The 68,167-nt window shown below is 52.9% G+C and overlaps 4 protein-coding genes and 1 non-coding gene across 7 annotated transcripts; 3 read left to right on the top strand and 2 right to left on the bottom strand.

Annotated features, from left to right (window-relative positions):
- Positions 1-21,802: 21,802 nt before the first annotated feature.
- Positions 21,803-25,726, top strand: VPS37D (VPS37D subunit of ESCRT-I). Its single transcript, XM_072752881.1, has 4 exons — positions 21,803-22,037; positions 23,369-23,540; positions 24,002-24,084; positions 24,646-25,726. Exons 1-4 carry the CDS (start codon positions 21,900-21,902, stop codon positions 25,006-25,008), a joined length of 756 nt encoding a protein of 251 aa, XP_072608982.1. The 5' UTR covers positions 21,803-21,899; the 3' UTR covers positions 25,009-25,726.
- A 4,942-nt stretch (positions 25,727-30,668) lies between these two features.
- DNAJC30 (DnaJ heat shock protein family (Hsp40) member C30) lies at positions 30,669-33,322 on the bottom strand. The gene has a single exon (XM_026019506.2). It carries the CDS (start codon positions 33,320-33,322, stop codon positions 32,642-32,644), a length of 681 nt encoding a protein of 226 aa, XP_025875291.2. The 3' UTR covers positions 30,669-32,641.
- A 138-nt stretch (positions 33,323-33,460) lies between these two features.
- BUD23 (BUD23 rRNA methyltransferase and ribosome maturation factor) lies at positions 33,461-44,694 on the top strand. The gene is made up of 12 exons (XM_026019505.2): positions 33,461-33,577; positions 33,677-33,714; positions 35,078-35,173; positions 35,265-35,347; positions 35,439-35,535; positions 37,896-37,992; positions 39,044-39,094; positions 39,827-39,912; positions 40,127-40,172; positions 40,335-40,402; positions 44,270-44,359; positions 44,452-44,694. The coding sequence occupies exons 1-12, from the start codon at positions 33,530-33,532 to the stop codon at positions 44,504-44,506; spliced, it is 855 nt and encodes a 284-aa protein (XP_025875290.1). The 5' UTR covers positions 33,461-33,529; the 3' UTR covers positions 44,507-44,694.
- Positions 43,649-43,781, top strand: LOC112935800 (small Cajal body-specific RNA 20). Its single transcript, XR_003238215.1, has one exon.
- A 660-nt stretch (positions 44,695-45,354) lies between the features above and the next one.
- On the bottom strand, positions 45,355-62,243 carry STX1A (syntaxin 1A). 3 transcript variants are annotated; one of them, XR_012000517.1, is made up of 10 exons: positions 62,090-62,243; positions 53,589-53,666; positions 53,330-53,429; positions 50,586-50,660; positions 49,822-49,895; positions 49,601-49,709; positions 49,430-49,503; positions 48,489-48,750; positions 47,021-47,196; positions 45,355-46,735 (listed from the first exon to the last, which is right to left on the bottom strand). XR_012000517.1 is itself a non-coding variant. In XM_072752882.1 (10 exons), exons 1-10 carry the CDS (start codon positions 62,117-62,119, stop codon positions 46,658-46,660), a joined length of 867 nt encoding a protein of 288 aa, XP_072608983.1. In that variant the 5' UTR covers positions 62,120-62,243; the 3' UTR covers positions 45,355-46,657. The 3 variants fall into 3 exon arrangements, 2 of the variants coding, with proteins under 2 accessions (XP_072608983.1, XP_072608984.1); XM_072752882.1 differs by having other exon boundaries at positions 47,021-47,131; positions 48,613-48,750; XM_072752883.1 differs by lacking the exons at positions 53,330-53,429; positions 53,589-53,666; positions 62,090-62,243 and adding an exon at positions 52,114-52,233 and having other exon boundaries at positions 47,021-47,131; positions 48,613-48,750.
- Between the last annotated feature and the right edge of the window lie 5,924 nt (positions 62,244-68,167).

The following is a 68,167-nucleotide window of genomic DNA, read 5'->3' as shown; positions in this document are numbered from 1 at the left end:
AGCTCCAAAACAAGCTGATCTGTGATTTAGGAGTCAAGGTAGTGTTTAGCTTTGAAGTGACAGGAGGGATCAAGAAGAGGCTTCCTGGGGTGCTGCTAACATTTTGTTTCTGTATCTGGGTTCAGGTTACATGGGTACACTGGCTGTGAATATTCATCAAGCTGGATACTTATGATGTATATACTCTTTTTAAAAAAAATTATGGGGATCCCTGGGTGGCGCAGCGGTTTGGCGCCTGCCTTTGGCCCAGGGCGCGATCCTGGGGACCCGGGATCGAGTCCCACGTCGGGCTCCCGGTGCATGGAGCCTGCTTCTCCTTCTGCCTCTCTCTCTCTCTCTGTATGACTATCAAAAATAAAAAATAATTTTAAAAAATTATGTATTTATTTGAGGAAGAGAAGTGAGGGTGAAAGAGAGAGAACACAGCAGGGGGCAGGAGAGAAGGAGAGGAAGAAGCAGACTCCCTACTGAGCAGGGAGCCCAACACAGGGCTAGTTCCCAGGACTGTGAGATTATGACCTGAGCTGAAGACAGACACTTCACCAACTGAGCTGCCCAGGTGCCCCTGTAAATGTATTGTTCATACATTTTTTTGAATTATGAAAATATCAAGTAAAAATAAATCCTATGTCAACAACCCCTGGGCCCATTAAGAAGCACTGATTTTTGTGCTCTGTGAGAGAGGAGGAGGAGATGCAGAGGAGGAGGTACCACAGAGTAGAGATAAAGTGAGCATCAGCTACTTCCACTCGTCTATTCACTGGTGAATCTATCTGTGTACCTAGCCATTTACCTGCCCATCCATCCGTCCATCCATCCACCCATCCTCCAGTAGTCAATCTGCCCACCTATCTGTCCATTCGTCACCTGTATATCCATTCATCATCTGCCAACCCATCCATCTATCTCTTCCATCCTTCCATCCACCTATTTATCCGCTCATCTCGTACCAGTCTTTCCATCTGTCCATCCTTACTTCCATCTACACATCTACCTAACCTTCCATCTCTTCATCTGTTTCCCACCCAAGTACCCCCTGAGCTGCCCATCCACCACACACATTACCTGCCTGCTGGTATCATGCCCTAGGTTAAGCCAGGGATGTTGAAGTAAGGGGATGCTGAGACACTTATCACATGATTCCTGCCCCTAGACAACTCAGCATGGGAGACTGAGGCATGCCCATCAGAGATTCAGAATGGGGGCAGAAATAGTGCCCAGGACTGTGAAAGTTCAGTGGAGGGAGGGCTGACTTGCAGCACATGGGGCAGTGGTCAGAGAAGACTTTCTAGAAGGTATGCTTGAGATGGGCCTTGAAAGACAAAGTGGGGGATCCCTGGGTGGCGCAGCGGTTTGGCGCCTGCCTTTGGCCCAGGGCGCGATCCGGAAGACCCTGGATCGAATCCCACGTCGGGCTCCCGGTGCATGGAGCCTGCTTCTTCCTCTGCCTGTGTCTCTGCCTCTCTCTCTCTCTCTCTGTGACTATCATAAATAAATAAAAAAAAAAAATTAAAAAAAATTAAAAAAAAAAAAAAGAAAGACAAAGTGGGTATCACACATGCAGAGAGGGGAGAAGGTGTTCTAGGAGGGAACAGCAGGGGTAATGGCAGGTCTGTGGAATCACAGAGTGGCAAATCATTCAAGTGGCTGGGGTGAGCGCAGGGTGCTAGCTGCCTACAAAGCTGCTGTGCTCCCCTCCCCTGACCCTATCTCCAAAGCCCAGGTCCAATGGGCACTGAGGCTTCTGCACCAGTGCCACTCAAAGTATGACCCATGGACCACTGCCAGGCCATGGATTCCCTTACCAGTTCATGACAAGATGAATACATAAGTTGAGAGCAAATGTTTAGGAACCATATTAATTTTTTTAAAGATTTATTTATTCATGAGAGACACAGAGAGAGAGGCAGAGACACAGGCAGAGGGAAAAGCAGGCTTCATGCAGGGAGCCCGATGTGGGACTTGATCTTGGGACTTTGGGATCATGCCCTGTGCCAAAGGCAGATGCTGAGCCACCGAGGTGTCCCTAGAACCATATCAATTTAATAGAGCAATCTGATACCTGTTGAATATAATAATAAAACACTAGGCCAAAGATGCCTGGATGGTTCAGTGGTTGAGTGTCTGCCTTCAGCTCAGGGTGTGGTCCTGGACACCTAGGATCAAGTCCCACATTGGCTCCCCTCGGGAGCTTGCCTCTCCCTTTGTCTGTGTCTCTGCCTCTCAGTGTCTGTCATGAATAAATAAATAAAATCTTTAAAAACAAAAAACACTAGGCTTATAGTTTATTTCTTCAGTTGAATTTTTCTTTCCTTTTTTGTTTTTAAAGATTTTATTTATTTGAGAAAGAGAGAGAGCAAGTGCATGAGTACGGAGGAGGGGCAGAGGAAGAGGGAGAGGGAGAAGCAGACTCCCTCTTGAGCAGGGAGCCTAACACTGTGGATCTCAGGTTCCCAGGATCATGACCTGAGCTGTAGGCAGCCGACTGAGCCTCCCAGGTGCCCCTCTTCAACTGAGTTTTTCTAGTAATTCATTTTTTATTGTATTTTGCATACTTACACATCCATGGCAGATTAAAAACAAAAATGAGCCCTTTGCCCATTTCATTTGGGCTGCAGGTAGTTTGAGAAACACTGGTAGACAATACATATTCTTTGCCAAAGTGGCTTCTTGGTCATTATCTCATTTCTCTGAGAGCAGGGCTGGGTGAGAACTTTCATCTCCATTTTACAGCATGACTGGCTGAGGTGCTCACGGATGGCCAGGAGGCAGGGCAGAGATTTGAACCCATGGCTGACATCACGGCAGGCAGCCCCTGGTGAGCTTCTGCCCAAGCTTCTGGCCCAGGGGAAGAAGAGAGAAACAACTGGAGAAAGACCAGCAGACTAGCTGGGAACCTGGATGCAGAGCCTGTCCCAGAGTATCTGTGACTGAAGGAGGACAGGAAGAGGAGGAGATTGGACAGGTCAGTCTGGGCTTCCCCAGACGATTCTAGAAGAACCAGGCCAGGTCTCTGGTATCTGGGGGGAATGTGCAGTGAGGTTAGTTTCAGGCCCAGCCCGCTTCAGTCTCTTCTCTGTCTTCTTCCCTCTTTTCCTTCTGAGACAACCACCACCACCACCACCACCACCCCCACCCCCACAGACCAGTCCTGCATCATGCAGCTTCCCATCCATGTGTGCTTCCACAGCCTGCCCAAAGTTGAGCCAACAAAACCACCAGTCTCTGCCTGGTCCTCGGCAGGAACCACAGCACGTTTATATGCTTCGCTCCTGTTGTCCCTTAAGGAGACTAGATGAACAGGGATTATGATTACTTGGTTTATATGAGGGAACAGGCTGAGAGAAGTTAAGTTATTTGCTTAAGGTTACAGAGCAAGTAATTTAAGGCTCTAATTCCTGACCCTGTAGCTTTTTTTAAAAGATTTTATTTATTTATTTATTTATTTATTTATTTATTTATTTATGTATTTATTTATTTATTTATTTGAGAGAGAGAGAGAGAGAGAGAGAGCATGAGCAGGGTAAGGGGCAGAGGAAGAAGCAGATTCCCTGCTAAGTGGGGAATCTGATATGGGGCTCGATCCAAGGACTCAGGGATTGTGACTTGAGCCAAAGGCAGAAGCTTAACCCACTGAGCCACTTTGACCCTGTACTTTTTGACTAGTTGACTAGTGGAGAGGAAAGGGGAACCATTTCCAGAGTACAGCCCATGGTGGGGGTGGGGGGCTAATGTGCAGGGATAGCTGGGAAGGAAGAAATCAGTGGTGTGACCAGAGAGGTTATCTGTCTGGAAACTTCACCTTCTCCAACACTTTGGCTGCCTCCAGGCAGCCTTAAAACCCCATCCCAGGCTAGAAAAAGGCAGAAATGATGTGAGTGGGGCAACATGTCTTTACCCTAGTCTGTTGGTGAACAAGTAACATGCAAATTTTATTTTTGGATGAGTATTTGGCAAAATCTGTTATACCAAAAAACATCTCTACTCCTTGACTCCTTAGGTTCAATTGCAGGAATCTATCCTATAAAATGTTTCTTTTTCTTTTTAAAAAATATTTTATGTATTTATTCATGAGAAACACACAGAGAAAGAGGCAGAGACATAGGCAAAGGGAGAAGCAGGCTCCATGCAGGGAGCCCAATGTGGGACCCCAGGGATCACGCCCTGAGCCAAAGGCAGATGCTCAACCACTGAGCTACCCAGGCGTCCTCTATAAAATGTTTCTAATCTGTAAAAATATTTCCTGGAGCACCTGCCTGGCTAAGTCGGTACAGCGTGTGACTTTTGACCTTGGGGTTGTGAATTTGGGACCCACATTGGGGATAGAAATTACTTAAAAGTAAAATCTTTAGGGGGCTCCCACGTGGCACAGTTGGTTGGGTGTCCAATCTTGGTTTTGGCTCCAGGCATGATCTCAGTTTCATGAGATGGAGCCCCCACATCAGGCTCCACACTCACTGCAGAGAGCTGTGAGTCTCTCTCTCCCTCTCCTCCTGCTCCTCCTGCTCGTGCTCTCTCTTTCTCTAAGATAAGCAAATCTTTAAAAAAATAAAATAAATAAAATATTTTAAAATAAAAATGTTTCCCTAATGTGCAAAGATATATGAGGATGTTCCTTACAGCATTGTTTATAATTCTAAGGAACAGGAAAATGGTTGAATAAATTTTGCAAATCCCTATGGCAGAAAACTAGGTAGCTGTTAGCAACCTTGTCTGTAAAATGGGGATGAAAAAGTATCTTCCTCTCACAATTTTTATGAGGATTAAGTGAATCAATACCTCTAAAGTTCTCAGATGGTAAATGCTAGCTATCATCATTATCATGAAAGTGTAGAAATAGTAAAAGATAGATAAAAAGCAATGCTGACTTAAGAAGGAAGTTACAAAATAATGTGTGAAGTGTGATCTCATTTGAGTAGAAACTAATAATAGTGAACATTCACATATGGAAAGAGAAGGAAAGTCTGGACATATAGGCACCAAACTGTGACACTGGTGGTCTTTATGGGAGGTGGGAAACAGACATTCGCTTGTAAATTTCCATTAATGTCGAAGTTGTATAAGACTGTGCATGACTTTTGAAACAAGAAAAAGAAAATTCTCCAAGAAAGTAAAGAAGAGGAGTGAGCATAGTAGATGATGGCATGGGAACCCCTTCCTTTCTTCTTGAGGACCCAAAAGTCCATAGATCAAAGCTGTCCAAACAAAGGAAAAAGGGTCCCTGATAGGCTAACCAGACATGGGGGAAAGGGAAGGGGAAGGTGCAGCCTCCTGCCCCAGCTCCTCTTGAATACTATTTCTCAATCTAGGGAGCCCAAGGACGCCATGGGGGACATTTTCTCTTTAGGGCACAAGGCTCAGGAGACTGGCTTATCAGGTCTCTATGGGTCATCTCAGGCAAACCATTCACCCTCTCTGGGCTTCACCTGCCCTCCCTGTAACACGGGCAGAAGCAGACTAACCTCTAGGTATGTTGTGAACAGCCAGGGAGGAGAACGTGGTAACTGAGCAGTGCAGAATGGGGGGCAGCTAGGAGATGAGTTTTTGCCAAGAAGAACCATCATGCCAAGAGTCTGTCAGTCTACAAAAATGTCACTGGCCACCATTTACCAACGGACAATTTTTACTCCCGAAACTTCTGACACCAAATGTCTTTGCCAACATCACTTTTCTCCGACACAGGCTGAGTGCCCTATGATTTAGTTACATTCTGACACTATCTACTAGGAGTTAGTATCCAGTCCTACAAGGTAAAGGCTCAGTCCCACAAGTCTGTCTCAATTGCACACACCAACCCAAGTCTGGGTTATCACTTGTATCACAGACCACTATAAATCAGGCGATCCCAGCACCCCTCCTTTACCCCTCCTTTAGGCACTCCAGTTTGCTGGAAAGGCTCACAGAACTCAAGAAGACACTTTGCTTGCATTTACCATTTCATCATAAAGGATACAACCCAGGAAAGCCAAATGGAAGAGAGGCACAAGGCAAGGTATGAAAGGTGGGGGAATGCATGGGGCATCCGTGCCCCCTCCAGGTATACTACCCTCCCAGCACCTCGATGTGTTCACCAATCCAGAGCTGTCCGGACTCCTTCATTTAGGAGTTTTTAAGGAGGTTTTCATTAGGTAGGCATAATTAAGTCACTGGTTATTGGTGATTAAACTCAATCTCCAGCCCCACTCTCCTCCAGAGAGATGGAGGGTGGGGCTGAAAGTTCCAACCTTCTAAATCCACCTTCATCTCCTTGGTGACTAACTTCCACCCGGAAACTATGAGGGGCCGCCAGCCACCAGTCATCTTAGCCCGCAAAGAACATTCATGGCTCTGGAGTGCCCAAGGGCTTTCAGAGCTGGGTGCCAGAAACTAAAGCAAGGACCAAACAGATACTGCTCAGGACTCACATCTGCTACTTGGAAATTTGGCAGGTCAGGATGGGATAAGCAGTGGGAGGCAGCAAGGGCAATAGGCTCATGTTACTCCAAGGGACTCAGTTTGGAGCCGCAGCTTGCATCGGGCCACCTGATGTGTCACACTGGTGACCAAGCCAGGTCTCCTGCCTCCCAGCTCTGGCTCCTCCACGCTGCACTATTGGAGTCTCACAAGAGACATCCAGAAGTAGAACAGGTACCACTGTGTTAGTCTACCCATTCTATAGGTGACAAAATAGACGGCCAGAAAGCAGGTGTGCCTTGCAGTACAACCATACTTCTTCATACCTGGATGGTATTTCTGGCCACCTCAATATGCCAGGGTGGGTCTGTGCCTGGTTGTTCAGAGTCAGTCCTGGGAGAATAGAATGGGGAGTGCCTTGAAGGGTGTGGACCCCCTTGGTCCTCCCTAGATCTCTGCCTGCTTGGGGAGCATCTGGGTCAGATGACACCCCTGCCATCCGGGGCTCCCTGGCACCCAGGCATGGGGACAGGGTGGGGACTCTGGTGCTCAAAAATGTTCCTGCGTGTGACCTTGGGTTCCTCTCAGCATGACTCCCGTACAAGGAAGGAACAGTATCATGGATTTTGAGCACTGGTTTCTCACCTTTAAAATGAGTGTGGGGATATGATGTTAAATTTACAGGCTCATTGGCAGAATCAAATGAAATGTGTGAGAGCCAGTGGTACGCACCTGAGTGTGGATTTCCTTTCTCCTTCCCTCCTTCTTCTGCCACCTCTTCCTTCCTAGCCAACATGTCTGAGTACAGGGTCAGAGAAAGAACCAGGTGCTGTGGCACAGACAGTGTGGGGACCACCTCCACAGTAGACTGGGGGATGGAGAAAAGCTTCTCAAACCAGCTGAGGGTGGTACAGTCAGCTCTGCCCTGCCCTGGATCCCCTGGCCTCCCCATGCTAAGTACCATGACAGTCACCCCAGCCCCATCAGGGCTTCAGGTCCCTGAAAGGACACAGAAAGGGGGCCCAAGGAGATATCTTTCTCATCTGAAGTCACATGGCTGAGGGGGCTGTGTGGCACAAAAGCTGGTATGACTCCTAGCATTAGGGAGGCCTAGAGATTCTGGACAGGACCTAGCTGACCCACACGCATGTTGGCCAGCTGGCCCCATATCTCAGGACCAGTCAGAGGGATGTGTCACCTCTGTATCTATCAGTGCCAGGCCCTGCCCTGTTGGGGGCTCCCTATACAAGGTCAGTTTAGCCTACCTCAAAGAGGAAAGGCAAATGTGGGTGGCCTTGCTCTGAAGCTCTGACGGGGAGGTGGATGCAAGGGGAGGTGGGGGCAGGCCATGTGGACATCCGTGAGCATCCATGAGTACACCCCCTCTTGTGTGCTGCTCCCTGGACGCAGAGCACATGCTTGCCCACACCTGCTGCCCACAGTCCTGGTAAGCACACTCAGCCCCAAGTGACGGATGAGCAGACTGAGGCCCAGGAGGCAACAGGGGGACGAGTCTGAGGCAGCAGTGGGAGCAGAAATCGGACCTTTGGAGTCAGGGTGCCTTGTTTTGAATTCCAGCCCTGTCATTTCCAGGCTGTGTGGCCTCAAGTCAATGCCTTGACTTCTCTGGGTCTCCATTTCCTCATCTATTAAATGGAGACAATATCCTTTCTCTCTCAGGTTATCAGGAAGAAGGAAACAGCGGCAGAAAATCCCTACACAGTGTCTGGCACACAGACACTAAAATTTAGTATGTATTTAAATTTTAGTCCCTCCTTCCCCCACCAGCCTACCTGGGGCCTGAGGGAGCCTCTCCTTCCTGCCTCCCCTGCCTCACATCTGAGCCCAAACCCGTTTGTTCATCAGCACTGACCAAGGAATGAGAATTGGGCTGATGAGGGCCTCTCCCAGCCCAGAAGCCTGCCTGTGCCCCCCACAGAGCCAGCAGTAGGGGCATGGCTTCAGAGGGGAGGGGTCCAGGTAGGGCTTCTGCCCAAAGGGAAGAAGCGAGCTTTGGGGCAGGTGTGGCCAGTGGGAGCCTCAAAAGCACGGAGGCTCCCACTCCCATTCCACTCAGCGGTTTGTCAAAACTCACTATGCCCTCCACCTCGGTTTGCAAGTGTCACCTCCACCAGTGCCACACACACACACAGGCCAGAGGACTTCATTTACAGCATTCCTACACACCAGGTGGGTCCCTGACCCTGGCGCCCCTCACCTAGGCCCAGGTTGAGTCTTGATCCCAGCCTGAGCCCTGTACGTGATTGCACAATCCTGTTTTGGGGTAGATCATGTCCTTAGTGGGGATTGGTGTTGCGCCAGAAGCGTCCCCCCCTCTCAAAAGAGGTTGCCACAATACAGAGCTCCTCAGTGGGAAGCTCCTCCAGGATCTGCCCCTGTCCTGAGGCTGAGGAGCTGAGCCTCCCTGGGGTGAGCATGAGCCTACTGCTCAGGTTCCTAAGGCCTAAGATCCCCAGGTCCCAGTTCTCCTTCCTCTGGGCCTGGGGGTCTGGGCAGGGGATGGGCAGGCCAGATGCAGAGAACCAGAGACACACCTGGACAAGATGGAGACCTGGGCCAGATCCCCAGCCCCACCCAAAACCGGATTCAGCTGACCCTGGGATACCATACCCTTTACGACAAAGGACCATGGGGACCTTACTTGGAGTGGGCTGCCCTGTCCTCCAGAGCATCCTGGTGTCCCATTTTATCCTGTTCCTATCATCACTGCAAGTGGCCCAGGAACAAGACTCCTGTTGTCACAGAGGGAGAGCCAGGCCCAGAGAAAGGAAGTAATTTGCCCAAGGTCACACAGCGAGACGCAGACAAGAACTCAAAGCTCCTTAACCCAGTCCAGGCTAGACCACAGCTTCTTTGCCCACCGGGGTGACATCAGGAGGCACCGAGGTGGGGGCAGGGTGGCTGGGAGGCAGAGGGAGCCCTGGGCTTCCTGGGCCAGATCAGCAGGAGTACCCTTTGCCACTTCTGTAGCCCCTACCTGTTGGCTAGAAGTCTGGTGGCCATGAATCCACATGGCTTCCCTGCCGATGGTATCTGGCTTCTTCCTGCTCAGCCAGGGGGAGCTCTGAGTCCTTGCTCCTGATCCTAGGGCCCACCTGCAGCCAGTTTCTCTGCTGGCACTCACACCTGTCCAGGGCAGAGAGTGCAGCCGGGAGGAAGGCCCTCCCTCCTGCCTCCCTCAGCCCACTCTCAGCTCTCTGGAGAGTTGAGATCATTCAACCCTTGCCCAGTGCATGCGACCCCAGGAAGTAGTAGGAACCTGTGCACACCTCACTCTGCTCCTGGAGGAGTGGGCAGGATGAACTCTTAGATTCTTAATTCGGAGCTCTCTCTGAGGTATGAGCTAGCCTTCTTCTCCTGGCAGCAGAGCCAGGACAGGTACCCAAGAGTATTAACCCCCTCTGGACAAATAGAGCCGCAGAAGTGTCCCTCCCCATTTGACAAGTACAGAGACAGAGGCCCAGTCTTGGGGAGGATCAGCTCCTCCTGGCCTAGGCACCTGCACCCACCTGATGCCCTCCACGCCCCTCACCTGGATTCCGCACTATCTGCGGGTGTAGCAGGTCCCAGGCAGTGCCCCAGGGTCCCCTCCGGCAGTGTCTGGGGCCCGGGCCACGGGGCACACGCAGGATGCTCCCGGGCCGAGGCCGACAGCAGCCGCGTCTTCTCTGCGCTGTCGGCAGAGGGCTCTATGCACTGCACCCTGGGCCCGGCTTTTAGTGGCGGGTGTGGACCGGGCACTGCCCGGCCCCCGCCTGCTCCAGATGTCCTTTGCCCCTTGATCCGGTGCCTCCTTCTCTCCTTAGCACGTGGGTGGCAGCCGCTCACCCGTCTGGCGGCCTGTGGGACAGCCATGGCCCGGGCCACGGGCCCAGGCGTCTGCCAATCCCTGTCTGGGACCTGCTCGTGCCCCGCTCACCTTTAACCCCCCTCTCCCTGGGGGCTTGGTGCCCGGCTCCCAAACTTCTTCGGGCTGGGTTTGAGAAGGGAGGAGCCACAGGTATGGGGCCATGGCCCAGGTAGGCAGAGCAGAGGCTGAGCTGCTGCAGTCAGCTCCCTGAGCCCCAGCCCCTCTGGGAACCTCATCCTGGTTCCCGAGTTCCCTCTCTCCATTGAGCTCCCATCCAACTCACCCAACCCCATTCATTCCCACCCCCCACCCCCCCACCCCCGCGCCAGCTCCATCCCTGAGCCCTCTCCCTCTCCTGGATTTTGCAAGGCCCTCACCAAGCACCCTCTCCCTTCCCTGGGCTCTTATCCCCTCCCTGAGCAGCAGCCGGCCACTTTCTCAAGCACACACCCTCCTCCACCTTTGCTGAGCCCTCCCGCTCCAAGACCCTCTGCCCTTCCAGAGTTGCCATTCCCTCCTGACCTCCTTTCTCTCCTAAGTCTCCTCCTGGTGCCTGTTTCGTCAATAATAAGATGGAAAGCAGGGTGGAGGGGATGGCGGTGGTCTTGCACCTTCACCTCAAAGAAAGGCAGAAGAAATAAATTTCTCCAAGGAATCCAATCTGGGAAGGCTTCCTGGAGGAGGAAGATGTTCATGGTTCCTTTGATGCTAACAAAGAAAGGAGATGACTCTGATGGCTTCTGGTGAATAGCTCCCCTCCCTTAATGGAAGCTGGGGAGGCATGGGTGTCTCTTCAATTAAGAAATCTCCTGAAGATCAACAGAACGTATCTCCCCCTTCACATGAAGATTCTCTAGAGCGAGGGCAGGGTCTCATTTCAACTCAATAAATCATTACCACTTCTAGCTAATGTTTGCCAAGTATTGACTACTTGCCAGGGTCCTGCCTACACCTCTTAAGCCCTTTATGTGGGCTAATTCATTGAATCCCATCAGTGACCAGAGGGGGTGCTGGGTATTTTATCCCCATTTTACAGATGAGGAACCGGAGGCATGGGGAGGTTCATACAGGTGGTAGATGGCAGAGCTGGAGTTTGAGAGCAGGTGTCCCGGCTCTGCACCTGCTGTATGATAGACCCTTTGCTGGGAGCTAGGGACTGGAAAGATGACATTAATGCTGTTCCTGTTCTCGGGGGAACTTTAGTTTAACAGGAGGGGGAATGGATGAGTCTTTAATGACTCCGGTATAGGTCAGGTTGGCCTCAGGGCTGTGACAAGGAGTGCTGGGAAGGAAGGACGGATCCTGCCTTTGGAGGAGGAGGTATACGCTAGGCTCAGAAGGATAGGTCAGTTCATCAATAGCTTTGGGACAAGGCATTGCGAGGAAGGGTATTTGAGGTGGAGGGACATCTTGGGGAACACTCAGATGTCTGGCTTGACTGGGAAAGAGTCTCTGGGTCGAGTATGAGAAAGAGGGAGAGAATCATGGAGAAGCACAGATGTCCGACAAAGAAATGAAGACCACCTGAGGGCAGCCCAGGCAGTTCAGTAGTTTAGCACTACCTTCAGCCTGGGAGTGATCCTGGAGTCCCGGGATCAAATCCCACGTTGGGCTCCCTGCATGGAGCCTGCAGAATTTCACGAAGAAGGTTTGGGGGTAGATGGAAGATTCAGGGCTGAGAAAGTCTTTCCTGGATTGAGCCTAACTGCCTGGTAGGATACTGACCCCTCCAACCCAAATAAGGGGGTACCCTAGAGACTGACTTGCACAGTTGGAGATACTCCAGGGGGTGGTGACCAGCAGGCTGTGGTCTTCTGGATGGCAGGTAATGTCCTTGCCTCCCAGGATGAGGCCGATGGGGAGCCTCACTCTTCAGCTTGCTTGCTGGCTCCTGGTGCCTCACACCATGCAAGTGGGAACACCATCATAATGCTAGAGAGTGTCCCTCTCAGCAGAAAGACAAGATGGTTGAAGTCAAAGCCTTCACTTTCAAAACACCTACAAATCATGTACTAGGGGTACCTGGGTGACTCAGTAGTTGAGCGTCTGTCTTTGGCTCAGGTGGTGATCCCGGGGTCCTGGGATCAAGTACAACATTGGGCTCCCCACAGGGAGCCTTTTTCTCTCTCTGCCTATGTCTCTACTTCTCTCTCTTTGTGTGTCTCACATGAATAAATAAATAAAATCTTAAAAAAAAAAACAGAAACAAAAACAAATTATGTATTGTTTAGATGTGCATGTGTCCAAACTAAAAGTATCCTTTTTGCCAAAACAAAGGAACCACACACTTGTTAGAATGACTAAAATGAAAAAGACTGACCATATAAAGCATTGGTAAGGATGTGGAGTGACTGGAACTCATATCCTCCTGGCAGGTGGGGTGGGGGTGTTAAAATAGTTTGGAAAACAGGAATTTTCTTAAAATGTTAAACACCTGCCATCTGGCCCCATCATTTCACTCCTGGGTGTTTGGCCAAGAAAAATAAGGGAATATATCCATACACAGACTTGTACACAAATGTTCACAAAGTCTTACTTGTAAAAGGCTTAAACTGGAAACAACCCAAATGTCCATCAACAGAAAAATGGATAAACAAATTGTGGTACATCCACACAGTGAAACAGCAAACTGCAATAAAAAGAAACAAACTGTAAGTGCAACAGAATGGATGAATATCAAAATAATTAGTATGAGTGAAAGAAGCCACACAAAAAATAGTATGTACACTGTATGATTCCATTTCTATGAAATTCTGGAAAATACAGTCTAATCTGTTGTGTCAGAGAGTATATCAGGGATTATCTGGGTTTGGGGCTGAGGGGTGGGGAGAGGTTGGAGGGAGAAGTCACAAAAGAGGGGACACCTGGGTGGCTCAGAGGTTGAGCGTCTACCTTCATCTCAGGGCATGATCCCGGGGTACTGGGATTGAGTCCCACATCAGACTCCCCACAGGGAGCCTGCTTCTCCCTCTGCCTGTGTCTCTGCCTCTCTCTCTGTGTGTCTCTCATGAATAAATAAATAAAATCTTTTTAAAAAGCCTGGACCTCAGGGACCCAGAAATAGACTAACCCTAAATCTTCAGACACACACACACACACACACACTCATATGAGTCCTGCTTTTATTTGATTTATTTGTGGATTTATTAATGTATAATAAGTACCAGTGAATCTATAACCCAACCCCAGAACTAGGATCTCACCAATATTTTATATCTGGGTGCTCCTACCCTACCTGACCACACCCAAAGAAATCTCACTCCGGAATTTGGGATTTCTCACTTCCTTACTTTAAAAAAAAATTTTTTTTTTTATTGAGGTGTAACGTCTGTACAATAAGCTGCACATATTTTTTTTTTTATTTATTTATTACAGTCACACACAGAGAGAGAAAGAAGCAGAGACACAGGCAGAGGGAGAAGCAGGCTCCATGCACCGGGAGCCCGATGTGGGATTCGATCCCAGGTCTTCAGGATCACGCCCTGGGCCAAAGACAGGCTCCAAACCGCTGCGCCACCCAGGGATCCCCAAGCTGCACATATTTAAAGTGTACAATTTGGGGGCATCTGGGTGACACAGTCAAGCATCTGACTCTTGTTTTTTTGGTTTTTTTTTTTAAAGATTTTATTTATTCATGAGAGACAGAGAGAAAGGCAGACACACAGGCAGAGGGAGAAGCAGGCCCCATGCAGGGAGCCCAACACAGGACTCAATCCCGGGACTCCAGGATCACACCCCAGGGCGAAGGCAGGTGCTAAACCGCTGAACCACCCAGAGACTCCCTGATTCTTGGTTTTGGCTCAGATTATGATCTCAGGTTCATGAGATTGAGCCCTGTGAACACAGGCTCCATGCTAGGGGAGAGACTGTTTAGGATTCTCTCTCCCTTTCCTTCTCCCTCTGCCCCTCCCAGTCACGTTCTCTCTCTCAAATAAATAAACTTTAAAAAAAAATTATGAAGTGTACAATTTGATGAGTTTGTGTTTGTGAAACCATCATCAGAATCAATGAAACATATCCAACACCCCCAAAAGTTCATTTATGCTCTTTTGTGATTTCTTTTTTTTTAAGACTTTATTTATTTATTCATGAGAGACACCTAGGTGTCCCTGAGGTCCATATTTTAAAAGTGGGATGTTTGTGTGTGCAGGACAACTGGATATCCACATACAAAAAGCACAGAGTTGGATCCCTACCTCACATCATATACAAAAATTAACTCAAAATGGATCATTACCTAAATAGAAGGTCTAAAATTGTAAAACTCTTAGAAGAAAACATAAGGGTAAATCTTCATGGGGTGCCTGGTGGCTCAGTTGGTTAAGCATCTGCCTTCTGCTCAGGTCAAGATCTCAGGGTCCTGGGATCACAACTTACTTCCAGCTTCCTGCTCAGTAGAGAGTTTGCTTCTCCCTCTGCCCCCCGCCCCCCTGCTCAGGCTCTCTCTCTCTTTCTCTCTCTCAAATAAATAACATCTTTAAAAAAAAAAAAAGAAGGGTAGATGCCTGGGTTAAGCATCTGTCTTCAGCTTTGGTCATGATATTTGGGTCCTGGGATCGAGCCTCATGTTGGGCTCCATACCCTGTGGGGAGTCTGCTTCTCTCTGCCCTCCTGCACCTCTCCTTCTGTCCCTCTCCCCGCTCATGCTCTCTCTCTCTCTCAAATAATAAACAAAATCTTTTAAAAATTTTAAAAGGGAAGCCTGGGTGGCTCAGCGGTTTAGCGCCGCCTTCAGCCCAGGGCGTGATCCTGGCCTGGGATCGAGTCCCATGTTGGGCTCCCTGCATGGAGCCATGATCTTAAAATAGGAAATTTTTTTAAAAATATGATGCCAAAACACAGACAACAAAGGAAAAAATAGATACACTGGATGTCATCAAAATAAAAACTTTTGTGCTTCAAAGGACACTGTCGAAAGTGTGAAAAGACAACCTACAGATATACAAACTATATATCTGATAAAAGACTAGTTTCCAGAATATGTAAAAAACTCTTGCAATTCAACAGTAAAAAGCCAAATACCCAATTACAAAATGAGCAAAGGGAAAAAAAATGAGCAAAGGGTTTGAATAGACCCCCAAAAAAGATATAAAAATGACCAATAGCAGGGTGACTGGCTGGCTTAGTCAGTGGAATGTGTGACTGTTGATCTTGGGGTTGTATGTTTGACCCCCATGACAGGTGTAGAGATTACTTAAATAAATAAATAAGTAAGCTTTTAAAAAATGACCAATAGTACCTGAAAAGATGTTCAACATCCTTAGTTGTCAGAGAAATGCAAATCAAAATCATGGATCCCACTTCACATCCCCTAGACAATACAGCGTTGGCAAAGAAATTGGAACCCTCATCCATTGCTGGTGCAAGGGTAGGATGGCACAGCTGCTTTGGAAAAACAGTCTGGCCTTTCCTCAGAAGTTATCATATATCTAATCATCGGGATATAACCAAGAGAAAAAATACATGTCACATAAAAATTTGTGCATGAATGTTTATAGCAACATTATTCATAATGGCCAAAAGGTGAAAACAGCTCCAAAGTTCATCAGTGATGAACAGATAGGGGCCTTAGGTGGCTCAGTGGTTGAGTGTTGGCCTTTCGCTCAGGTCATGATCCTGGAGTCCTGGGGTCGAGTCCCACATCAGACTCCCCATGGGGAGCCTGCTTCTCCCTCTGCCTATGTCTCTGCCTCTCTCTCTCTGTGTCTCATGAGTAAATAAATAAAATATTTTTAAAAAATGATGAGCAGATAAATTGTGGTATACACATACAAGGGAATATTTTTCAACCTTAAGGAGGATGAAAATCCTGTCACATGCTACAACATGGATGAATCTCAAATATGTTACACCCAGTGAAATAGACTAATCACACACACACAAAAGAAATAAACTAGTCACAAAAGGTCAAATACTGTATGATTCCACTTATATGAGGTCCCCAGAGCAGATTCATGGAGACGGAGAACAGAATGGTGGGTATTAGGGGCTGGGATGAGAGGGAAATGGGGAGTTGGTATTTAATGGACAGTTTCAGTTTGGGAAAAGCAACAAGTTCTGGGAAGGGATGGTTGTGATGGTCGCTGAGCAATGTGAATATGCTTAGGGTCACAAGATGTACACTTAAAAATGATTAAAATGATAAATGTTATGCTATGTATATTTTACCACAAAAAAATCAGTACTCATATAGTAATAAATGCTACAGTGTAAATGTATCTTGGAAACATTATGTTAAAAGAAAGAAGCCGGGGCACCTGGGTGGCTCATTTGGTTGAGTGCCCGACTCTTGATTTCTGCTCCAGAGGTGATCTTGGTGTCCCAATCTCAGGGTCGTGATTGAGCTCGGTGTCAGGCCCCGTGCTTGGGGCAGTGACTGCCTGTCCCTTTCTCTCTGCTCCTCCCCGTGCTCTCTCTCTAAAGTATATTTTAAAAATCTTAAAAAAACCCCAAACCTTCTTATTAAAAAAGGAAAGAAAGAAAGCAAGAAGCGAGCCACAAAACACCACATCTTATAGGATTCTGTTAGTATGAAATGTCCAGAGTTGACTAATCTATAGGAGTAGATTAGTGGTTGCCTAGAGCTGGGGCTGGTGGTGAGTGCAGGATTGGCACAGGAATAGGGAGTGACTGCTAATGGGTAGAGTTTCTTTCTGGGGTGATTGGAATTTTCTACAATTGTGCTGATGTACCCTAAACCACTGAATTGTACAATTTAAATTGTTAAATTGTATGGCATGTGAATTATATCTCAATAGAGCTAGGGGTTTTTTGTTTGTCTTTTTAAAAATTTATTTATTCACGAGAGACACAGAGAGAGAGGCAGAGACACAGGCAGGGGAAGAAGCAGGCTCCCTGCAGGGAGCCCGATGTGGAACTTGATCCCAATCCCCGGACCCTAGTTCATGCCCTGAGCCGAAGGCAGACACTTAACTGGCAAGCCACCAGGTGCCCCATGTTTGTTTACTTTTTAAAAGAGGGCAGCAATTGGGCTTTTGGAGAATAATGAATTTAAAAACTGAATCAGGGAGTGGGACCATGAAGATGAAGGGTCCCCTTTGTATGGTCAGCCCCTGGAAGTCCCTAACAGAGAGTTGGTACTCCAAAAATTAAAACCAAGGGAGCAGGGGCACCTGGGTGGCTCAGCGGTTGGGCGTCTGCCTTTGGCTCAGGTGGTGATCCTGGGATCCATGTTGAGCTCCCTGCATGGAGCCTGCTTCTCCCTCTGCCTGTGTCTCTGCCTCTCTTTCTCTCTCTCTCTCTCTCTCTGTGTCTCTCACTAATAAATAAATAAAAACTTAAAAAAAAAAAAAAAAACAAGTGGCAGAGTTCAGAAAGGGATCCAGGGTATCTGGCTCAAAGTCCAAAAGTGACCCTAAAAATTATTAACTTTATATGAAAGGTTTTGGATTTACTAAAATTATAAAAAAAAAATACCGTGCATACTGTGTATCCCCACAAGCTTCCCCCCCCCAAGCTTAAATCGGACTATTTGTCAATGCCATTGAACATCCCTTGGTCTCCTCCCCGATTCCATCCTCCTTCTGCCAGATAACCATGCTCTTGAATTTGGTGTTTCTCTTTCCCACACTTTTACTTTGTACATATCTCCAAGCAATAGAAAAGTATAGTTTTGCATGTTTCTAAACTTTGTATAAAGAACATTACACAGGGGCACCTGGTGGCTCAGCAGTTGAGCATCTTCCTTCAGCTCAGGGTGAACATTCCCGTTCTTGTCTCCTGGTCCAAGACACCAAAAATTCCTTTGTATTAGCTTCCTATGGCTGCTATGACAAATTACCAAATTTGTGTCTTAAAAGCACACAAATGTGGTATCTTACAGGTCTGGACATCTGAAATTCAAAATGGGTTTTTCACTGGGCTGAAGTGAAGGTGTCAGCAGGATCACGCTCCCTTCAGAGTCTTTTGTTTTGTTTTTTTTTTTTAATTTTTATTTATTTATGATAGTCACAGAGAGAGAGAGAGAGGCAGAGACATAGGCAGAGGGAGAAGCAGGCTCCATGCACCGGGAGCCTGATGTGGGATTCGATCCCGGGTCTCCAGGATCGCGCCCTGGGCCAAAGGCAGGCGCCAAACCGCTGCGCCACCCAGGGATCCCACGCTCCCTTCAGAGTCTTGAGGGGAGGATGCATTTCCTTTCCTTTTCTGGCTTCTAGAGGCTACCTTCATTCTCCATCTTGAGGCTTCTTCCTTCATCTTCAAAACCAGCAACTGTGTCTTCAAATTTCCCTCTGACTTCGGCCCTCTGCTTCCACTGCCACATCTCTTCTGATTCTGACCCTCTGCCTCCCTTTTATAAGGACCTTTGTGATTATATTGGCCCACCTGGATGATCCAGGACAATCCCCCCACCCCCAATCTCAAGAGCCTTAATTTAATCAGTCTGCAAAGTCTCATTTGCCCTTGTAAGGTAACATATATTCAGTTTTCCAGGGTTTAGGCTGTGGACAGAGGGGACAAGCTGGGTGGTGTGATATGAGGGTCTTTGAATTGCGAGCGTGTCAGACTGCTCTCTGGAGCGAAAAATTGATCATCTCTCCATCCCGCAGGGTGTAAGTGTTCCCACTGCTTCCCGTCCTCACCAATACTTGATGTTATCTAACTTTTTAAAATTTCACCAACCTGACGGCTATGAAATGTCTGGGGTTTGATCACAGTGCAGTCAAGAAAGAGATGGTGGTCAATGATGAGGAATATGAAAAAGAATAGCCCTGGCAGTAGGAAAGTGGCCAATGACCTTGGCTTTGAGCAGTGCCCTCAAAGTGGTGAGAGGGGAGTGAAATAAGACTGAGTCAAGGAACAGGGAGGGTGAGGAAATGGGCACAGGGACTGCAGGGTACAGGGATGTCTTGATCTGCTTGGGCTGCTGAAATGAAATACACAGACCAAGCGGCTTCAACAAGAGATGTTTACTTCTTACAATTCTGGGGGCTGGGGAGTCCAATATCAAAGTACCAGCAAGTGGGGCTTCTCTTGAGAGCCCCCTTCCTGGCTTGCAGATAGGTACCTTCTCATTGTGTCCTCACATGATGGAGAAAGAACTCCAGTGTCTCCTCTCCTTCTTATAAGGACACTAATCCCACCATGGGGCCCCAATCTCATGACTTCATCTAAACCCAGTCACCTCCCAAAAGCCCACCTCCAAATACCATCACACTGGGGATTTGGGTTTTGACATATGAATTTGGCAGGGGGCGGGGGACACAAGTATTCAGTCCATCACACATTACTTCAAAATATTAGGGGGGGGGGGTTGGTAAAAGGAAGGTGTTAGTCTAATGGCAGAGATTAAAGGTGAAAGAACCAGAGAAAGGAAGAGAGACATAACTACTATATTGGGTCAAGGCATCTGGGGGGAGGCAGGTAAAGGTGAATAGCAAAGGTACCTGGGTTGGTTTTGGAATGAGGGGAGCTGCTCTTCCTGGACTCAGGGGAGAAATTTAAATCTTGGAAGGGAGCCAGGGCAGATGCAGAAAAAAACCAAAGAGGCAAGGCAGAAAGTTGGCAGAAGTTTCTCCATGTGATGGGCAACAGAGTTATCTCCTGAGAGGGGCAGGAGTGGGTGTGAGGGTCTGAGGAGTATGGGGAAAGTTTATGGGATGCATTACTGAGGAGCATTCAACAGGTTATCCACTGAACAACAGGGGACTGGCAGGAGAGAGGGGAGGAGCTGAGGCAGGTGTCTCCCATCCGATCTGATCTTACTAGCGCCTCCCAGAGTGAAGAAGTCCTGAAGCCCAGGGTAGGAAGGGGCCAAAGGAGGGCCAGGCAGGGGGAGTGTCTAGGAGAACCCTGGAAGCTTAGTGGAATGGTGAGGACTGAGGAGTCCGAGCAGAATCCGGGAGATCATAGCCAGGAAATTGGGAAGTGCAGAGGTGCAGGACCAGGGTGGAGGGACAGAAGAGAGGAACACACAACCCAGAAGGAGCCCACAAGAGAGGGGCACACAACCCAGCCAGAGGAGGTAGAGAGGGCTTCCTGGAGGTGGTGGTGTTCCAGCTGAATCTTGAAGGGGAAAACCAAATTTCAGTTATAAAAATGTGGAGGGAAAATTGTCATAGTCTGTCAACAAGCGTGTCCTGCCTGAATCCATCAGTTTTGTCTCTCCTTCTCTGATATCTCTACCATGTCCAGTGTGCTCTGGATGGATTGGGAAAGTCCTTGGCTTATGAACTTCTCTTTAGGTTCATTATTTTTCCCTTCAGCTTCAGAACTCCTGTTCATCCCTCAAAACCCAGCTCAAATATCACCTCTTGTGGTGTCTCCCCCCAACTCCACCCCCATCCTCTGAGGTTTTCTGATTGTCCTGATCCCACCTCTGTGCTTTCTTAGTGCAGTGAGTTGGAAGAAGCTCACTCACTGCTGCTTTAGACAAATTGACTTAATCTCTGAGTGTCTGTTTCCTGACAATGGCACTGGCCAAGCCTATTCTTTCTTTCTTTCTTTCTTTCTTTCTTTCTTTCTTTCTTTCTTTCTTTCTTTCTTTCTTTCTTTCTTTCTTTCTTCCTAGAGTTTATTTTTTATTTATTCATGAGACACACACAGAGAGAGAGAGAGAGAGAGAGAGAGAGGCAGAGGGAGAAGCAGGCTCCATGCAGGGAGCCCAACGTGGGACTTGATCCCGGATCTCCAGGATTATGCCCTGGGCGGAAGGCAGGCGTTAAGCCGCTGAGCCACCCAGGAGTCCCTGCCAAGCCTATTCTTGAAGATAAGGTACAGGACATCCTCTGGCATCCCATGGGAATCACAAAGGAAGACATTATGGCGTGACACCTGCCATTCTGTCTTGTACTAAAGGAAGCTGAGAACATGACTTTGCTTTAATCTATAAGCTCTCTGAGGGCAGAGACCATGCCCTCACCGAGCCTAGCCCAGTGCCAGGCACAGAGAGGAACTACGTGCTCCGTGCACGCTGCACAGGCAGCAAGAATCGAGACTATCATGTACCTGTAATGTGACTTTGGGGAGATGACATCATCTATGTGCATCTGTTCCCTCATCTCCAATATAACAATCACATTAGGTATTCACTTGCTCCAGGTGAGCCACTCAGCATCCACGAGCTCGAATCCTCACGGTATGTTATTGCCCCATTTTACAGAAGAGAACACTGAGTCTCGGGGAGGTAAAGGACTTGTCCGAGTTAGCAACAGGGCAGAAGCTCCTGGCGCCCAGCCAAACCCGGGAAATTGTTGTGCGAATCCAAGAGAGGAATGTGAAATAGCGCTGCAAACTGTAGACGCCTGGGGTGGGAGCGAGCGCGCCCGGGGTGGGAGTGGGGGGGCGTGGTGAATGACGGCGGGAGCAGGGGTGCGGAGAGAGAGAGACGGCCTCTAGGCACCCGCCCGGTGCCGGGAGCTCTGGGGTGCCAGAGGCGCGGCTCTGCGGGTGCGCCCGGGGTGCGGCCCGCCCCCTCCCGCCTCCTCCCGCCCCACCCCCACCCCCAGCGACGCGGCCCCTTTAAGGGCGGGCGGGGCGCCCTCTGGCGGCAGAGCGCGGCGCGCGGCCGGAGCCAGAGCCGGATCCCGGAGCCGGAGCGGAGCGGAGCGGAGCCGGGGCGGAGCGGGCCGAGCGGGCCGAGCCAGCAGCCGAGCTGGGGGCGCGGGCGGGCGGCATGTACCGGGCCCGGGCGGCGCGGGCGGGGCCGGAGCCCGGCAGCCCGGGGCGCTTTGGGATCCTCAGCACCGGGCAGCTCCGGGACCTGCTTCAGGATGAGCCCAAGCTGGACCGGATCGTGCGGCTCAGCAGGAAGGTAGCGCGGGGGGCGCGGGCGGGGGGCGCGGGGGACGGGCCGCGGCCTGCCGGACCTGCCGACCGGCCGGAGGGCCGCGCGGGCCGGGCCGTGGGGCCGCGGGAACCTGGCACGTCCGAGTGGGCCCCGCGGAGACGCCCCCGGGGGAGGGGGCGCCCGGAGTCGACCTGGGGCGGGTGGGGCGCGGGAGACCCAGGGAGGCGCCCGTGCACCCCCGGGATGGCCGCGAGGCGTGTCCTCCAGCGGATGCTCCGGGGAGGTGTGTTCCGGGGACAGGGGTTGGCTGTGTTGTGGGGGGCCCTGCCTCGCACAACCACGTTCTGTAGGGCCAGAAAGGGGAGGCGCCTTCCACTGGGGAGAATTAGGGGCCTGGGTGACACCTGGGGGTACCTCTGGGGGGGCGTCTGCATTCTAGGGGTGCCAGAGGGGGCTTTGTGGCTTCCGCTGGGGAGGGGTGCTGGAAGCTGAGGCGTGTATTCCATAGGCCACCATAAGAGAAAGTTGTATATTTCACAGGAGATAGGCCCGGGCTGCCTGTCTGTGGGGGGCAGAAAGGGAAAGTGTTTGTGGGAGGGAGGCGGACAGGAGGGGCATGTGCATCCTATAGGGGACAGATGGAGGGTAGTGTGTTCTCTAGGGGCAGGGAGGGGGGCTTGGCCTCCGACAGACAGAAGGAAGAAGCATTCTCCAGAGCCAGGAGAGAAAGGGGGTCTGCTTTTTGCAAGAGAAGGAAAAGGTGGGAGCAGGTGCTGGGGATCAAGGGGAAGGGGGTGTGTATTCTCCCAGGTGTGGGGATTCCAGTGGACAGCAGGAGGAAGGGTGAGGAGAGAGGGTGGCTTGAGGGGGGTGCTGTGCGAGGACAGGGGGAAGACATCACTCTGAGGAGTAAGAGCAGGGGGGAGTGTTTTTGCCACAAACACCTGAGGAGGAAGCAGACAAAGGCCTGGAACGGGAGGAAGCTGCCCATGCATGGAAAATGGGACAGAGGAGGGCGGGGGACTCCTGAGGGACCTGAGCAGACATATTAATTGAAAAATTAAAAATTAACTAACATTTGTGGAGGCTGTCATCATTTTCCTCACTTGGTCTCACAACTACCCCACAAGGTGGATGTTTTTAGCTCACTTTGTAGAAGAGGAAACTGAGGCCCAGAGGGGGAGCTCGAGGCAGAGCCCTATCCAGGACTCTTGCGGTCCCTCCACCTGATAGCCCTCCGACTGACGGAAGGCAGGGCTGCTTGCACGCGGCCCGGGGGCCGCGATGCCCAGGTGGCGGTAGGTGAACAGAGGCAGATCCCCTGAGCGGCCCTCTCGGCTCTTCTGTGTTGGCAGTTCCAGGGCCTGCAGCTGGAGCGCGAGGCATGCCTGGCCTCCAACTACGCCCTAGCCAAGGAGAACCTGGCACTGCGGCCCCGCCTGGAGATGGGCCGGGCCGCCCTGGCCATCAAATACCAGGAGCTTCGAGAGGTGGCCGAGAGCTGTGCGGACAAGCTGCAGCGACTGGGTGAGGGATGTCCCTGTGGTGGGTGCAGCAAGCCCTGGGGAAGTGCTAGGCTCTGCCACCAGGACTTGGGCAGACCTCTTCCCTGGGCAAGTCTTAGGGGTGCTACTCCTAGGAAACAGAGTTGGGGAAGTGAGCAGTTGATGAGTAGAACTGGGTTGGAAAGGCCAGAAGGGAGCCCTGAGTAAGGGAAAAAAAGTGGCCTGGGGGACTCCAGGGGGCAAAGCCCCTGCTTCCTCTTTTGGGCTACAATGGGGGCAGAACCCCAGGGCGGAGGCGGGGGCGCGGTTCACAAACTGATCCCATGGGCAGTGTGCAGATGAGGACCCTGAGGCTCCAGAGAGGCAGAGAGCCACACACAGGGTGGGTGAGAGTCAGGATGGGCCCTGGGGCTCTGGCCTGTCAGTCCTGGGTGAAGGGCCCTAAGGCAGGAGGTATTTACTCTGTCCCTCTGTGGCCTTCAGAGGAGAGCATGCATCGCTGGAGTCCCCACTGCGCACTGGGCTGGCTGCAGGCTGAGCTGGAAGAGGCTGAGCAGGAGGCTGAGGTGAGAGGAGGGGTGGCGGGGCTTGGGGACAGCAAGGAGGGAGACCCAACCTACTGTCATCGTTATTGTTGCCCCCCCCTTCATTCTTACACTGTGGGGTTGAGAGCTCCTCCTCCAGGAAGCTCACCCTGAGTGCCTGGCCCCTGTAGAGCCTGCTGTGCTGCTGTCGAGCTGTCCTCATTGGGCCACAAGGCTCATTGTCCCCACCCGTGAGTGTCTCCGCATAAGACAGTGTGGACTGGGTCAGCAGAGGAGCCGGGACTAACTTCTCAGTGCTGGGTTGGGAGCACAGTGCTGAGTCCAAGGAGGTAGGGGAGTTGGGGCTTTGATGAGAGACACCTAATTTTACTCCAAGCGTGTCCCCATCTCTGATTCTGCCTCATCTTCCACCCAGCAGAGGATGTGTGTCCACGGTCACTTGGCAAGTCCCAGGAGGGCCCAGGCTAGAACCCCGGGGGTCCCATCCCCCAGCTATGGGGGGTCGTCCCTGGAAGACAGTCGGGCAGGGGGAGAGGTCCCCGGTGGGGCTCTTCTCCAACTGTCTCTGCCCTCCCCTCCCAGGAGCAGATGGAGCAGCTGTTGCTGGGTGAGCAGAGCCTGGAGGCCTTCCTGCCTGCCTTCCAGCGCGGCCGCGCCCTGGCCCACCTGAGGCGGACCCAGGCGGAGAAGCTGCAGGAGCTGCTGAGGCGCCGGGAGCGGTCTGCCCAGCCGGCTCCCCCTGCTGCTGCAGACCCCCCCAAACCCTTCCCCGCTGCAGCTGTCCTGCCCACAGGGGCCTCCCGGGGGCCGCCAGCAGTGCCACGGAGCCTGCCTCCCTTGGACTCCCGCCCAATGCCCCCTCTGAAGGGCTCTCCCGGGTGCCCCCTTGGCCCTGCCCCTCTGCTGAGCCCTCGGCCCTCGCAACCAGAGCCCCCCCACCGGTAGGACCCAGGGTATGGCCCCCCAGTGGGGGGCCCAGACAAACTTGATCTGTGGCTCCTCCTCCTCCCCCCTGCTGCCTGGGTAGGGGGAGGGGCAGGCCCCTCCCCCTGGCCTCAGGCAGGCCCTGGCCCTGGAGGCTGAGCTGGGGAGGAGGGTCACCTGGAAGATGCCCAGAGAGAGGGCCGGAGGTGGGGTGGGCAGGGTGCCTCTGGCGCTGAGGAAGCTCTGCCTTTTTTTTTTTTCCTCCCCGGCTGGGGCCTCCCAGGTAACAGGCCAGCCCCAGTGAAAGAACTTTCCTCCTGGGGCCTGGGAAGGTGCCTGCTTCCCCCAGGGGGCCTGACACACCCTACCACTCCACTGGGCTAGCACAATGCCAAGGCTGACAGGAGCGCTTTCCATCACGTCCTGCTCCTACCTTTCCCCAGTTCTGGGGCCCACCGCCTATGAGCCAGGTGGTCAGGCCCAGCTGCGGGGCCAGGGACATCATGGTCCTGGGGCTACTCTGTGCCCCACTCATGCTCCGGACCCTGGGGCAAGGTAGGCCAGGGGCTCCTGACCTGCACAGATGAGAGTGGGGCATCCCCAGGAAAGACCATTCTGTATTTTTCTGTCCCCGTCTCCTTAGAATGGAACCTTTTTGAGGGCAGGTCCTTGTCTTTGTATGTTCTGTCCCCAGCCCCACCTCCCAGGGGCCGTCAATAAATGTGATGATGAGGATGACGATGCTGCCCGACTTGTCTCTGCTCCTTCAACCAGCCACTCTACTGTTGCAGCCTCCACACTTGAGCTCCTGCACTTCCTCCTCTTGAGATGCCCTCCCTTCCTCTCTGCCCAGCCAATGCCTGGCTGTCCTTCAGGTCTGGCACTGCTGCTGCCTCTTCCATGAAGCCTTCTCTGATTACCAACTCCGTGGGAATCTTTCCTACTCTTAACTTCCCAGCACTTGTGGCCAGAAGCATACTCTGCTCCACCACTGTTCTCCAACTGCCCATCTGTATGCACCTTCTCTTTCTGGGTTGCCTGTAAGCCCAATTGGGATGGTACTTGCTCCTGCTCTAGCCTGCCAAATGACCACTCCACTGAGGGCTGGAGGGGCTTCTATGAGGCTGAAGGTTGTTTTCAGCTAGGGTGAATACTAGGTAGCCACCTTAGCTGATGAGGCTGGGACAAGAAGTGGGGAGAGCAGGAACAGGCCCTGGATCAGCTTAGGTCAAGTCTAATGAGATGGAGCTTGGTAGGGAAGCACGGATAGTCCTACAAACAGAAGGGGGGGCGGAGTGCTGTAGAAGCTAATGCGATCTTGGTCCATGTTAATAGAGACAGAACCATCCAGAAAGAGGATAGTATTGGCTTGGCTCTACTTTTCACTGAAATTTTACACTGTAAGAGGAACCCTCCCCAAACCACCACCTTTGGTCTCTTTAGCATGTCCCTAATGTGCACGGTGGAAAAGGAGTTTGGGACTAAATCCCACAATGAATAATTGGGGGATCTGTCTGAGATCCGTGTGATGGTTGGCCTCCAAACCCACAAGGGCTAGAAATGTAGAGTCAGAGGTCAGAGTCAAGACCAAAGGGTGAAAACCATAGGAAGGATGGGGTCTGTCCACAAAGATGTATAAGCAGTGCCTGAGTGACTGCTTGATGGCAGCTGTAGAGATTGAAGCAATGCTTGGAGGGACTGGTCCATTTGAGCTTTCCAGAGCCCTCTCAAGTCCAGACAGTCAGATGTACCCCTGCTAGGGATGCAATCAGAGCATGCACGGATAGTGCCCACCTGAGCAGCTCTACCCCACTCTGGTTCTCCTACTGTCCTCACTGCTAGCACTTGAGCTGCTGGAGGTTGAGGGACACCAGAACCACAGGGTACTTGCCTGAGATGAGAGAAGACTGAACAGCTTTGTTAGCTCTCCCACATTCTCAGCACAGATGAGGGCAGGTTGGGCCCCTCTTGTCCTGGCTTTCCACTCCCAGTCCCTGCTTCCAGGGTTGTGGTGTATAACCAAAAGGAGAAAAAGTTCAGATTGGGGGCGTCTAAACCTTCCTCCATCATTGTGAATTGGGGAGCAGCCTCTGGAAGGGAGAGGCTAATGTCCACAGCCTAGTAGTTGAGCCTCCCCTCTCCAGGGCAGGTAAGAAGAAAAAGGAATGACCCCAAGGGAGGGACTAGGAAGGGGAAAAAACTGTTTCCAAGGGAACCAGATGATATCCTTCAGAAGGTCTTACACACCACTCACCCTCCTCAAATAGCTGAAACTGTTTTAGAAAGGGTAAGGAACAAGGCCCTGTAGTATTCAGCTCCAGCATAAAAAAGACTTGAGGTAGGTGGGTACAGATACTGACAGAGTGGAGTGGGCTGTTCTGGGCTATGGGAAAGTTGTTGAGTTGGATGGTTAATAAACTTCATTAACCCGCATGGTTTAAGGTACATGGAATGTTCTGGAAGGTTCCAGACAGTCTGGGCTCTCTCTGGCGCCTAACAAATTCTGGAACTTTCTGTTTCCAGGTTGCAGGACCCCAGGAAACATCCCTGGCTGCAATGCTCTCAGAGAACAAACTTGTATATCCAGGAGCCCCTGAGAAAGGTCCCACCTATTACCAACCACCAGTGTTTTTACAAACCCAAACCAAAAAGTTGTCCAAATAACAAAACTTCTAACCCTTTTTGATAAAAATAAGGAGTTCCTGCCCTTCAAGAAAGTTTGTTATGTCCACATCTTGTTCAGGAATCACTAGCTTGAGTGTTTTCCTAAGTTTCCCCCCTTGTTTCTCAAATATAAAACATAATTTGTGGGGGTGGGGGCAGCAATCAAGACTTACTGAACCAAGCAAGCCTGAACCAGAGCGGGCTCAAATCTTTACCAGTGAATTGTGGTGTGGTCACTGCAAAGCCAGGGCTAACAACTTACCCCTGACCTCATCTCCAAGGTTAGAATCAAACGGTTTGAGATCAAGTTAGAGTAGGTGTTGGTTTCTCCCAATTTATACAACGATTTTACACAAAAGAATTGATGCAGGAATTGATGGTGTAGGAACTGATGTTACTATATGTACCAAAGGACTTCTGGCTTTGTCCAGGACCTTGCCATTGCTGTAGACTTCTCAAAAGATCTTTCTTGTCCCACAATGAAATAAGGTTTACACTCTCCTTCCCTGGTTAAAAGCGCGAGCTCTCATAACATGATGTAGCCTAGAGGATCTGCAAACTCAAATGTCTGCAGGGGCTAGGAAGGTCACAGACATGCAAAGCAGTCCGTTTCTACAAATAAATATTTCCTTTCTTATTTTTTTTTTTTTTTGAAAATGCATAGTCCCTTTTTTTCTGTTCTTGATAGACACAGGGCATAGAGAGAGATTTCTCTATTATGAGAAAAATGGCCAACTGTGTAGACCACTTCCCCTCTGTTGGTGGGAGCATGGTAAACTAGGAGCCATGTCCTCTTTAAAAGGCAGATGTTAACAGCTTCTCCCAGGTGGTAGTACGAGTGTGTGAGTGAATGCACTGGCATGTTTTCTCATTTTTTGAGAGAAGTCAGAAATCTAGACTTTTATACAGTCTCCCAAATTTTGAAAGTTGGCTGAAGTTTTTGAAGACACTGTGCCAGCCATGGCCAAACACTGTGTGCAGGTTGGCTGTGTGGCCCCTGGGACCATGAATCTCAGCCCATTCTTGGTCCTCCTGAAACAGGTCTTCTCTTGTCCACTCCCAGAACTGAGAGTGTGAATGCTGAAGGGGCAAAAGCAGGATGGGAGGGCGCGCGCACCTCAAGTCTAGTTAGAGGACTCCAGGTTCAGACAACTTTAAAAGATAATGGTGAGGGGATGCCTGGGTGGCTCAGCAGTTGAGCCTCTGCCTTTAACTCAGGGCAGGTCCTGGAAGTCTGGAATTGAGTCCTGCATCGGGCTCCCTGCAAGGAGCCTGCTTCTCCCTCTGCCTCTGCCTCTGTCTCCCTGTCGCTCATGAAAAAAATAAACAAACGCTTAAAAAAAAAAAAAAAAAAAAAGAGAGAGAGATAGTGGTGAGATTGAGAGTGATGCTATGATCTCATAGCAAACTGTAAAGAGGACCTCTCTGCACCTGCTTCTTAGGGATGATGGCACTGGGTGTTCTCAGTATATGCAAGGTCCCCTGAGGACGAGACTCAGGTCTCAGTCATCCTCACAAAGTAACTGCTCTGCCCAAACTGGGCCTAAGAACCAAAGTACTGTCGGTAGGCAAGGCAGGCCTTCTCCTATGATCCTGATCATAGGCAGGTGGCAGTGTGTGCCCTTGTCACAAGACTGAGGAATTGAGAGGAGGCAAAGACCAGGATAGAGCCCATTCTAGTGCACTATTCAAATTCAAGGCAGTGGATTGAAGAACCACCACCACTTATTAGCTGTCCTGTCTCTCAGCCTCTCTTCCTGGGATCTGGTGACCTTCCAGGAAGGCCTAAGATATACTACCCCCACCCTCCTGCCATTTCCCCAAAAGGAAGTGTGGTGGTCACTCACTTGGGCTCCATCCTTGTGCCTCAGCTTGTGACCATAAAGAATATACATATATATAAGGGACCCTAAGGAATACATGTATGTGTATGTTATAAATTATACACACACGCACACACACACACACACTCATATGTAGTGCCCAAATAGATGGACAACTCATTAGTCTAAGGTATGCTATTCTTTTTTTTTTTCTTAAGGATTTTATTTATTCATGAGAGAGAGAGAGAGACAGGCAGAGGGAGAAGCAGGCTCCATGCAGGGAGCCCAATATGGGACTCAATCCCAAGTCTCCAGGATCAGGCCCTGGGCTGAAGGCTGTGCTAAACTGAGACCGGGCTGAGCCACCTGGGCTGCCCAAAGGTAGGCTATTCTTAACTGATCTTGGCTCATGCTAGGATCATTAAGGAAGGTAAGGTGCACTGACTGAATAAAATGCCAGAACCTTAGAAGGGAAGCACGAAATCCTACTCAGTGCTGAGATCTGTAAAGGATCATTTCACCCAGGAATAAACAAAGGGCAACAAAGGGCAAAGTTGGCTTAGGAGGAATAAAGTCCTGATCAAGTCCAAAGACAGTGTATCACAATTGCCTATACAAGCACACATCTGACTGCTGTCTTATTGTCCATCTCTCCCCATTAGGACTTGTGTGTGCTGCTCACTCAGCCTCATACTGTACTTGCAACCCCATTCTCACAACACAGCCCAAGGCAGGCTGGTTTGCTCTTATCCTTCTTGGTCTGAGGTCCAACTTTCAAGGAAGTTTTGGTTTAGTCTGTGATCAAAAGGAGAAAAAGGACTAAAGTTGAACATGTCTGAGCCTTCCTCCACTATCAGGAATTGGGCAGCAGCCCTTAGAAGTCAGGGGATAATGTCTATGGCCTGGCTCAGCCTCTCCTTCCCAGGGCAGGTGAGAAACAGAGAGGAACAACCTAAGGCAATCTTGGGGGGTGGGGGATAGTTGGGAAGGGAGAATACCATGGGAACCAGTTTAGGGGTCCTTCAACATCTCCCCTTCCAAAAAGAGCCCAGGTTCTGTTTCAAGGAGAGTAGTGAGTGGGAACTGAAGAGTTCAGCTCTGGACTGAAAAACAAACAAACAAACAAAAAACCTGAGGCAGGCAGGATGGCACCATAAGAACAGCTTGGTTCTAGGCCTAAGAAGAGGCTTACAATTGGATGATTAATAAACTTTATTGACTACCCAGATTAAAGTAGCATGGAATGTTCCAGAAGCTTCGCAGAGTCTTCCCACTCCCACAACCTTCTGGAACTTTCTCTCTACCTCTATGTTCTGGGGCCCCAGGGAATGTTTTTGCTTTTGATATTCACTGCAAAAAAACAAACTTGAGGCAGCTATATCAAGGAGCCCATGAGAATACCACTATTATATACCAATAGTGCTTTTACAACCAAACCCCGCTAAGAACCCCAATCGTTTTTGATAGAAATTCTCATAGAATCCTGCCCCAAGGACACTGCGTTGTGCCCAGCTGCTTGGTTGAGATTCACGTTTCTGTACCTTTTACTGGGCTGAACACTTCCTGTTGTTTGTATTTCAAAAAGAACTTGTTTTCCAAATATGAAACATAGTAACATTAAATGTTCTTTTTAAAAGTACATATGCCCCTCCCCCCAAGTCAAGGCTAGCTGAGCCACCAAGTCCGAATCCAAAGTGGGCTCAAATCTTTACCACTGAATTGTATGGTCACTGAAAGTACTAAGAGTTTGCCCCGGACCTACTAGGCTAGAATCAAATCGTTTCCAAGACACGAGGCTGAACTAGCTGTGGCCTTATTCTAATTACAAGGATTTCACAAGAGCAGGAATTCTTATTAATATACCAAAGCACCTCTGGTTTTGTTTAGAACCTACACTTCTGTCCTCACTCGTGGAGGACAGAACCTCTTGCAAAGGTTTTCCTATTTGTACAGCTTTACACTTAGCCGCAGGGCATAAATGCCTGAGCAGCTAAATCTCACAGCCAACACATACACCATGTGCAAGGACACAGAGTGGAGAGCCTGACTACTACTGCTCCAGCCAAGTGACCACCAACTGCTTGACTTAGAAACAGAGAGAGAAAAAAGCTTCAGCCAGTGCTCTGAATAAAGAACCGTTTCCAGCACATTCCTCCAGTCCCTTAGAAGTACCATTTACTCCAAACTCAAGCAGCCAGGTTTCGAGGACTTGCCATGTGGGGCTAAACAAAAGGACAGGCCACATTCCCAGTTTGTTGACCTCAAACTCCCAGTTTTTGGCTGCTTCTGGGAGGGGATGGGATGCACAGTTAGTGATGGGGCTGGCTAGCAGAGCAGTGATTAGGAGACAGGCCTACTGCCTCAAAGATAGACCTGCTTTACTAACATCATGTTTTAATCACTGAGCCCATTAGAATTATGGATAATAAAGTGTGACAGACCTCAAGGGAGCAAATGATTTGTTCCTTTGCTGCCATGCCCACAGTAGTTTCTCTGAGATCATGCATTAGATAAGTACAAGCACAGGAACAAGCCTCTTCCTTACGTGGGGTGACCTTGCTTTCCCACTCCCACATGCCACCAGCAGAAGGGGGAGTGGGGTCTGGGGCTGATCACACCAGAATGGCCAGGTTTCCAAAGATCATATTCTTACCCTACACCAGGTCTCACCTGTGGCTGGGGAACTCACAGAAAGACAAGGTTCGTACAACCTCAGAATTTTTCTTTTGGCAGCCAACAATTGGTCACATTGCACGGTTCAAGGTTACACAGGAGCCCCACGGTACAAACGTGGGGCGGGAGCAGACCATTCTTGCTCACAGCTTTACAATAGAGCGAGAGCAAGTGTTCCAGAAGTTGACAACTTCAGGAAGGCAACCTCTGGAAGCAGGCACCCAAGGGACTCCAGAAAACCCTTCACTCTCGGGATTTCGGGACTCTTCTTCTTGGGGCCTGTTTCTCTGCCACTGAAACGCCTTCTTTTCCGGGCCGTAGGGGAGGGACGTGCAGGTGGATGGCTAAGCCGGGCGGGCGGGGACGAGAAAGGAAGAGCAGTTCCTTCGGACCCCAACAGAGGTAGACTATGGAAGGCAAGGGGTTCAAGAAGACAGGAAAGGCCATTTTCTTGGGGCCAGCTGGGGGCTGCTCCCCTTTCCTCCCATCTCTGACTAGAAACGAAAGCCCAGGATGATGAAGGCCGTGAGGAGAAGGAACACAAAAGTCGTGTCTCGGGTCTCGTCCCAGCGGAAGCCCTTCTTGGCCCGCTCCTCCTGCTGCCTGCGCAGGGCCTCTCGCCGGGCCCTCTGGCGCCGCTCGCGCTCCAGCTGCTCCCCGTAGTGCGCTTGGTAAAAGGCGTCGAAGTCGAACATGGTGCGGCTGGCGCCGGTCGCGGCCTGACCGCGGCCGTGGGCTCGAGAGGCAGGTGGCGGGGCGCGCGGCGAGCCGGTGTCGCCGGCGGACGCCCTGGAGGGCCGGACACCAGGTCCGCGCAGGTCCTCGTCGCTGAGCAAGCCGCGGTCATACTTGCGACGCAGAGTGGCACTGCCCAGCACCACGTAGGCCTGAGAGATGCGCGTGAAGCGCTCGGCAGCTTCGGCGCTCCCGGAGTTGCGATCCGGGTGGTACAGGAAGCTCTGCCGGTAGTAGGCCGCCTTGATTTGCGCTTGCGTGGCCGTGGAGGGGACGCCGAGCAGCTCATAGAGCGCCGTGCGCGAGTATGGTCTGTCGCCCTGGGAATAAGTCCTCACATCTATGCCCAGGCCGGATCCCGGGTTCTGTGGAGCGCTCGGCAGCAGCCACAACCTCCACAGTAACCGCCGCGACCACCTCAGATCGCGCTTGGCTGCCATCTTGAAAGGACCGTGCGGGCGGTGCAAGACGAACTGGCCAATGGGAGGCACGTGTTGGTCGCAGCGCGTTGGCCCTGTAGCCAATCGAGTAAAGCAGGAGGCGGGGAGAGGGGCGGAGCATGCGTGCTAAGAGGCGGGCGTGGGACCGATGGCATAAAAGCCGGGCTCCTGGTTCGGCCGCCTCAGTCTCCAGGCTGTGGCGTGGAGATGGCGTTCCGCGGCAGGAGGCCGGAGCACGGCGGGCCCCCGGAGCTGGTGAGGCTTTGGCTCTGGCTCACCTCTCTCCCCGCCTGTGGTGCGTGCTCCCGCGTCTTGATTCCTCCTCTACCGCTGTTCTCTTTTTTTCCCCCGCAGTTTTACGACAAGAATGAAGCCCGGAAATACGTGCGCAAGTAAGGGGAGCCTGCATGTTGCCGGGTGTCGGGGGTGGGGTGGGGTGGGGGCGGTAAGGGATTCGGGAACCGACAAGTTGACTTAACAGCGGGCATTGCTAGGAAAGCACGCGGAGTTTGGGGGTGGGGTAAGGAAGGGACGAGGACTGACTGATTGCAGTTCTAAAGTGGGAAGGTCAGCGTCAAGCAAACCTCGAACCCTTCGGGCCTTAGTAAACTTGGAATTAAAATGGGGGTGGATCGTACCTATTTTCTCTAGGTGGTTTTCAAACAAATTTCAAAATAATTTGTTTAAGCTTGTGGTAAAATCGGCAGGGGGCCGTGGATACGTGTAAGGGGTCAGTGCTTTTGCGGGGAAGGAGAGCGTACTCACAGAATGCCGCACGTTATTAAGTTCGCGTGGGAACTGTTGGTGTAGGATTTGCATTTCAGAGGGTAGTTGTGCCACTGTGAAGTCATTTAACAAATGATGGCTAGCACAGGGACTTCCAAGCCTTCCCTTTCTCATACACTAGTCTAGATATAACTGTTCTCTTTCTTTCCCTTCAAATTAGAGTCCAAGACCAAGCTAGCCAGCAGAAATCTCTGGCTCAATTGTCATTATGTCTCCTCTCCATATAAACTTTTTTCCAGCTGCAGAGCTCTGCGTGATTTTTTCTCTTGATCTTGATCTTCTTTTTCTCTTGATCTACCGATAGGACTACCCCAAAATAGACCTGTTCTTATTAGATGTAGTCATTTATTGAAATAATACTTAGTTTGAATTATTTAGTATGGAAAAATGTTAATATTTTGTTGAATTGTTTTTTTTTTTTTTTTTGGTAATGTGTTGAAATATTTAGGGCGTATTAAACTGAGATGTTAAGGAAGGTATGTTATCCAGTGTTATTACAATTAATTTTACAGGTTTCATTTTAAATACGGTACTAAGAAAGCCCAACGTGGCTTGCATTATATTTCTCACAAACAATACTGATATGGGTTTTTGTTGTGCATTGTTGAGTTTTATATGTGAGAGTAACTATGGTGGGGTAGTTCTTCCAGAGAATATGTTAAGTAGTAACTATATCAGAGCCTTACTGAGTTGAAAATCTGCAGTGATTAGTTACTTAGCTAAGTAATTCGTTCCCTTCACATTAGCATCATAACTGGTAGAGTTATAATTTGTGTCCCAAAATAACTGTTGTTGTATTTGGATTTTTGGGGTCAGTTTTAAACAGTTGGAGTGGAGTATGGTGACTGGGAGAGAGTACCTCAGGATGATTGTTTCTTTTCCTCTTTGCCTTTTTTTTTTTTTTAAAACTGAGTGATATTTTAGCTCAGAATTTCTGTATTACTTGATTGTTGTTTTCTGCCTTCCCAGCTCACGAATGATTGATGTCCAGACCAAGATGGCTGGGCGAGCATTGGAGCTCCTTTGTCTGCCCGAGGGTCAGCCCTGTTACCTGTTGGATATTGGGTGAGATCCTGGGGCCTGGTTCAAGTAGTCCAGGTGATGGACTGTCTTTGCTGCTCACACTGTTGAGTTCCTTTTTGATTATGTTTTCCAGCTGTGGTTCTGGGCTGAGTGGAGATTATCTCTCGGATGAAGGGCACTACTGGGTGGGCATCGACATCAGCCCTGCCATGCTGGGTAAGTATGTCCTACTTGAATGTGGACTTTTCTTCATGAGCAGGGAGCAGCTGTGCATCCTCTCTCCCTGATGTGCTCTTCTCCGATGCAGATGCAGCCTTGGACCGAGACACTGAGGGAGACCTGCTTCTGGGGGACATGGGCCAAGGCATCCCCTTCAAACCAGGCTCCTTTGATGGTTGTATCAGGTGAGAAGAGTTTTTGACTTAACTGCTTTCAGTCCTGCAGGTTAGTGCTTCCCAAACTAGCTCTGTAGCAGAGTTACACAGGAAACTAAAAAATAGACACCCCCAGGTTAGAGCAGTGGTCCCAGTTGTCTATTTTTTTATGTTTTTGAAACTACTCCTTTGATCATCTTGGACTTCCAGGTTCAGGTACAGCTGGTGTAGATTCTCTGCTCTGGGGGTGGGGGTGGGGGAGGGTGGTCTTCTCAACCTCTAGGAGCCATTTTGTGGGTGCCAGCAGTCATCTTATTGGCCCCAGCAGCCATCATTTTAGCCCCAGTGGCCATCTTCTTGACCCCAGCAGCCATCATTTTAGCCCCAGTGGCCATCTTGTTGGCCTCAGCAGCCATCATTTTAGCCCCAGCGGCCATCTTGTTGGCCTCAGCAGCCATCATTTTAGCCCCAGCGGCCATCTTGTTGGCCCCAGCAGCCATCATTTTAGCTCCAGTGGCCATCTTGTTGGCCCCAGCAGCCATCGTTTTAGCTCCAGTGGCCATCTTGTTGGCCCCAGCAGTCATCATTTTAGCTTCCAATGGCCATCTTGTTGGCCCCAGCAGCCATCATTTTAGCCTCAGCGGCCATCTTGTTGGCCCTAGCAGCCATCATTTTAGCCCCAGCAGCCATCTTCTTGGCCTCAGGAGCCAGCTTGTTGCCTTCTTTTTTAATAGCTCTTCAGTGAGGGGGGAAAAAAAAAGCTCTTCAGTGAAAAATGGTCTAGAATTTAACAATCTTTTCAGTGGCTTAATTATTTCTGGGTTGTCAGGGTCAAGTTTTGAAGATTCATTTAGTGCTTTGATAACAGACCTTACGACATTGAAATGACTGTTCAAAACGTGAAGTTGTTCTTTGTCTTCTGTGGTAAAGTTCTGTTAAATATTTGATGTAACGTGTTGATGATGGGGTGGAGGTAGGGGATGAAGGAGGAAGTTGTATCTTTAATCCTTACCTGGGGGGATACCTCCTCCTGTGATTATGGGTTGAGTAGTGGGGATCTGGATATGAACAGTAAAAATTTGGAATTAAAAGATTTTTTTCCTAGGGTAAAGGAGGAGTTTAAATTTGGGAACAAGATTGGGGGGAGAAAACACCTTTCAATGATAGCAATTGCTTTTTAGTAATGATTGGGTGAGCTGCAGAAAGCCAAAGGCCAGTGATATGGTCTGTATATCTTAGGAATAAGTCATCCTTTTTTTTTTTTTTTTTTAAGAGATGCTATGGCAAGCTGATTATTTTTCTTTTTTTAGCATTTCATATATGTAAGACATGGTACCAGGTGCTGTGGATCTCGTGGAAGTACAACATAGTCCCTGCTTTTAAGATTCTGCATGGTGTATGAGGTGCTCTAAGACACGGGCCACACGACTGAACAGGAATTTGAGTGTGGAGTGTGATGGAGAGTCCTGGGACCCACCAGAGCGGTGAAGAGAAGCCAGAGAGCACAGGGAAACCTGGAGGAGGAGGGGCCGGGGCTGGCCCTTGAAAACTGAGGAATTGATAGGCATGGTGGGGGGGGTGTCTGAGTGAAGAACAGTGAGAACAGAGCCACAGAAAGTGGCCAGAGAGTGGCACCTGATAGATCCCCGTGGGGGTAGAATGAGAGATTTTTAAGCTCCATGTTGAGAAGTTTGGGCTTTATTGAGTAGTCGGGAAGCTAGGGAGTGAGTGACCAGATCAGAACTGTATTTTGGGTAGATTATTTACAAGAAGAGAAGCGAGGTTGTGGAAGCAATGGAGGCGGTGGTAGTGTTGCCCCAGGAGAATGGTAGAGAGAAATAAAAACTGGGAGAGGCAGTGGGACAGACCAGTAAGGTTTGTAGTTCGTGGATGTATGTTCACAGGCCTGAGTGGGGGATGTACCTGAGAGGAGTGTATGATAACCGTTTGAGGTTTTTAAATCTTGGAATGGTGAAGACAACGAAAAGGTACAGTTGAGTGAACTGATTGCAGAGGAGAACGAATGAATGAAGGTGTTTTATTCTAACGGTTTTCCCTCGGATAGGGGAAGGGAAAGAAGGGGTAGGTGGCAGAGAGGCTTGACATACTGTGTAATTTTAAATTTGAGATGCATGTGTGAAACAAGGTTGAGAAAATACTTGTTTGGACTGGCTGCACAGAAGTTAATGCTGACCTTCCATCCAACCTTCTCTGTCTAATATTGTAGAATGGTGAGCTGAAGTGGATCTGCACATGCCCAGAAGGAGAATTATGGGCAGGAGGGTTTCACCTGAAGCTCAAGGATGTGTGCATGGTGATAGAGTCTCACAGAGCCTGGGGAGAGTACCACATGTTGGTCCCTCTCCTGACTGGGTCCCTTCTTTTCTCAGCATTTCTGCTATACAGTGGCTCTGTAATGCAAACAAGAAGTCTGACATCCCTGCAAAGCGCCTGTACTGCTTTTTTTCTTCGCTTTACTCTGTGCTGGTGAGTAGGAGATCTCCTACCTGCTTGGATTGGCTGTTTATTCCTCCTGTGGATAGTGATGGAGTAGGAAGTATTCCACGGGAAGGCCATTCAAGTGGGCCCGCCCGGGGTCGTAGGACCTTGTTGTGGTTATTTCTGTCTAGGTCTAAGCCCTAAAGAGAAATCTCAGCAGTCTGATGCCTCAAATGAAATGCAGAACACGTCAGTGTCAAAATCTGAGACCGATTATAATTCCTATGTCCCAGCTGCACTGAATTTTAATTGGAAGTTGGTTTAGGGGCATGGACACCACAGAGTGAGGACAAAGACATCGTGTGTAGAGCTCACCGAGTGCCCACAAATCCTCTGACTCCTACTCCTTTCTCCCCTCTACTGCTGATGCTCAGGTGGGGAGCAGGGTGGTTATTTATTACAGAGCCTTTATTAGCTTTATTTGTCTTCATGACTAACGGTCTAGATTTTAGTTGTTTAGTAGGATTAGACAGTAGTTTGAGATTTTAAGTCCTAGGAATGAACGGATCCAGGTATTTCTTGGTATCTCCCCACCTCATCCCTAGTTTTCCTAAGATGGGTTGTTTCTGCAGTTGGCTGGCTGGTCTCATATGTCATGTGCTTTTCCTCATACACATGCCCTGGAGTTAACCTGAGGTTCTGGTGGCTTCTGTGCTTGCCTTTCTCTCTGCTGAAGTGGTTTTCCCTCCTGTGATTAGCCAGGACCCCACTACATTCAGGACACTGCTCAAGTGTCCCTTCAGAGAGAGGCCTTGAGCCAAAAGTAAACCCAATAGTTTCTTGTCATTCGCCATTCCTTTGTTCTAATTTATTTTTCTTCTTGGCATTAAATCAATGCTGTAAATTAGCAGCCTTTCATGCTAAAATGTGAACTCTGAAAGTTTGGGGGCTGTCTCTGTTCACGGCTGTGTCCCAAGCCCTATGAACAGTGTCCTATACCTAATGGGGTTTCAGATATCTAGTGAGCAAGGAATAGAGAAGCATTGGGCCCTGAGCCCATGGTATGATTGTACGAGAGTGAGGTCTCTGTTGCTTGCAGGTTCGTGGAGCCCGGGCCGTCCTGCAGCTATACCCGGAGAACTCCGAGCAGGTGAGCCCCTTGGCTACTAGAATTGCAGGGAAGGGGGGAGTAAACCCAAGACAGGTAAGCTGTCATGCTCCTCACTCACCTGCCCTTGCGCTGTTGGGAGGTGACAAGACAAGGAACTCGTTGCTGACTGCGGGGGAAAGTAGGGAATGAGCCCCCAGGAGAGGTCCCTGTGGCCCCTGATGGCATGTTTTATGACCTGGTGTCCTAGGCAAGAGTAGTGGTACCTGCGGTGGTAGGTAGGGTAGGGCATTTGTTTTCTCCTGACAGACATCTGGTGTTAACAGTTAATAGGTTATTTCTGATATACACAATTAAATAGAAGTTGGGAGAGGATTTGAGAGAACAGCAAAGCTGTCCTGTAGAACGTCTTGCCATGGGGATGAGTATAGGTACAGACTCTGAAAGACAAGTGGGGAGCTGTCGCCAGCCCCTAACATGAAACATGAGTGAGTTTGCCTCCTGACTGGTGGCCATTCCTGAGATGGGAGGGGGGTAGGTGGAAAGATGGGTCCCTGGGCTAGATAGAAATGGAGACCTGAGGGAATTGCTGATTCCAGTCTACACTTCTTTGTGTGGCTTTCGGGGATTCAGAATGGAGAGCAGTCTTATGAAGACCTTCAGTTCTCCCAGGCAGGATCCATCCTGGGGGCAGACTGGCTCCTGGAAGGGAGTGGAGGAAAAGCTGTGTGCTCCCCCAGCCTCCATGCCTGACTCACACCATTCTCTTCTCAGTTGGAGCTGATTACGATCCAGGCCACCAAGGCTGGCTTCACTGGTGGCGTGGTTGTGGACTTCCCCAATAGCGCCAAGGCAAAGAAGTAAGTGCTGAGGGCTAGTGTGCTGTTGGCGTCGAGCAGAGGGGTTGTTGGGGTGATGAGCCAGCCAGAGGGTTGCTAGGCTGGGTCCCCTGGGCCCTCCTATTCTGCACCTGTGTGTGAGAGGGGACGTGCTTGAGGGACTCGTGTGTCGTCCGTCCCCCCCTCCCCCTGTCGGCTTTATGAGCCCAGCCCTCACTCTCCTTTCTGCTTTCAGGTTCTACCTCTGCTTGTTTTCTGGGCCTTCGACCTTTATGCCAAAGGTGAGGGACCCAGAGTCTGCTGGTTTGTGTCCTTTGGATTCCCCGCTTGTGGGGCCTCGTACCTGTTGAAAGTGCTCAGGCCTGGGTGGCCTGGCCTCCCAGGGCAGGGCAGACGGGTGGAGGGACCCTGGGGATGATCTAAGAGTCCTCTGGTCTCTGCAGCCCCTGAATGAGAGTAACGAGAGTAATGAGGAAGAGGAGGTCCAGGAGTCCGTGTTCACAAGAGAGAGGTAAAGCAGTCCGCAGTCGCTGGGGGCCAGCTTTGGGTGTGGGGGGGCTTGCTGCTGCCAGGGCTGGCAGACAGGGCAGAAGGAAGATGGCAGCGCTATGCTTTCACGAGGGCTCTCAGGACCAGGTGTGGCTGTGGCACCAAAGTGGTGACAGAATGGGAGACCTGTGGGCCTGTGCCTGCTCCCGCCGCCCGCTGGGCAGTGGGGGCCCTCTAGCATGTCTGCGGCCCCCTTCTCCCTCAGGCTGCTGCCCCCACTGCATCCCAGACCCCCTCCCCTCTGGTTCTCCCTCCGCTCCCCTGCATCCTCCTGTCTGCTCTCCCGCCCACTCCCACATGCACTGTACCAGCTCTCCTGTCTTCTCCGGTAGCCAGCCTTGTGCGTAGGCCTCCCTTCTGGGTCAGATCTGGCACCTGTCTTGCCTCACTGCACCATTCTCTCACTGCTGCTCTCTGCTCCTGCCACTGGCCCCACTGGTAGCTCTCCTCAAGGCCACACCAGCTTCTGTCCTGCCAAGGCTGTGGCTACTTTTCAGTCTGCTTTCTCTGCTGTCCTTAACTTAACCTGCCTGCTCTGTAGGCACCAACTGAGACCTCGCTCCCTTGTTGCTTTCCCTGTCCAGCTTCCCCTAAGCCTTCCCCCAACCCCCATCTCAGTTTGGTTCTCGGCTCTCTGGCTGTTCCTTCTTGGAGCACCCTGGGGCCCAGCCTGGACACACATACCACTCTTCTCTCTGCTGCCTTAGCCACCAACTCTAGATTCCTTGCTCCGGACTTAGGCCTGTGGCCTCTACCCCACCTCCAATTTCTGAACCGTCCCCTAAGTATCTGCTTTAGGGATACTTTCGCCGGTGTGCAGGACAAAGCCACGCTCTTGCTCTTCACCCCAAGACTCCCTCCGCTCTCTCCCCTATTTGTTTCTGTTTCTCTTACCTCCTCTCCAGCCAGGCCTTCACGTCTTGCTACCTTTGACGCGAGTCTGTCCAGGGGGCAGCCCCCTCCTCTCCCTGGGCCCCCACCACCTTTGCCTGGTGTGGACATTGCTGTGCTGGCCTCCCTCTGCTCTTGATCTTTGCCCATTTGAATTTCTCTTACACGGTAGTAAGATAAGTCCTTTCTTCTTCTTCCTTTCATTTCTTAAAACGGGTAAATGTATCTTGCCATTTTTCTCTTCCAGTGTCCTTGGTTGAGTTCTCTTTACCCTCTGTTTCCCTCCACCTTTCAATGCTCTGAATCCTATGTATTTGTTTCCTGGGTGGTCAGGGGGTTTCCCCAGCCAGAAGGAGAACTTGGATATCAGTGCTATGTCCCCGATGTCAGAGCAGGATCTTGTCAGTTAACAGTGTCCAGCATTCAGTGGCTGGATAATTGATGGTAAGGCAGTGAAGGAGGTTATTTCTTCCTTCTGGTTGATGGGAGTGAAAAGCCTAAAAATTTTTAAGACGTTGAAGAAGAAAAATGGGTAGAGAATGAATTTAGAAGGCCATGGGTGGTGAAGATCATGAGTGTGTTCATGTCCACCACGGACTGAATCCTTCTTGACTCCTTATGCCCACCTCCCACCACAGTCATCTCCCTTAGCTTCCTGGGTCCATTCTGGGGGAGTAGGGGGATTGTGGGGTGGTTTTAGATCCTTTTTGTTCTAAGTGCCCACCACTTGCTCCCAGTGAGTGGTGCCCTTTCTCCCACCTCCCAGAGGATCTGCCCTCAGTGCAACCTCCTCCATCCACTGTGTATGTAGTCCCTCTAGCCCTCACACTGGTGTCTCCAGATGACATGCGCTAACTGTAAAGTTAGGTAAGCAACTGTTGTTCATCTACTTGAGGGGGTAAAGCGAGCACTCGGGCAGTGTGTCAAGCAGAGGGCATGTGTGTGCAGGCTCAGCACAGACTTGTCTCCCCATTCTGCAGATCCTCAGCTTGGGGACGGGGGACAGGAGGCTGTTGTCCATTGGCAGGATAATTGGGGCTTCTCCCGTTCTTGTCCTTTCTATCTTAATTGTTCTCTCTGTGTCTCTGCCTCTCTGAGAACTCAGTCCACCTGTGGCATTTGCAGCTACTGACCCCCTTCCCTCTTGGCACCTTTGGGTTGGGGCACTCACGGCCTCCACCCACTCCATTATTTGCCGTGATGACTCTCCCCCTTGGTTCGTTCCTTCTGTGGCTCACAGTTGGCCCCCCCACTTCTGCTTCTGTACACGCTGCTGCTGCTGTGTCCTGTGCTCTCAACCCCGATGTTGGCAGCTGCCTATTTTGCACTTGATCTCTCAGACCCCTGCTCTCTAGTTGTAGGCACTCTTCCATTTGCTTCATGTACCCTGCCTGTCCATGCCGAAGGGTATAGGTCCTGTTGTCAGTCCTTTGCCAAGAGACAGCAGTGACTGCTCCTTGCTTACTGAGGAGAAAACATGTTCACTCCTTACCCGTGTTCATATCTTCATGAACTAACCTAGCCAAGTGAGATTCTCAGATTTTTTATTTTTTATTTTTTTTTTATAGTAGGGGGCAGAAGAGTAGAGGGAGAGAGAATCTCAAGCAGACTCTACATTAAGTGCAGAGCACAAAGTGGGGCTTAACGTTAGGACCCTAAGATTATGATCTGAGCCAAAGTGAAGGGTCAGGCGCTCAACTTAGTGAGCCACTCAGGCACCCCCAAGATTTTTTTTTTTTAATTCTGACTTTTGTTATTAGGTCAGAACAGAGGAGAAATAGCAGCAAGCAGGGTCCATGTTGTAGTCCATTTTGCAGTCTGGCCTGCGTTGGCCCTGAGCCAAGGAGGGAACGTGTGCTGCTTGCCGTTGGTATCCCACCAGGACTCCTCCCCTTCTCATCCCACACATGGGACTCTTCTCCTGACCTGCTCTGTCCTTTCGGTGCCACACCCCATGTGGCACTCTGGTCCCAGCACTGCCCCTATCTCTGCCTGCAGGAATAGCCACTTGTCTCAGCAGCTCTCTTGTTTCTCCCAGACTGCTCTTGCTTTCTAAGTCACTCCCTCAGCAGCTGCCGGGCCTCTGCACTTGCTTTGCATAGTGTCGCTGGTGCCTGCCGAGGCCCAGGCATGGGCTCTTCAAGGGCAGGCCTGGTTCATACCCACTGTAGGACATCCATGGGTTGTGTACTCAGGTGCTCAGGAAATGGTTAACTCAAATGACAGCCCTCTGTGGCGAGAATTAGGCTGGAAGCTGTTTGATCCCAGCTGCCAGGTGGGGATATGGTTTGGGGGCAGAGGCTCGCCCCATATTCAGGGCCTCTCTCTCGTGGGGCTTTATGAGGGGTCCCTTTTCTTCTCAGCCAGGGCTGGAGGCCAAGATCGGCCCTTGAGGGTCATTGTCAGGGCTGCCATGAGCTGGCAGCCTTGTTACCCTGCCTCAAACATTTGTTGCCAGGAGCCTCTGCTTGGTGTCTGCCAGCCCTGCCAGCTCCGTAGCCAGACGAGACGAGGGTCTGAAGTGGTGGCACTGGGCACAGGACCTCAGCTCTCCTTGGGTGGTGGCAGGCTTTCGTGAGCTGATCCTGGCCTGTTGCCTCACAAGTACCGTGGTTCCCTCCCTGCCCGTCCCACAGGCAGTACCTAACAAGCAAACCCACCTGAGCCAGGTGGTCCTCTACACAGAGATGCCTGGGAGGGAGTACGGGCCTCTCCCATCCTCTTCTCCTCTCCCTCTCTTCCCGAACAGCAGCTCTGGCCTGAGGGGATGTCACTGTGGAGGAGAGTCTCTTGAGAGTGGGGACCTCTTGCAGAAGGGGCATTGAGGCCACCCGACATGGGGAAGATCACCAGTTTTGCCCCACATGGATTAGCCTGGGTGCCAGCCAGGCCGCTCCACCCATCTGCTCAGAGCTGTCTAACCCCCCTCCCCCCATAGGATCCCATACAGGATCGCGTGCCGCGGGGTGGTAAGGAAGAGCCGTGAGTGGGTGCTGGAGAAGAAGGAACGCCGTAGGCGGCAGGGCAAGTGAGTGTTGTGGCCAGGCTGGGCTGCTGAGGGAGGAGGGTGTCCTGGGTGTTCTTTGTTTATTCTGAGACTTTGTTGTTTCCTTGCCACAGGGAGGTCAGACCTGACACCCAGTACACCGGCCGCAAGCGCAAGCCCCGCTTCTAGGTGGTTTGCTTAGGCTGCACACGGTTATTACAGGCGAGAAGTTTTCTCTGTTGAAGTGCCTACATCCGTCAGCTGACAAAAACATTGTTTTAGAAAAGTTTTCATGTTCTAACAGTTTCTCTTCACTTAACAAAAGTTTCAGTAGCATCTTATTTTGTTCTAAAAGCAATAAACCACTTCCTGTGGAATTGCGGTTCTGGCATTTTCCAGCTCTGTGATCCTAAACACATTTCTTGAGTTTCTACTGGGGGGCGGAGGTGGGGGTTGTGGGGGACTATCACCAGGTTCCCCAGGTCCAGACGAGGCTTGAAGAACTTAAATGTATGAAAAGCATTCTTTTAACCTACAAGGAACACTGGTAGATTTAATTTCGGGCTGTTTATTCCAGCACGAGGCAGATTCGGGAAGGATGGGCAAGTGGAAATGTGTCTGTGGGACCCACTGACCTGCAGCTACCACCTGGCCTCTGGTTGCCCTCTAGTTAAAGGCATCCTCCAGCCCGTGGCATGGGCTGACTTTTGGCCTTGAGCTGCACCAACTGTCCCCACCAGGCCAGCACTTGGTTGCCTTCAGGGCCTGTCTTCTGTCCGGCTACTAGTGGGCTGTAGCATGCTAAGACTGGGGGCATCTGGGGATCACTTGTGACTTCTGGGAAAAAGCAGGAGGAGGGTATGGATATGGCCCACGGGACAGAATAGGCATCAGCCTTTAAGCTGGGGTGGAGGGGCCGGAGGATCTGGAGGCTGAGGGAGCAGGAGGGCCCCTCTTTCCTGTTAGTGCTGTGTACATTCACCCTGAAGTTCTAAGGCTAGGATACTGGTAGCAAAAAATCTACAGCAGAGGCACGGTACAGATACAAATGTTTATTCTACATAAAAATTTCACAAAATGGGCAGCTGGTTGTACCAAGACCTTTGGTGAAGGGGTGAAGGTGGGGAGGGAAGTGGCGGATAGAGAAGGCAACAACGGACAGTGGTCACAGTCACTGGGTAGGAGCAGAGCTGAGGGGAAGGCAGGGCACAGACGGGGCCCCGTCCCCTACTGCATGCACTCGCATGCACACTCCTAGCCTGTCAACGAGGAAGAGGGGTCTCGGGCAGGGGCACATTTCTGACTTGAGAAGCCCCCAAGACGGGGAGGAGGGAGGTGCTCCTCCCTGGCTGGCTGCTGAATACTGCATCCCAGACACCAGACACCCACGTGGCACGTCAGTGGAGGACAGCAAGGGCAGGATGTGATTGCAGGCCTGAAGTAAGTCTGATTTCCCAGAGCACAAGGGAGCAGGGACCACTGTCCCAAACATGCAACACACGATGGCTTGAGAACCTGACCAAGGCCTGCCGGGAAGAGTGGCTGGCCCAGGGTGTGGGTTTTGGCTATGGCAGAGGCCCGCTGGGCTCAATCTGCTTCCCTAGCTCCAAGGGTGGCTGGAAACCAGGCACCAGACGGCCTCTGGAAGTATGTTACCTGGGGTCAGGGAGAGCCCAAAGGGGTTGCTCCTGGGGCTGTGGGAACATGGGAAGGGGAAATGCCAAGACCCGCTGGACTTTGCCCCTAAGCAGGGGAGGGAGCCCGGTCTTGACACAGCCAAAAGCCACCTGGCCACGGCACCCTGAGCCTCCCTGGCAGTGATGAGCTGTTAGAGGCTTAGAGCTGGGCTATCTCTCAGGGCCACCCTTCCCCTAACCTGAAAAGCAGCACCATGTGGCCAGCTGGTCCCCACCCCTCAGGGGGCTCGGCTTGGGACAGCTGGAGAGGTCAGGGCAGATGGGCCAGGCAGTAGGAGACAAGGTTGGGGTCCAGAGTCCTGGTCCCAAGAGAGGGCAGACCCCAGGCTGGAGTAGAAGGCAGGGAGAGGGGAGCATGGCTACCCTGGGCAGTGCTATCTGGGAAGGGTGAGGCGGCCTGGGCCAGGGCCTGAGTCTGTTCTTTGCTGACCTGCCCCACCCCACCGGCTCCTCAGTACAGACACACACGGTCACAGAGATCATGCACACGACAGCTCAGGGTGGGGTCGGTATGGAGGGCCCGATGGCAGAGAAAGGAGCAGGATAGGATGGGAAAGAAGGGGCTCCGAGCCAGAAGGCAGCAGCAGCCAGGGGGCCTCCTGAGGGCAGACCATCCGGAGTAGAGTGGCAGGTGGGATGATTTTTATCCAAAGATGCCTCCAAAGGTGGAGGCAATGACAATGCCCAGGATCACGCAGCAGATGATGATCATGATCTTCTTCTGCATGGGGGAGGCAGGAAGGAGTGGCCTCAGACACAGGCTGAGGCTGAGGGCTGGGTCAGAGCTTGGAGGAGTGGGGCACACAAGGGAGAAGAGCCCCTGAGTGGCACTGAGGGCTGGGGGTCCAGAGGGTGGAAATAAAATTGGACCTGGGGAAGGTGCCGCCCGGAATGGACCCAGGAGGCGGTGATGGCGGGGAGCTGAAGGACTTGGGGTGAGGGCTCAGATGGAGTCAAGTGTGGGGAGAGGCCTTGGGGCTCTAACGGGCAGAGGGGAGCTACTGACCCGGCGCGCCTTGCTCTGGTACTTGACAGCCTTCTTGGTGTCAGACACAGCCCTCTCCACGTAGTCTACTGAATGTTCCACGTTGTACTCAATCCTGTCAATCATCTCCCCCTGCAGGGCCGGTGTCTGTGAGCTCCAGCGGGGTCCCCCTCAGAGCAGGACTCTGGGGAAGCACCCTGAGATCAGAGAAAGAAAAGTGGAGGCATAAGGATGGGGTGCCACCTTTCACCTGTGCCCCTTGGGCCAGGTCCCCTGGGCAGCTTCCTCCTCTCCCTGGGGAGCAGGCATCCTGGGGAGGAACTGGCCATGCAATCTCAGCCAAGGGGGTAGAGACCATGCAAAGGGCGCTCAGCTGGGCCAGGAGCAAGGCCGAAGGAGGCAGGGCCTGGAGTTGGTGCTCTGCACAGGGTGCCACTCCTCATGGGCATGGTGGTTCCACTCAGCTCTGTCTTCCGTCTTCAACATTTAAGACACCCTGCCTACCCCTGTAGCCCTTCTGAGCCATCTGGTCCCAGCAGCCCCTAGATGCCACTCCAACCATGATGCTGCCCAAGATCCCCCAGCAGCAGCGATGTGAAAAATGACCACTCCCTTCAAGTCCACTGCTTGCTTCCTCTGGGGTCCGCATCCCCATGGTCTATTAGCTGATGGCGGCAGCAGCCTCCTCGGGGCCCCCCGGCTTCCTGACTGGGTTCACACCATGCCCATACTCAAGACCCTCCAGTCTAGAAGAGAATCCAGAAGCCCAGAACCGCCGTCTCCCTCTTGTTCACACCCCCTTCCCCTAAGCTTAAGCTCTAGCCGTATGACCTCCTCAATGAGCTGGGGTCTTGCCAGTCTCAGGACTGTGCTGCTGCTGGTCCCACTCTTCACACACCATGGGAAGTCTTCTGAGCTCAAATGCCACCTCCTCAGGCCTTCCCTGACCACCTCCATCCAAAGTGGCCACCACAGGGACTCTTACAGTGTTACCCCAAGTGTGGCCCTAGGACTAGCAGCATCAGCATCCCCCTCAAACCTGTTAGAAATGCAAATTCACGGGTCCCCACTCTGACCTACCAAGCTCTGGGCATAGGGACCAGGAAACCTACAAGCCTGCCAAGTGATTCCTGGGCCCTATCCAGTTGGAGGACCACTGCCTTATCACACTGCCTCCTCCTAACATCTCCTGAGCACCCAGCACAACTGAAGAACATTCCATTTGTCATTTACTTATGCTGCCCTTTCACCCAATACACATTAGCACAGGCCCTCAGCTGTCCTGGTCACTGCTCGATGTCCAGCTCCTAGAAAAGTGGCTGTCCGCAGTGCTCACGTGACAAACGGGTGATAAGACAGGACAAGGCTGGGTGTAGGGCCATGCAGGGCCATGCAGCACCCAGAGCCCAGTAGCAGAGCCATGCAGAGGATGGGGTCCTTCAGATGGGCACGGCCCTGGAGCCAGTTTCAACAGGGGGTGGTTAGTTACCTGGAGCCTTGGTCCCTCCCCAGCAGGGCAGCATGTCAGGCAAAAAGGGTAGGGGTTAGTGCAGCCCTGGGTTGCTGCTGTGGGCTCAGGGCAGGTAGAGGGCAGTGGGGCCTGAGGCTCTCACCTGGCTCTCCACAAGCATGGCCATGTCCATGAACATGTCATGCAGCTCACGGATGCTGTTCTCCAGCTTGATGATCTCACTGTGCCGTGTCTCAATCTCGCTCAGAGCCTGCTTTGAGATGCTGGAGTCCATGATAATCTAGAGGGTGGGAGCAGTGGGCTGGGACCCAGGAGCCTGCTCCAGGGGGTAGGGATGGGTGCCAGGGCCAGGACAGCAGGCCAAGAGCAAAGGCATCTGAGCTGGACTTCTCAGTATTAACGTGGGGCTAGTGACACTCCCCACCTGTGTTTGCCACACAGTAACTGCTCACCAGCCTTGTACAGAGACCAACTTGACTGCCCCAAGGACCCAGGCCTTGAACCACCTTTCTCCCCACTCCTTCCAGGCAGCCTCCCAGACAGGGTAACTGCCCCTCCTGCCTCTCCTGGAACCCACAGGCCCTAGCTGCCTTCATCCCTGTGTGCCACCTCTTCCAGGATGCCGTCCCCTGCTTGCTCAAGCTTCACTTGAATGTCGAGATGGCCAAGGGCACCCATGTCTCCCAAGAGAGGAAAAGGGCCCTGAGGATGGTAGTAGGAGCCCCTGGCCAGTGGCAAACAGGAGAAGCAAGAAAGTAGACCCAGTTGGGAAGAACCAGGAGACAGGTCTTAATTCTACCTTTGCCACATCATTTGCGTGGCCTCAGTCTGGTCCCTCTTCCTCTGGGGCTCAGCCTTCTCTGAAACCTGCCTCACAAGGTGGCTGTGTCCAGAGGCTGCCCAGCCCTAGCACTCTGGACACACAGCAGGGGTAGGGAGTGAGGGGAGTTCACACTCACTCCGGAAGCAAAGATGGCGGGGTTCCCACTCTCCAGCATGTCCTCCAGCTCCTCGCTGGTCGTGGTCCGGCCAGCTGCGTGCAGGGGTCTCAGTGAGCCCTGCACACTCCGCAGGGTTCGGCCGCAGCCCCGCCCCTGCCCCTCGGCCCCAGCCCCACCCCCTCAGCTCACTGATCTCCAGCTGCCTTTGGATGCGGCCCTTGCAGCGCTCGCGGTAGTCCGACTGTGTGGCGTTGTACTCGGACATGACCTCCACAAACTTGCGGGACAGCGTGGAGTGCTGGGGGTGTGAGTTGGGGGTACAGGTGTCAGGCCCAGACCCGCAGGGCATGCTGGCCCACCCCAGAGCCCCCCCGCAGCACCTGTGTCTTTTTTTTTTTTTTTTTTTTCACCTGTGTCTTTCGGATCCTCAGGTCTGCGGATGAGCGGTTGAGGCCTTCTTCCTGCTCGATGCTCTGCTCGATGCCTGGAGGCATGGAGTGCTGCTGAGCCATACCTGTCCCCTCACCAGTGTCCCCTCCCCATCCCCATCCCCATCCAGGATCTGGCTCAGGACCTCCCCAGGAGAGGGTCTAGTGTGCACTGTGAGGGGGTCTCTGTGGGCAGCAGGGGGAAGCAGGAGCGCCAGGCACTGATGGGGGCCGACACGCACAGCCATCTGCAAGGCCTCGGCACACAGCAAGCTGTGCGTGTGAGTGCTTGCTGTGTGTGAGGCCGGGCAGCTCAGGCCCACCATGCCTTCTGCTCAGGAATCCCATGTGCCTGGCGAGGGCCCACACCCGGTAGGGTCAGTCTAGTGGCCCCGATCTGCAGGAGCTCTGCACCTGTGCTCACACAAACACACCAGGGCTTCCAGGCAGGACCAGGCAGTGCTGACCGCCCCCTGAACCCCCTCTTGCTGAAGTGAGGGACAATTGCCCGGGGCAGGGGGGGCACTCCCTCACTGAGGCCTCAGGCATCTGTCCCAAGGCACAGCCCGAGCCTGGCCCAGACAAGCCTTGCCAGGAAGCAGCTGTGAGTGGGCACATGACGGCACCCACATAAAGGAGACCAAGACCTAATGTACCCGAGAGTCAGCAAGACCCCAGGGCCATGCAGGGAAGCGGGCCCAGAGTGCCCCTCTACTGCCCAGACAAGGCCTGGAGCTTAGACTCACTCTTTAACTTGGAGCGAACTTTGTTTGCTGTCTTCTTGATGTCAGACATGAGCTCCTCCAGTTCCTCCTTTGTCTCTGGGGAGGGAGAAGGGGGACAGGGTAAACCTGGGGCTCCCCCTGTGACCTGACGCTCAGGCTCAGCCCGCAGGCAGGCCCAGGTCCCAGGCCTTCCCCTTTCCGCGGGCTAAGGTTCTGCCTGCCCCTCCAGCCTTGGGCCTGGGGCCACAGCAGCTGCAGCCTCACCCCCTCTTGTGCTGCTTCCGAGGAGCCTCCCTTCCTCCTTCTCTGGCTCTCCCACCCCCTGCGGATAACAGACGGGTCTAAATTTAAGGCAGAAATAATTGTGGAGCAGCTGGCAATGCTGGCATTGGCACTGGGGAACATTTACTTGATGCTTGCCTGAGTCGGATGGGGGGGTGCGGGCTTACCTAGAGTTACCTGGTAGCCCTGGGGGGATGAGCATCCAGCCACCAGGGTGACAGAGCCAGGGGCCAGGGAGGCTGAAGTGGGTCCCCCTACACTGAACACCTTGCGTAGACCCTATTCTATGCAGAGTCACTGCTCCCCCTTTCCAGGTGCTGAGCTCAATGGAGACCAACTGCCGAGTACCCAGTGGGTGGATGGGGGCATGAGGCACCTGGCCTGTGTGGGAGCTGATGGAAAAGAACCTCAGGGATGTGGGCCCCCTGGCACACAGGTGGCCCTGGAGCAGCAGGTGGCTGGTCCTGTGACAGCAAAGCTGGGGGATGGCCACAGCCTAGTGTTTCTGGCCCTTGTTCCAGCTGAACTGTCTCTCTAAAGCTGGTGGAGGCCATGGGGGTACCCAGCTTGCTCCACCCCAGTGAGGGGTTAGCTGGCCAAGTGGGACAAGGTGGCTGCCTCCCTCAGCAACCTGCCCCAGCTCAGGGCAACCCCAGGACTCTGCTTCCCGGAAGAAACCAGGTCTGAGCTCTTGCTCGGCCTTTCTTACCCACCATCTGCTTTCCTCTGGGGCTGGCCCTCTCCTAGAGGGTGTTGGAAGGGCATTTACAGCAGTTACTTTGGGTGGGCACCTACTAAATGGATTGGGAGGTGGGGGGCTTCGAGGAGCGGAGGAAGGCGCTTCATTCGTACAAACAAAGGAAACTTACCAGCTGCTCTGACGTCTCTGCCTCTTTTGCTCAGATCCAAAATAGCCCAACCCGGATGGCGGCCCCCAGGGAAGGCAGAGCAGGCCTCGGCCGGGAGAGCCCCCTGCTTGCTGCCACCTTTCCCGGTGACTCCTTGTTAACTGCTCCCTCTGCTCTAGAACCGGTACCGGGGAGCCCCCTCCCTACATCAGTGACCACCGGCTGGTCCTGACTCACGGTGGCAAATCTCAACTGGCTGCTACTGACCATATAACGCGAGGAGACTTTGTGCGGAAGGTGGCACGAGGCAGCTAAGATAAATGAACAGGCATCTGTTGCCCCGTGCTCACCCCGTCTTCCAGCAGGTGAATGCTCTCGCTCTTTATAGGACTCTGTTCCCACAGGTAGCCCCTTCTGACTCTCATCAGGAGGGACACACACGAACTCAGACACACATGCACATAAAGACATAAGATGTCACATGCTGCCATCCCCAACAAATGTCTGGGTGCAGGGGCAACGCATGATGGACACCCTGAATGTGTGCCCTGCCTTGGGTGGCCCCTCTCTCCTTCCCACACATTCCAAGGACAGTCTCCCGGCTCCCTGCGGACTCATTTTGTTTTCCAGGGGCCTGGCACTGTGCCTGCTTAGCTTGGCACTGGCCTCAGGTTCAAACACGCTTTAGGGGCTGTGGAGAGATTTCTTGTGGGGGCTTGAGGGTGCCAGTGGACTGACTGGGGCTGAGGGGCCACAGATAGGAAGGCCCTGCTGGAGAAACCCATCCCTGAGTGCTTCCCCTGGCCCTCCCACGGCTAGGACCCTCCCCCTTGCATTGTTGGGGCTCGTGGGCTGGTGCCTTCCAGAGGCGCTGGAGCAGTGAGAGGAGGTGAGCAAGCAGAAGCAGTGTGCACTTGCCCAGGTTATGGGCCTGGGCCCCCAGCGCTGTCACTGACTCCCCAGGGCTGGGAGGAAGGAATCTCAGGCCTGCATGCTGTCAGCCTGGCACAGGGCAGTGTAGTCATCAACACCTCCCCAGGAATTGGGACAGCAGGGTCAGGGGGACCTGTGTGGGGACAGAGTGGAACGCAGACACACAGAGGCTCCCTGTGCGGAAGGAGAAAGGTGACTTCCTGGAGCCCTGAGAATGCCCAGCTCTGGGGTGCCAGGGCCAGGTGCCAGGGCTGCTAGCTCTTTCTGGAAGTTCCTCCTGCTTGGCCGGCCTGCCCTCCCACGGTGCTGAGGCTCAGCGCTGCCATCTGCTCCCCAGGGGAGGCTCAGGAAAGGGAGGGGCTGGGCGGAGAGGCTTCCTTTTGAGCTGGGCAGCACCCACCCACCGGGCTTACCTGGAGAGGGCAGGGCTGGCCGGAGGACGGCCACCCCACTCCACACAAACCTGTGTGAGACCCAGGTCCAACAGGGGATCCCAGGCACTAACCCCCACCCCGGGCCTCGGCCAGCTGTGTTCCCTGAAGCTTTCCACGAGGTCCTCCCCACCAGGGCCAGGCCCAGATACCCCTCAGGCGACACACAGTGTGAGTGCTGGGGTTCTAGGAAGCTACCCTCCCCTGCCCCCCCGCCACAGCAGCACCTTCTAGGAGGCCTGAAAGCCACCCCTCAGTCCTACACACTCACTCTCATCAGGGTTGGGGGAGGCCAGGATGGCGCTGTGCTTCCGTTTCACCTCCTCCACATTCTCCGAGATCTTGTCAATGAAGCCTCGGATCTCCTCCACCTGCACACCAAGGCCAGCCGGTCAGGAGGAGATCCAGCCGGAGGCCCGTGGGCCCTGGGCAGAGGCTGGACCAGGCTTCGGGTGGGGTGAGGGTGAGACATGGGCCCCCCACCAAGGTCTGCCAGAGTATTCGAGGACGTGGGGTGTGCTGGTTCCCACCTGTTCAAAGAACTCATCCATGAAGCCATCCCGGTCCACAGTGACAGTGACATCATCATCATCATCGCTGTCCTTGGCCTGCACAGGGGTGTGTACACGTGAGCAAAACTCTGGTAGGCCCACAGGGTCCTGCTGGACCTGGGACCACAAACTACCCAGCATCCACATACTGCAGGCTTGCAGGCTCAGCTCCAGGGCCCCCACTGCTGCCCTGTGTCCTCTTAGCAGGGATGAGGTCTGGCTGTGCCCTCAGCTCTCAGCCACAGTGAGATCTCAAGGACCCCCGGGGACCCAGCATAAGACAGAAGCCCTGCCTGCCGAGATGGTGATGGGGAAAGTCTCTACCTCTAGGCCAGGGACTCCTTCCCCGGCCCAGCTGCCTGCCCCCTCCCCACAGGACTGGGGTCCTCTCAGCATGCCCCCAAGGGGACAGCTGGGAAGGCTTGGTTCCCTGGCTAGGGGCCCCAACTCACAGACCTTGCCTGAGACAGGCTGCCTGGACACCCACCTTTTCTACTTTCTGGTCCTGAAGGTTTTTGGTTGTTTTTTTTTTTTTTTTTTTTTAAGATTTTATTTATTCATGAGAGACACAGAGACAGAGGCTGAGACACAGACAGAGGGAGAAGCTGGCTCCCTGCAGGGTGCCCTATATGGGACTCGATCCCAGGAACCCAGGATCATGCTCCAAGCCAAAAGCAAATGCTCAACCACTGAGCCACCCAGGTGTCCCTGGTCCCAAAGGTTTTAATTGGGATGGGGCTCAAAGTTCCCAAGCTCCCTTTGGTGGAGGGGTATGTCAGGAGTGAGAGGCCTGAGTGCCACCCACACCTGCCTCCAAAGAGATGGGATGCTGACACAAGGGCCATCCCATTGCACCTCAAGCAGGCCTGAGAGATACTGCCTGCATGCAGCCTGCCTGTGTGCAGCTCTGCAAACTCAGCTCTCCCCCCGTCATTTTTGTTTTTTAAATATTTTATTTATTTATTCACAAGAGACACAGAAAGAAAGAGAGGCAGAGACACAGGTAGAGAGAGAAGCAGACTCCCTGTAGGGAACCCCATGCAGGACTCCATCCCACAACTCCAGGATCATGCCCTGAGCCGAAGGCAGACACTCAACCACTGAGCCATCCAGGCATCCCTTCCTCCGTCATTTTTTTTTTTATTTTTATTTTATTTTTTTATGATAGTCACAGAGAGATAGAGAGAGAGGCAGAGACACAGGCAGAGGGAGAAGCAGGCTCCATGCAATGGAAGCCCGACGTGGGATTCGATCCCGAGTCTCCAAGATTGCGCCCTGGGCCAAAGGCAGGCGCTAAACCGCTGCGCCACCCAGGGATCCCTTCCTCCGTCATTCTTGACCTCAGACCTCAATTCTCTGTCCCACCAGGCCCAGAGCTGGGCCCTGACCAGCCTGAGAGGCCAGTCATCACCTGGCTCAGGGCCTGCCCTAGGCCCCACCCCACCACCCAGGGAGAAACCGGACAAAAGCCACCCCCATCGGGGGCAGAGTAATCACACCTCCAACTTCCCAGTGTGCTGGCCAAGCTCATCCCCCGTCAGCCTCACCCTCACCTGCTTGGAGTCGCGGCCGCGAGCAGCCCACCATGCTGACAGTCCCAAGGGTGGGACTGTCCCCCTCAGACTGGGGTGATGAGACTTGGTCACACCCCTTCCTGTCTCAGCATCCAGGGGGAGGTCACCTGAGCAGGCTGGGCACCAGCCTTCATCTGGATCTCTCTTATATCAGGGTCAGAGCCCAAAATAGGGCCCGACGGAGGCCAAGGGACCCGGCAGGCTGCTGGGGAGGGACAGGTTCTGTGCCCCGCGCAGACAGCAGCTGGCTGAGGGACCTGCCCCTGGGTCTGTCTGCTGCTGGCAGTGGTGGGGACAGTGACTCCTGGCTGCAGAAGGCTAAGACGGAGTGGGAAGGCACAGCATGGTCTGTAAAGGGCTGTGCCCCTGGGGCTCTCAGGGTCCCACTGCCCCACCAGAGTGGGACCAGACAGGAGAGGGGGTTGGCTGGGAGCTTTACGGAGGCGGCTCTGACAGGCCCCTCTCATCAAGAGATCACACCTCCTCCCCCAGCAGCTAAAATAAATCCTCGCTCCCACAAGTGCCTGTGGCTGCTACCAGGTGGCCCCCTCCCCCCAGCCAGGCCCACCTATAGACAAAGAGACTCTAGAAGCCATTTCCACACTTTTAAACGTTGCCAGGCACGTTCAGCTAAGCTGGAGGAGGACTTGTTAGAGAAACTGAGGCAGAGTACAGTCTGGAGGAGCCCAGGGCCCCCTCTGGGGCGGCCTGCCAGCCTTCAGCAGGTTGCCCTGTCTTTTTTGGGGTCTAAACAAAGATAGGGATGGACAGGAAAGGACAGAAGGGAGAATTTTCCAGCTCTCCTCCCAGAAAGAGTAATGACCGGCTAGAGCCAAAGATAAGAGCATCAGAGTTTCCAGAGACCAGAGCCGTTGCCAGAGACCCCTGGGATCTGGGCTGGTGTCTCTCCCTGGGCCTCGGCTTACCTGTCTGTAAAACAAGGACATACGTTCTCCAGCAACCAGCAGCTCCAACCTGCTCCCTGCACAGACTTCTCAGAAAACTGAGGCTGGAGTCAGGGAGTTTCTGGGAAGTCAGGGAATGGCAGGAAAGATGCCCACGGTCTCCTCCAGGACCTCCGGCAATGAGGGCAGAGTCGAGGAAGGGGACCCCTGGGCCAGGGCCTGACTGGGGCTCCCAGGTCAGGATCCACCCCGAAGGTACCATTCAGATTGACCCCAAAGTCAACTGGAGGGTTTAGGGCCTTGACTTAGAGCCTCGGTCACACCAGTGGTGACTCCAAGCAAAACTTTGAGGGGATTCTCCGTGGGGACCCCTTCCTTACCAAGTCCTAGCACTTCTTCCTCCTCAGGACTTTTTACCCACTGCCCCCCTGCCCCCCATCACCTCACTGCCACAGCCTGAACCTGGACCCTGGAACACCCCACCTATACCCATCTCCCTGCCGCTACAACCTACCTGCTGACATTCCCCTCGTCCTTAGATGCCACTTCCTCCCAGAAGCCTTCCCCAGCTGCCCCAGATCAGTCTCTTGCTCCTCCGGTTTCCCACACACTATTCACATCTCTACTGACACTACAGCCACAGACTCTCAGGCCCTAAGGGATGTGAAAAGTCACCTTGGCCTCAGCTGCCAGCCTCACCTTGCACACCCTCTGTGATGGAGAGCTCACTGCTTTCCTGGGCAGATCTGCCCACCCTGGCCTGCCTCGATTGTCCCTTTCCTGTGGCATGGCCCCACACCATAAAGAACCTGTTGGTACCCTCTCCCTGGGATCTGAAGGCAATGTCCACACTTTCCCTGGGTTTTTCTTCTCAAGTTGACCATTCCCTTCCCCTCAGATCCCTCTCAGGGCCCTAAGTTGCAGCCCCTACCCCAGACTCGTTTGGTCCAACCTCTATCTTCTTCTGTGGTACATGATATAAAATGAATCTACTGTTGGTTGTGCTCTAAATGGTACCAAAAAGCTGGCTATCCCCTCACTCTTTTTACATGGTTTACCTCTGTTAAAGCAACCAGAGATCAGTAAAACTGATCATGTAGTACTTCCTGTCCAGAAAAGCCCCAAGACCTTCCCTACCAATGTCTACTTGGTTGGATTTTAGGCTCAAGCGAAGGACCTTCTTTCTTGTTTAATGTCTTCATTTGTTCTGATCCTTGTTCGGCTTTGTGAGACTCTGATGGCTCATGACTCTGTTGCCCCCTGCAACCTCATCCACATCTAGGCCAGAGCCCTATGGCACCTTTCTAGAGACATCCTCCAGGTTAAGTAAGACCCGAATCAGGTTTCACTGGACACTAAGGAAATGACAAACCCCAAGCCCAGATGCACTCCTGACCCAAAAGGAAGGAGGAACTAGGCTGGCATGCCATCTCCTAATGTCCTGGGATGGTCAGGGTAGACCATGCCAACACGCACAAAGGGGGCACCCGTATGGTTTTGAATCATGAGGCCCCCAGCTTCCTTGGAAATCTGCCAGCCCTCACAGAGGGCTGGACTGGGGACCTGAGGTGGCGGCTGGAGCCTGTGGTGGTCATAAACCCCAAGCTGCAAACATCTTCAGGATTAAGCCCCACCCCTCTGACATCATATGAGCACCCTACCAGCCACCTGGCCCAAACTGGGTTCTGCCTCCGTCTCCTGCGCCCCTCCTCTGAAACTTCCCATTCCCAAGGACTCCCTAAATCAGAAACTGGGGTATATCTACATTCTTCCTCTTGCTCTCACATCCATCCAACATTTGACTTGTTGTGGTGTTTTCTGTTCATCAGTCGGTGGTTTCAATCCTGCTCCAGCACCATAATCCCCTGGAGGGTTTAAAGAAATCCCCCCTTACCGCCCCGCAAAGCCAGCTTCCAGGGTTCTACCCCACAGAGACCCAATCAGAATTTAGGGGTATGGAGCTGGTAAGGCTAAGTTTTCAAAAAGCCCCCCCCCGCCAACTCCACCCTGGGTTGAGAATCAGTGGTCTGATCCTACTCCTCTCTGATAGACTCTGGCCTCATGAGGCCTCTGGTCCAGGCACTCAGGAATGAAGCTGCACTGGCCAGAAGCCCTGAACTTCTAGTGGATGCCAGACAGCTCTGGTGGTCTCTCCTGGCAGAGGCTCCAGGATTCCAGGATACCTTCCTGGAAACAAAAGTGTGATTCCTCCAAGAGGCTCCAAGGCCAGGCAGCCTTCAGGCTGGTCCCCCGGGGATGGATGGCGGGAGGCCAGGCAACAGGGTTGATTCATTCCTCCTGTGCAGAACTTGCTGTTGTCTGCCTCGAGGGCTATTTTCCCCCCTCCTTCTTTTAAATGACGAATCAAAGTCAATACCACTAGAGCTGAGAGACCCAGAGCTGAGTCAGGGGTATGTGAGGTCAAGCTGGGTCTCAAGGAACGAAAGAGGGGCTCCCTGTCCCCACCCGGCCCTGGTCTGATCCCCTCACCTTCTCCCCATCCTATGTACGCCCTTCTCCACCAGATCCCTGCCACTGAGCAGGGCCCCAGGGCAGCTCCAGGAGGCAGCCTCATCTGGTAGAGAGGAGCTGGCCTCTGCCCCACACCCCACAACACACTGTGTGACCCTGGCCCTTTACAGACCTCAGTTTTCTAATTTGTGAAAGAGGAGGTTGGACTAGATAGTCCCTGAAGGTCATTCTGGCTGCACCCCAGATGAAAATGTGTCTAACCCATTGTTTCTTCTGGGAAACCCTAAGGAGACCTACTCTTATATTCCTATTTCTCCACTCGGCAAGGCGGATCTGGCTGGCTCCACTGTGTGATGAAATGGGCACAGAGAGGTTAAGGCAAGAACCTCCCTGGTGTTGCCCAGGACACCCAGTCTCTTCTTAGCCATGAGAGAGAAAAGGGGGAACAGGTGGGCAAAGGGGCACACTAGGCTTCCCCACCCACCCAGGCCTACTCCAGTGAGTGGGCATCAGACCACCCACTATTCTCTCTTGTTGGGCATTCCAACCTCTCTGCCTTTACTCCCATGGGTCCCTCCTTTCGGACCACCTTCCCTCCTCCCATTTATCCCCAACTCCTGGACCACCCCAGGCTCCCTTGTTCTAGGAAGGCTTCTTTCAGGGTCTGGCTGCCCCAACACTCCCTCCTCTCTGTCCTCTGTCCTCAGCAGGCCCCATGTGCTGCACATGGCTCAGCACAGAGATAAACACCCTCTCACCCCAGGGATGGGTGGTCAGCTCCAAGAAGCTCTCAGAAAGGAAACCAGGGAGGCCTCTGAATGAGGGGAACACAGGGGAACACAGCCCCCTGGCTGCCCAGGGGACACATTGCCCCAAGTCTCTCCGCTTGTGTGACCCTGGGCAAGTCTTTGCCCCTCTTAAGCCCCTGGCTTGCCTTTCTGATCTCCGAGGGCCCCCGATGATCCCTTCACTCTGTACAACTAAAAGATCAGCTGCATGGGAAGCGGGAGCTGGGGAAGGCTGGATGGCTGGGCCTGGCCTGCAGAGCGCTGAGGAAATGCGCCAGCTCCTTCCCCAAGTGTGACTTTTATAAATAAGCTCCCTTGCCTTCCTTCCAAATGTGGTGGCGTTGGGTGGGGAAAGAGAAAGGGGGAGGGAGGGAGGGCTGGCAGTGGTGCAAGTCACTGCCCCAAGCACCCCTCTGTCCAGCCCAGGCAGTACTGGCCTCCTGGTTCCTGGGGATTCTAATCTGAGAATTCTGATGCCTGGGGTTCAAGGTCTCCCCTAAATACAGAGACAGATTCAGAAGACCTGTGACCACCCCTTACCTGAAAAACTAGGGTTTAGGTTTTCTTATCTCCACTTTCATAGGTGGGAACCCAAGGCCCAGAGGGAGACTTGTGGGAATGACAGCCCCCCAACCAGACTAACTGTCCCACCCCACCCAGTGTGGGCTGCAAGAAACCCCCAAAGGGCAGGGCCACCCAGCAATGGGTTCAGTTGCCTCCCTAGGTTCTGAATGCCTGAGGGGTAGGGTCTAGAGGAAGCCTCAGTGAATTCACAGAGAAGCCAGGCCTCACCATCTAAAGGACCACCACGGCTAGTGTTTATGTTATGTCGGTCGGGGTGTGGGGGGCAGTAGGGGTGAGGGGTCACAGAGACACACACCAGAGCAAAAGATCTGGGTTCAAGTTCCCTACAACCCAAGCTCTCCTGGTGGTCCCCCAGTCCCAGCCAGATTTAAATCTGTCTTTGGGACTAGGCAAAGCCCTCCTCTACCATTCCTTTTGAGCTACCATGAGTCCCACTTGCTCTCTTGTGCCTCAGTTTCCTCTCTAGCAGCGAGGATGACAGCTGATGAGCCAGAGACCTCGTTACATGTAAAGGACTGTGTTCCCCTAAACACTTGGTTACCACATATACTCTTGTCTGACCCACCAGGCACCCAAACATCAGCAAATGCACCACATGGCCATTCATTCCCAAGATAACATTCTTTTTGACTCAACGTAGCACAGGAAGCTTGAGGGCAACCGCAAGGGCTGGCAGGGGAAGTGTTTAGACATCATATATGACATGAGGGACCATCTTCTTCCTTTGAAACCTACTGAGGTTTACCCTGGGGGCTGGGCTTTTGGCCAGGAATAAATGGTCTGATGGGAGGGTGGGGGCTGGTAGCCAGAGCAAGCAGGGTGGTGGTGGAGATGGAGGCAGGAGAGTACAGATCCCAGCTCCAGACTGCCCAGGAGACAAGACTGGTATAATGGGGGAGACGGGGCACAAACATAAGGAACCTCTGGATGGAAAGGTCAAGCTGGGGATCAAAAGCCCAAAGTACACTTGAAACTTTCCATATAAGAGGACCTCAGTCTCTAGCTGCAAGTGGGGTATCAGGGGGAGGGCTCTGCCCAGCCACTGAGCTACCTGCCCCCCCCCCAACCCCAGATCAGGACCGTGGGAAGGGCCTGCTAGACAGGAGGGTGGTCAGCTAGCGGATCAGACAAGAGTCAGCCTGGTCTAGAGCCCTGAGGCCCCCCTCCCCCAAACACAGGCTTCATTTCCTTCATTGCCCCCACACGCCCCCAGGCTTGCCATCTCTAAGGGCAGAGGTGAGAATGTCTGGTAAACGCCAGACGCCAGGGGAGAGGAGGGAGAGGGGGAATGAGGAGCAGCAGCAGAGGTCTCTGTCAGGGCTGGGGGACGGTGGGCTCTGGTCAGAGCCTTTGCGCAGCCTCTAACTCCCCCCAAACCCCGCCCCAGGAGCCACACCCCAGGGGCCTCGGAGGCACAGGTGGAAAAATAGGTTCAAGTTGGAATCAGACCAGGAACCCCGGAAGGGTGTGAAAACTGCGCCCACCGGGGCTCCCCAGGTGCCAGGAAGGCAGCCCGGGGGGAGGGTGAGAATCTGACCCCTCTGGGGCCGAGGTGGGCAGCAGACCCCGAGCGCGACGGGGGTGCGGAGCCACAGGTGACGGGAGCTACAGGTGACGGAGGCGGCGGGGCGCCCCGCGGGACAGCGCCAGCGCGAGGAGCGCGGCCCCTCCCGGCGGCCCGGTTTCCGCAGCGCGCCCCGCGGCGGGGCTCTGGGCAGGGGACCGCCCCCGGCCGCTGCCCACTGCGCTCCGGCCGCCTGTCCACACCCGTGCGGGGACAGGAGGGCCAATGATGAGGCACAGTGGGGTGACAGAGACGGGACCGGCTCCGCGGGCCGCGGGGGAGGTCAGCCCTCGTCCCGCCACCGGCATCCGAGAATCGTCCTCCGACCCCCCAAAGCAAGGGGGCGCCGAGAAGTTTATCCAGGACCGCGGGCTCCGGCCGCCAGCCCGCGGGCCCAGGGCGCCGAGCTCACGCGAGCCCGTGACCCGGAGTGGGTCCGAGGGGCGGGACCGGAGGGGGGTCCCCGGCTCCGCACCGCTCCCTCCCGCCCGGGGCCGCAGGGGCCGTCGCCCGGGGGCCGCCGAGGCCGAGCGGGGGGCGGCCGGAGCGCGGGACGCGGGCGGCGAGCGGCGGCGCGGGGGGCCGGACTCACCGTGCGGAGCTCCTGGGTTCGGTCCTTCATGCTCCCGGGAGTGGCAGCGGCGCCGGCTGCAGCCCTGTGAGCCCCGCATGCGCGGCGGCCGCCCCGCGGCTGCGCAGCGCCCGCCCGGCCCCGCCCCGGCCCCCGGGACCCCGGCCCAGCCCGCCTCCCCGCCCCGGCGCCCCCCCCGGGACCCGGCCCCGCCCCGGCCCCGCCCTCGGCCCCCGGGACCCGGGACCCGGGACCCCGGCCCCGCCCGCCTCTCCGCCCCGGCTCCGCCCTGCCTTGGCCCCAGCCCCGCCTTTGGCCCCCGGGACCCGGCCCCGCCCCGCCCCGCCTCCCCGCCCCGGCCCCGCCCCGGCCCCCGCCCCGCCCTCGGCCCCCGGGACCACGGCCCGGACCCGCCCCCGGCCCTCCCGGACCGCGGCCCAGCCCCGCCTCCCCGCCCCCGCCCCGCCCCGGCCCCCGGGACCACGGCCCGGACCCGCCCCCCGCCCCGGTCCCCCGGACCCCAGCCCCGCCCAAACCCCAGCTCCGCCGCGGGCCCCGGGCCGGTGCCGTGGGGTCGCAGCCCTGGACCCGGTTCCGCGTGTCGCGTGCCCTACGCCGCGCGCTCCCTGCTTGGGATGGGGCCGCAGAGCCCCTGCTCGCTCCCTGCACTCAGCCTCCCAGTAGCACAGCCCTCGTTCTAAACCTGGATCTTCACCCCCAGAGCTCCTCACATCCCTGAGGATTTGCAGGAGGTCGAAAACCCCTTGATTTTATGGCCTCGGAACCTCTAGCACTCCCCTCCAAAAACCTCCTCCAGCCAAAAACCTCCTCCAGAGTTCCTACCCTCTGAGCCCTACCCTTCCCACTTTCCCCCAACACCTCATCCAGACTCAGGCTCTGGCCCCTCTTTGCCCAGGGTTTCTCAGTTCATAGGTCTGATGCTGGGTGACCACCCTGTTTCCGTTAGTGTCCACACCCAGCGGGTCGCAGGAACACTTCTCTCTCTGGGGAAAGGAGATCTAAGCTCAAGCCTGCTCTCCTGCCCCTTTCCCTACAATCCCAACCCTGAGTCCCAGCCCCGGGCCTGAGATCCTATTTCTCTCTATAGCTGGGGGCAGTTAAGCCTGGGGCCCAGTTCACTGTGGCACTAATGGAAAGATCTTAGCAGCATGTAGAGGGGTGGTAGGTGGGGGCTAGTCTGTAGCAGATGCTTCTGTTCTGATCCCTGCCAGCATCTTGTTGACATAAGCAGCCATATACTGCCCCCAGCTGTCCCCTCTGTGTCCTGGCCCAGACCCTCCTCACCTCAAGCCAAGCACTTCCTCTTCCCTTCCCCAGGGCTGCCAAGGTGTTCTGGAGCTGGGCCAGCCCCCTGCTGCCCAGTGTGTCTGGGCCTGGCACTTCTCCCAGACTGGGCACAGGTTAGCTGGCTGGCAGACAGGCTAGGGACACTGTTCCAGCCATCTCTCCTTCCCTGGAAATCTGGCCAGAGACTGACTAGCTTAGATGCGGCCTTGGCATCAGAGGCGGCCACACCCTTTCCAGTTGTCCAGACCTCAACCTTGAGCAGCCCACAGAGCAAGCATTGGTGGTGCCCCCCATTTGGCAGATGCACAACCAGGACTCATCTGCTAGAGAGACTTGCCAGAGTAACAGAGAATGAGTGGCCGGGAAGGTGCTACCTGACTCTTAGTCTGGAGTGCTTTCCCGTGTGCAGGGTGAATCGGTGGGGTGGGTCATGGGTGCACTCTTAGAGCCCAGTGTCTGGCCCTGTGGAGAGAGGGCAGGAGGGGGAGACACAGCTCATGCCCTCAGAGGGCCCCAGTGTCATACCACGCATCACTTATTAATGTACATATTAAATGGTAGTATGAAAAATGAATAAAGAATAGATGTGTGCTTTTCACCTTAAACTCTTCTTTTCTGTTAGAGGTCTTACCCTCAGTCAATCATTCATTCATTTATCAAACATTACCTAGGAAACTATGCTCGAGCCACTGTTTTGCACTTAAGATGTAACATAAAGGGAGAGACAAACATGGTTTCAGTATGTGAGGCATCTTGGGTGGCTTCCCAGAGGCCATGACATCTGAGCTGGGTGTTGGAGAAGTGAGATTGCAGCAGGGAATGGTGGAGGTGTTCGGGACAGAAGGAGTATGCCCAGACACTGGGGGTGAGGCGGGGAGCATTTGGAGAACCTCAGAACCTCTGTGGCACTCAGGTGTGAGGGTGTGCATGGGTAAGAGATGAAGCCAGCGAGGGAGGCCTTCCTTGAATGTTGAACTTTATTGTGCAGACAAGGAGGAGAGTATCAAGGATCTGACTTCCATTAACCAAAAATTAACTGAGCTGGGGCTCATGGGTGGCCCAGTTGGTTTAAGTGTCTGACTCTTGATCTCAGTTCAGGTCTTGATCTCAGGGTCATGAGATCAAGCCAAGTGGGCTCTGTGCTGGGTGTAGAGCCTATTGAAAAAAAAAAAAAAGTTAACTGAGTATCTACCGTGCACTGACTATTCTAGATCTTGGAGACATGGCGGAAAACAAGACAAACAAAAGTCCTTACCCTCATGGAGTCCATGTCTAGGAGAGGAAAGAGAAGATAAATAACTTCTAAGGTGGTGATAATATGCTATGGAGAAAATAAAGTAGGAAGCAGCAGTAGGGGATGCTAGGTTTGAGGTTGGTTTCCTATTTTGTTCTATTTTATTTTTAAATATTTATTTTAGAGAGAGAAAGTGAGTGAGCAGGGGGAGGGGCAGAGGGGCAGAGGGGCAGGGGGAGAGACTTCAAGCAAGTCTGAAGAGGGGCTCTACCTCAGGACCCTGAGATCATGATCTGAGCTGGAATCAAGAGTCAGCACTCAACCGACTGAGCCACCCAGACACTCCTAAGTTTCTAAAATAATTTCAACGGTCAAGGAGGGCCTTGCTAAGAAAGTGACTTTTTATTTTTTTAAGATTTCTTTTTTAAAGTAGTCTCTACACCCAAAGTGGGGCTCGAACTTGCAACCTGGAGATCAAAAGCCCCACATCCCACCGACTAGGCCAGTCAGGCTCCATGAGAAGGTGGCATTTGAGCAAATATCTGAAGAAGACGAGAGAGTGAGTCATGTAGGTCTCTGGAGGGAGAGCATTCTGGGAAGAAGGAGCATCAAGTGCAAGACCATGAGCTGGAAGCATGCCTTGCATGTTGGAGAAACAGCAAGGAGGCGTGGATGTCTGGAGCATAGTGGGTAAGGAAGACCTTAGAAGAGGTGAGGTCAGAGAAGTCGGGTAGGAGCCTTGTAAGTGACCACTTCCTTTGGCTTTTTCTCTGACTGGGATGCCAGCCACAGGAGCAGATAAGGGACCTGAGGAGAGCTGAGATCCATCTTGGGCTTTAACAGAATTGCTCTGTTTGCTGGGTATAGAATACAGATCTTCCTTGAGTTATAGAGGGGTAACACCCTGATAAACCCATTGTAAACTGAAAATATCCTAAGGGGGAAATGCATGTCGTACACCTAACCTACCGAACACCATAGCTGGCCTTTTTTTTTTTTTTTTTCGAAAGATTTTATTTATTTATTCATGAGAGACCCGGAGAGAGAGGCAGAGACACAGGCAGGGGGAGAAGCAGGCTCCCTGCAGGGAGCCCGATGTGGGACTCCATCCCTGAACTGGGATCACACCCTGAGTCAAAGGCAGATGCTCAACTGCTGAGCCACCCAGACGTCCCCACCATAGCTGATCTTAAGCGTGCTCAGAACATTTGCATTAGCCTGCAGTTGGGCAAAATCATCTATGATAACACGGAGCCTATGTTATAATAAAGTGTTAACTCTCTCATGTGATGTACTGAGTGTCGTCCAGAAAGTGAGAAGCAAAGTGGTTGTCTGGGCACGGGAGGGCTGTCAGCGCAGAGGTTCCTCACCCTCGTGATTGCTGCAGATGCCACGACCCAGAATCACGAGAGAGGATCGCGCCTCATATCGCTAGCCTGGGAAGAGATCCAGATTCAGAATTCAAAGTATGGTTTCTACTGAATGCATATCTCTTTCACACCGTTGTAAAGGCAAAAACATCATACATTGAACCATCCTAAGTCTGTGTCTGTAGACTGTGAAGGGCTCTGGGGAGGAAGGAGGGATGCCATAAATGGAAGTGACTGCAATCGTGTGGGTGGCTGGGATAAAGGTGACAGCGGTGATGTGATAAGTGGTCATATTCTGCATACATTTTAAAGGTAGAGCCAAGGGACGCCTGGGTGACTCAGTGGTTGAGCATCTGCCTTTACCTCAGGTCGTGATCCCAGGGTCCCGGTAATGAGTCCTGCATCAGGCTCTCCGCAGGGACCCTGCTTTTCCCTCTGCCGGTGTCTCTGCCTCTGTCTCTGTGTCTCTCATGAATAAATAAATAAAATCTTTAAAAAAAATAAATGGAGGTCAAGCCAACTGAGAAAAAAGAATTCAGGATGATTGGAGTCAAAGTTTTTGACCCCAACCCCTGGAAAGATGCTGTTACTGCTTGCAAAGTTTGGGGAAGAACTGGAGGAGGGGTAGGTTGAGGGTGAGAGTAGATCAAGATTTGGGTTTGGGATATATAAATTTTGAGTTGCCCATTACACCAAACTGGGGAGGGCAAGTTGGCCATTGCCCACATGATCTGGATTTCATGGGAACAGTCCGGGCTGAAGGCAGCCGGCATAAGTAGTTCTTGGAGCATGGGAAGAGCTTGTAGCAGTGTGGAGGACAGCTAGAAGTAGTGTCTAGGAGAGAGACCTTGACCAGCTGAACAATCGCAAGACCTGTTGGCCTGGAGGAGGGTCAAAGATGTTCCAGAGACTTATTTAATATTACTATACTGTATTTCAATTATGAAAAGAATGTTTGTTATAAAACAGTAAAACAATTAGGGGAGCCTGGCTGGCTTAGTCGGTACAGCATGTGACTTTTTTTTTTTTTTTAAGATTTATTTATTTATTTGAGAGAGAGAGAGAGAGAGCTGGGGGAGGAGCAGAGGGAAAGAGAGAATCCTCAAGCAGGCATCCCACTGATCGCAGAGCCAGCCTTGCGGGGCTCCATCCTAGGACCCCAAAATCATGACCTGAGCCAAAATCAAGAGTCAGATGCCTAACGGAATGAGCCACCCAGAAACCCCAAGCATGTGACTCTTGATCTTGATCTTGGGGTTGTGAGTTCGAGCCCCATGTTGGATGTCAAGATTACTTAAAAAAATAAAATATTAAAAAGACGTTGGGGATCCCTGGGTGGCGCAGCGGTTTGGCACCTGCCTTTGGCCCAGGGCGGGATCCTGGAGACCCGGGATCGAATCCCACGTCGGGCTTCCGGTGCATGGAGCCTGCTTCTCCCTCTGCCTGTGTCTCTGCCTCTCTCTCTCTCTCTCTCTGTGACTATCATAAATTAAATAAATAAATAAATAAATAAATAAATAAATAAATAAAATAAAAAGACGTTAAGACAATGAGAGATATTATGAACTAGAAGCAACAGGTGCTGATGACTGAGCATGTACAGAGAAAAGCAGAACTGGCTCCTGGAGGAGGAGCAGATCTAGGGGCAGGGGAGGAGTTCAGACCAGACACCTGTGAGCATTTAAGGTGCTTGCCCAGATATCTGGGGAGACATGCAGATGGTCAATGAGGAGTTCATGTGCAACACCAGCTGGAAGCTCAGGAGGCAGGAGTAGTCTGGCTTGGAATGAAGAGGAAGTTGTGGGCCACAGTCCACAGAGTACACGCCTCCATGTGCATGCGTGTGTCTATGGAATAAGAAACAAGGGATGAAGTTGGGATGGAATACTCTCTGACAGGTGAGGGATGGGCAGAGACAGAGGAGCCAGAAACACTGCAAGGGCTAAAATAGAAACCGCTGTACAAGATGCCATGCATCCCCAGAGCAGCCATCTCCCTGGGATCAGGGACTGCTTCCCAGAGCGGGGGCACTTGAACTGGGGCTTAAGGGAGATGGCCAGGTGTTCTGGGCCAAGGGTGTGAACAAGGTCAGGCATAGTGAGAGAATAGAGCCTATTCCCTGTGGGAACCAGGCAGTCCCCATAATACACATTCACCTTCTTAAAAAAAAAAAAAAAAAAGTAGGCT

The sequence above is a fragment of the Vulpes vulpes genome, chromosome 3 (assembly GCF_048418805.1).
Source record: "Vulpes vulpes isolate BD-2025 chromosome 3, VulVul3, whole genome shotgun sequence".
Lineage (NCBI taxonomy): Eukaryota > Metazoa > Chordata > Mammalia > Carnivora > Canidae > Vulpes > Vulpes vulpes.
The sequence above is the reverse complement of the archived record's forward strand: the minus strand, read 5'-3'. Positions and strand labels throughout refer to the sequence as shown.

What these genes read in the sequence shown, in the direction of transcription:
- STX1A (XM_072752882.1), bottom strand. Translation starts at nt 62,119, where the DNA reads ATGAAGGACCGAACCCAGGAGCTCCGCACG. An exon ending in CCAAAGGCAGCTGGAGATCA is followed by an intron (nt 49,504 to 49,600) that starts GTGAGCTGAGGG and finishes CCCTGCACGCAG; the next exon opens with CTGGCCGGACCACGACCAGC. An exon ending in CCGCCATCTTTGCTTCCGGA is followed by an intron (nt 48,751 to 49,429) that starts GTGAGTGTGAAC and finishes CCCACCCTCTAG; the next exon opens with ATTATCATGGACTCCAGCAT.
- DNAJC30 (XM_026019506.2), bottom strand. Translation starts at nt 33,322, where the DNA reads ATGGCAGCCAAGCGCGATCTGAGGTGGTCGCGGCGGTTACTGTGGAGG.
- VPS37D (XM_072752881.1), top strand. Translation starts at nt 21,900, where the DNA reads ATGTACCGGGCCCGGGCGGCGCGGGCGGGGCCGGAGCCCGGCAGCCCG. An exon ending in TCGTGCGGCTCAGCAGGAAG is followed by an intron (nt 22,038 to 23,368) that starts GTAGCGCGGGGG and finishes CTGTGTTGGCAG; the next exon opens with TTCCAGGGCCTGCAGCTGGA. An exon ending in AGGCTGAGCAGGAGGCTGAG is followed by an intron (nt 24,085 to 24,645) that starts GTGAGAGGAGGG and finishes CTCCCCTCCCAG; the next exon opens with GAGCAGATGGAGCAGCTGTT.
- BUD23 (XM_026019505.2), top strand. Translation starts at nt 33,530, where the DNA reads ATGGCGTTCCGCGGCAGGAGGCCGGAGCACGGCGGGCCCCCGGAGCTG. An exon ending in ACGGCGGGCCCCCGGAGCTG is followed by an intron (nt 33,578 to 33,676) that starts GTGAGGCTTTGG and finishes TTTCCCCCGCAG; the next exon opens with TTTTACGACAAGAATGAAGC. An exon ending in TCCTTTGATGGTTGTATCAG is followed by an intron (nt 35,536 to 37,895) that starts GTGAGAAGAGTT and finishes TTCTTTTCTCAG; the next exon opens with CATTTCTGCTATACAGTGGC.